The sequence below is a fragment of the Phragmites australis genome, chromosome 6 (genome assembly GCF_958298935.1).
Source record: "Phragmites australis chromosome 6, lpPhrAust1.1, whole genome shotgun sequence".
Taxonomy (NCBI): Eukaryota; Viridiplantae; Streptophyta; class Magnoliopsida; order Poales; family Poaceae; genus Phragmites; species Phragmites australis.
Genome location: NC_084926.1, coordinates 15,029,047 through 15,099,110, shown reverse-complemented (window position 1 = coordinate 15,099,110; position 70,064 = coordinate 15,029,047). Strand labels below are relative to the sequence as shown.

Here is a 70,064-nt window from a genome sequence, read left to right as displayed (position 1 = left end):
CCGGCGAGCTCATTAGGGGGCACTAGGGGTATGGATTAGGGTTTTGGCGCCTAGTGTTGACTGTGCCCTCTTTCCACCCCTAAAGGGAGGCCGGGGCAGCGATGGCGCTACGGTTCCTGGGAAGGTAGTGCTGGCAGTAAGGCCAACAAGAAAAGAGAGGTTAGGAGATGGCGGATCCAAATCCGCTGTTGGTAGCTAACAAAAATGAAATTAAAGGAAGGGTGGCATGGAGAAGAAGGCGAAGATAGAGGAGGTGGAAGCAAGGCCTCGTCGGATGGACTACCCCATACTTTTACAAGATTTTGCAGCCGTATTTGTTTTTTAAACCAAAGTTTATGTTTTGTCCATTTTTAAGGTGACCTGAAATAGCTATCTTTAAGTCACTTTTCTAAGAACCCTACACTCCATCTACGATTTTTCCAACCTTGAAAAATTATAGACCTGGTGATCTTTGCAAAGAGACAAAAATATTTCCAAACCTAAGAAAAATTAAACACCTTGAACCCCTATAGAAACAAAGAGACAATAAATATTTTCAAAACAAGGGAAAAAAACTAACGTTGGTAAACTCTATAAAAACAGAGACAATTTGATGGGCGACTTAAGGGTAACAAGTTTTAAGGTGACCTTAAAACTAGCAAATCGAAGTGTCGTCTCCTACATATAACTAGATGATATGTTAGGAATTAAACTATGAACAGCAAGTAAGCGATAGATCTTCGCAGAAACGTTGTCTTTCGGGTGAACACACGCTAGTCGATACTATACCATCCATGAAACGACAAGGCCTAGCAACTTTTATGTTACTATTTTTCTTATCAAGCAATATGGCCGCTGCACAAAATTTCAGGGGCCACACACTGTTAGGTACAGCTAGCACAAGTTGCGTATCGGTTATCTGCATGCCCATGCCATTTGTGGCGAAACAGATATATGTTTCCTTCCGTCATTAACTGATGCAGAGAGAGAGAGAGAGAGAGAGAGAAGCTTATCTAGTGACGAGCCGACGAGGACTGCACGAGCGATTTGACCACGTAGTCTTACTAGTCCACGGAGCAGCGTGCATGCACTATCAAGTGCTGGATATGTTTATTCAATCGGGCCGTCATCAATTCAGAAGGCAGGTCACGGGATGTCTTTTCCTCTTTGTCCAAACGCAGATTTCTTTTAACTGTATCGGCTCAGAATCAGGCTCCGCTTCACGTGGCACAAATCCAAGGCCCGGCGGGATGAGAGGATGCACACTATGACACGACACTACTCCTGTGTCAACTTAGCTCGGCTAGCTTAGCTCCATCCGGTCGTTCGTGCTGGTTGGCATGTTCTCCACCGATCGAACACGCGCGATTTACGGTCAGAGATCATGCAGCAGCAGCTTTCATTGCGGCTTCATTAATCATGCACCTGTACCTGCATGCATGGGGCCGGCTCTAGCCTCTACAGTTGCACGCCGACGATCTTTGCTCGGTCGAAGCCTCCAGCAGCTGGCTGGTAGCCCTGTTGTTTTGCCTATAAATACGCTCGGTTTGCATGCATAGCTTCGCATCACACTCGCAGTTGATCTACAATTGCAGAGAGCTTCAGTCATGGCGTCCAAGGCGCTCCTCGTGTTCGCTCTCCTGCTCGCTGCTGCGTTCCTCGTCGCCTCAGCTAACGAGCAAGCCCGTGAGTTCATGCACCAGCTAATAATAACTAGCTAGCTTTCGTTATATTTGAAGCAGGAAGCAGATCAAGTATAACATATACGCATATATACGTGTTCCTACGATCGTGCAGAAGCAAAGGAGGAGAACAAGGCCGACGTGCAGGACCACAGCGGCGGCTACCCAGGCGGCAGGGGCGGTTACCCAGGCGGCAGGGGCGGTTACCCTGGCGGCGGCTACCCGGGCGGTGGGCGGCGCGGCGGGGGCGGCTACCCTGGCGGCGGCCGCGGTGGGTACTGCAGGTGGGGATGCTGCGGCCGCGGGTACCGCGGTGGCTGCCGGTGCTGCGTGCGCCCCGACGAGATCCCGGAGGCCATGTACCGCCCCGAGTTCGTCGAGGTCCACAACTGAAGCTATAGCATGCATAGGCATAGCTACGTAGCACGTACGCCCGTACGGCTTACGTAGTCAGTAAAAGTTCGGCTTGAACAATAAGAAGGTGCATGCATGCATGCTTCTATGTGTGTACGTGTACGTATGTACGTCGCAGTGTGGTCATTGGAGTCGCTATTGTCGTCATGTTATCTGGTGTACTTGGGATCGATCTGTGTGGTTGATGTATGATGCACACCGCTATTATGCATGACATGGAATAAATAAAGGACATTTGGAAAATATAGTCAGTTTCTATACATTTTTGCGATACATGGACATCGAAAAAGTCCAATATATGCGTGCCTTCTGGTAGTGGTGTCAACAACTTTGTTACTACGTAAAAAAAACTTTGGTACTATATATCCTTATTCTTTTCAGATCATTACAAGCTAGAGCTATGCTTGGATAATATGGATATGCATAGCACAGAAACGCTAAGGCCGGCATCAAACAAAGTAGGCGCCCTAGATGGTACTACATTTTAGTAGCAAGTTGGACTGTTGGAGTGGGTACTAGCAAGAACTACATATAAGTAGTAGTTAGAGAGACCTCGACAAAGGATGCTAAATTACATCAAAGAACTTGTTTTTAAGCGTAATATTTATTTAAACCAAAATTGATTTGTATATGCTCCTGAACACAACACACAGATTACGATCGAAGTACCATCAAGTATGAACATCCCTTTTCAGGAAAACATTAGCCGGGTCAATCGACATCGACGCCCGGCCCGCTAGTCGCTACCACCTTCTATTTTTTGAACTACCGTCTATATGCATGGCCTAGCAACTTTTAGTTTATAGGATTTTTCATGTGTATCTGGTAGTCCGGACTCTAGCACTCTGGCACTGCACAAATTCTTTTTTTTTCGAAAAATTTGTACAAATCCTTTTGAAAGAACTAAAACGAAACCAATCTATGAGGAACTAGGTGACTTTGAATTTACAAGATATAGACACAAAGTTTGAAGTTGGAAAGGACTCGTATGGGTGGTGGTACAGCACAACATTTTTTTAAGGCCACACATTACGGATCAACGCTGTAAGGTACAACACAAGTTGAGTTTCTGTTCTCTGCATATGGCCATGCGGCCATGCCATTTGCAGATCGAGCGGCACGTACATCTGTTTCAATTCATCCCGTGACGTCGACAGGTAGGGAGACATCAATCTTATCTAGAGAAGAGGCTGAGACGAGCTAGCTATCTCGACCGATTTGGCCATCCATCCATATTAATAGCTATAGCTAGCTGCAGAGTCAAATGGTGGATATATCAACTGTATTAATGGAGCTGGCATTAATTCGGTAGGCAGATCATGAGTTTTTTTATTTTTTAACATAAATAATTAAATAAATATACTTTAAATAGAAAAATTTACAGAAATAAACATCTACCGACTTCTCATAAAATGGTTAGCCCCTTACTGTCCCTAGGGTGGTGAGCAATCCGCTAATGCCACTATAGCAGTGCTGGGGGGAGTCCTTACAGCCCCTCAAAGCTTGGTTAGACCCTTGCGAAGTGGTAGGGGACTCTAATTTTTCTCATATCTTTTTTATTTAAAATAGTGGTATTTTATTACTTTACAAATTTTAAAATTTTTTATACATATTTTATAATTTAAGTGCAACCTATTTTAATTGGATTCACCAAAAAGTCAGTGTAAAATTTAAACTAAAATTCTTCAAATAAGGCTACTTTTATAACTCAAAACAATTGCTAGTTTCTTAAATGAATTTACAAAAATCTGAAATTTTTTACTAATATTCTTCTTATATGATGAAATAATTTTTAAAATTATTTTCAGCCCTTAGTTATATGGTGAAAAATGGTCTCTAAGCATTACAAAAGAACTCATTTTTTCATCATATAACCTAGGACTGAAAATAATTTTAGAAATTATTCTGTCACATAATAAGAATACTAGTGAATTTTTTCAGATTTTTAAAAATTTGAGACCCTAACAATTATTAGAAGTTACAAAATTAAATTTTTTAAAAAAATTAGTTTAAATTCTGCACATACTTTTTAGGTAAATCGAATTAAAATAGGTTACAATAGATTATGAAATATGTAAAAAAATTCTAAAATTGTTAGAGTAACAGAAGGTCACTGTTTTGAACAGAAAATATGGAAGAGAAATTAAAATCATCGAGCACTGTTCACACAGGGCTAACCGTGGTTTAAGAGAAATTCTACGATTTGCCATCGAATAATCACCTATTCTACGATTTGTCATCGAATAAATTCCGTTTACTTCTATACCATTGAATAAATGGTTTGATTCCTTATCTGTCATCGGCTCGTCTGATTTTTTAAGAATTACGAGACTGCCCTCCGCTGAACAGTACCTGAGAGCTCAAAAAAGTCACAAAAAATATGTCGATTTTTTTACACGCTCTATAATTCATAATAAACCCATTTTAACTGGATTCACCTAAAAATACTGTGTAGGATTCAAACTAAAATTCCTCAAAATGTTCTACTTTTGTAACTTTTGTGCATTACAAATGAACTCACTTTTTCACTGCGGGAGATAATTTTAGAAATTATTACATCACATTAGAGGAATATTAGTAAATTTTCTCAGATTTTTTGTAAATTTTTGTGAGGTCTTAAAAATTGCTAGAAGTTACAAAAGTAGCACATTTTGAGAAATTTTAGTTTGAATTCTACACAATATTTTTAGGTGAATCCAGTTAAAATGGGTTGATTAGGAATTATAGAGCGTGCACCAAAATTGACATATTTTTTTGACTTTTTTAGCTCTCAGATACTGTTCATAATGAGCTGAACGAGTCCAGCGAAGGGCAGTCTCGTAATTCTTCAAAAATTAGACAAGCCGATGGCAGATAAGGAACCGAACCATTTATTCGATAGTATACAAGTAAACGGAATTTATTCAATAGCAAATTATAGAATCGATGGTGAATCGTAGAATTTCTCGTGGTTTAAAGGGGCTGTAAGGATGATGGCATGGGCAGACTGCTTACGGCCACATAACTGCTTTATGAGATGATGATAGGCGTCTATTTTTACAAATCTTTCTACTAGAATATATTTATTTAATTATTTATGTTAGAAAATATAAAAATAAAAAAGCTCACAGATCAGGTCATCTGCAAACCGTCTTCCATGGGGGCTACGTACACAACGAAAAGGCCCGGCCCACCTCACGAGACCTCAAGGCCCAACAAGTGTGGTGAGCCTCCTGTTCTGTACTCCAAATATGATGTTTGATGTGGTATCAGTCCAGCAAATATTCTGGTTTATTCTCACATTTTTTATACACTACCCATTTGGTAATTACCTTACAATATCTAGCTGCGCGCGCACAATTATACCTACTAGGTAAACTTGAATTGCTGCTCTTTGACGTGCAAAGAATGAATCAACTATATACCAAAACTTCTTTTTTGCAGCTGCTACTTGATTTCCTTTCACCCTGCAGTTTAGACAACCCCTGATAAACCGGCAACTTCACCATGTAAACTTGGTTGGTTAGCTGTAACATTCTTGTCAAGTCGTCAGATTGGAGACGCCATCTTCGATACCTCCTTCGAAATCCTCCTCATCTTCTTCCTCTTCATCCTCTTCTACTTCCTCTTCTTCTGGAAGAGCATCCCGTGACACTGCAGACTCCGATTGTCCAGGGCTTTGGTAAGGCCCCTGCCTCTGCAGGCTCCAGTACATGATGCTTGCGGTAAGGGTGAGGATCATCTTTGGATTCACCTGCCACGGTAAAATGAATAGGAATTACTACCTATTCTTCAGTTCACGGAATGGAGGTCAAGCTAAGTTCTGTTAGATGCCAGATGCTAATTTCTAAACATTGTTCTATGAAATTCAGTGGGTTTGATTTTTGTGCAGACTTGTAGACCTATGAACAGGTGAGTTTATGGAACCAAACTGGCATTCCCATGTACCTCCATTATGTCTTCTGGCAACAAGAAAACTGTGCACCCTAGCTTCCTAGCAACACTGATGATGTACGTCGCGTTCAGCTTCTTCTCCTCCTCTGCAACCAAAAGCAGTTTAAGAGAAACTCATGGAGCAACAGAAGTTAAAACCATGAAGATTTGAAATTGACAAAGTTGCGTGCATGGGACCAGAGGTACACACCATCCTCCCCCTTCTTCACCAAGCTCCAGTCAACAACCCTGCGCTGTACAGCGCTTAGAAGCTCGAGAAAGAACACCCCATCTGATATGCTCTTATCCTAGAGAACCAAGACAAGGGCTTAAGGCCACTTGTATGATACGATAGCTTAATTTAGCTAAATGGGTAAGGTTGTTGAACCTTTAAGCTTTCAATACGGGAAGTTTTGCCTGATTCCTTGACCTTATTATTAGCCCAAATGAGAATGTCAGCATCAGTGATCTCTTTCTCTTTAGAGTGGGATCTCAAGTTCTTCAGCAATTGTAGGATACTGGTCCTCATGAGTTGCCACAGGAAAGCTGGAATAAGAGAATTTTTCAAATAAATATTAGTGCTAGAAAATAAAACCATTTAGAAACTCAAACAGTTTTCCTCTTGGATGAAATAGCAGCTAATCACTAATATCCATTCGAAAGCAAGCTCCATCCTGTATATGTCTGTGTTCTCTTTCTTTTCGTTTTTGTAGATAGATATTGCTACAAAACCATGTGAACCTTGATATGGTAACTAACAAATTCTAGCCATGACAAGTAACAAAGTGAACAAGAGTACAAAGAAAAATTGTACCCAGGTATTTACCTAGAATCAGTTTTTTATTTCCTTGCACAATGTCATTTCCTGCTACATTTACCAAAGAAAATTTTAACTCCTTCCCAATTTTGATAACCTGGTTGCAGTTCTCCACCTTTCTAAATGGCATAATAATTGGTGGTTTAGATGCATGCTTCCAGTTAACTGAGTCGGGAGAAATTTTGTCAAGCACCTCTAGTAGGATCCATCTGTAAATGAAATTTGGTAAGATAGCAAAATAAATACTAGAAAGGTTAAGTGGTTCTTAGCGATGGGAATTACCCAGTCCTAACATCCTCAAACAAATTGTTCACATAAGTTGATATTCCAAGGCTGTTGATCCACAAGCGAAATGCTCTCTCTTCCCTGGATGCTTCCACATCATCAGGAGTATCTTCAACGGGAGCCACATTGTTGGTTGATAGACCATTTCTGCATAAGTTTATAATCATTCCAGACAATATGCATTAACAAAGGGGAAAATGCCGTTCGTTGTTTATTCAATACGATAAAGATTCCATATTGAATGCAGGGTGCGGATGTTTTCGCATTCCATGCAGATATATACAAGTGTACGGAAAACTAACTGGAAGATTAAATCGGTGGAGACCTGCAATGTATTTCAATTGAATTGGTTCTTAAATTTGCACATTTAAATGATAGAATAGTGAATGATGGTCATCCATCCATAGTGCACTACTGTACTATCAAACTTTCCTGGTGTCCAAAAGTAAGAATTTTTTTTGCATCTCATTGCAATATTATACCTTTTGACAATCCTCCCAAAGGTGAAAAGAGAAATAAGTTTTCATGGTTACATCTATAATTTTTTCTAAGTTTGTTCATTTTTCTTTATTTATCAAATGTTGAGTAATGCAGATGTTTGAAAAGGGGAATAAGAATAGTTAGGAAGATGTTGCAAATTTTAAACCAAGTACGTGACTTTTTTTAAAAAGATGAGAAGACTTTCCACACGGCAGAGTGTTTGCAATGTCTACATTTCGGCAATATCTATTGTAATTTGTTTAAAAGGTGAAGACATGGATGAGGGGTACAGCAAATGCTGACAAATTGATGAACTTTCTTGTGAGTTCTTGACCAACCTAAAGGACAGGCATCAATAGGAAAGATCAATTCACTCTACTTACCTGTTCTGGAATATTTGTGCAACGAATGCCAAGTTGAGATTTGCTGAACCTTCAACAATATCTTTAGGTGTTACATATCTTGTACACTGAAGCTTTTCTGCGGTTTCAAGTACTTTTTTTGCCCTTTCCTTAGGATCTGTAGTTTCTGTCATGGTTTTTGAGCTATGTTCAGGAGCAAGGGTGCTGAGAAGGTAGGCATACGCTTCGCCATCCTGCAAATAGACTATCCATAAGATACAAAAGAATGAAATCAATACCACAGTTGTCGTCACCATTTTGTGTTAGTCTGTTAGCACTTTCCAAAATGTGGTCAAGATGTTGAATGATTTAACAACCTTACATAAAGAAGTCATAAATGTTGCAGTATTTTTCATCTATAAGAAAATATCTTGTCCTACATGTTGCATATTGTCCTGTCTGCATCATGTGAACGTTTATGCCAAATCGTAATATCTAGGTCTATTAAGATATACACACCTTCACATCAGTAGAGAAATTTGTTACAGTTTTTTTGTACCCTGCTTTCTTGAGATGGAAGTTCATCCATTTGAGCAACATCTTGTCTGGCGCTAAGGTGACCAGCTCCTCTACGTCCTATATAGCATCATGATAGCATCATTAATTAACCACGGTTAAACTCTCGTATCATAACCATGTATGTACATAATTGTTTTGTTCACATGCATGCACATAAAAATTCTTCATAATTCAAACCTTGCCATTATCATCAGCCACCAACTCTGCCAGCTGAGGTGTTTTCTTTAGATTCAGATCAGCTAGTAGTTGTATCTGAGACAAGGACAATGAAATACATTGTGAACCACCGTATTTTCTGGCAAATGATGTAGCAATCACCAAATACTATATTGCTGAAGATTTTTTTAGTAATTAATATAGTAATGTTTGTTATAGCACATGTACCTTTATGATCTGGGATAACAGACCAAGAACTAGATGAGGCTGCAAAGAAGCACAAGAAATTTAGTCCCAAAAACAATGTAAACTGATTCAATAACTATAAATTGACCGCCAAAGTATCCAAGAATTGGTTAGTACAATAAATCTATTGCTAAGATTATCAAAAAGGAATGTTCCTCGAACACTCATTTGCAAAATTTCACAGTTGACGACAATGTATTTCAAGACGTACACAGCCTAGTCAACGATAGCATTTTATAGATTTATCCTTCCACGAAAATCAACTTGAATTCTTTATTGTTTTGCCAGTTAGATAGGAAAAAAGGGATAAAACATAACTAACACAACAGTATTATAAAAACATACCCTAGCTTCAATCAAATCCTGTGTTCCAATGTTAACTACAGTGCAGCCAATGGCTTTTGCAGAGTTGAGACAAAGGGTATGGTTCTCGTTTCTCTCCCATGGATTAGGATCCTTCTTTGTATTGATTGCTCTCTCATCTATTGTGCCCGGAACAGCAACATTGATCAACTTGCTGATTCAGTACAAGATAAGGGGACAAGCCTTAGCGGATCATCAACACAAATCAGAATGAAGAAATGACATAGTAAAAGAACAGAATGGAGCATTGGTAAGAACAGACTCACCAAAGTAGCACACCATCCCGAACAAGATTAAATAACTCGTTCGATGCTGGATCCAATGGCAAGAAGTTCTTCAGGAAAGGATCCTCTCCCAGAAAATTATTGATATGATTGACATAGGATGTTTTTTCAGACTCGTTAATGACGTGTAAGAGAGTAGTGGTGGAAGCTTTTAAAAATGACACAGATCCCTTCAGTTTATTTTTGCCTCCTGTTTTGCTGGTCCCCTTTGCTTGAAGATTTAAGTACTCCTAACAAATTACAAAATTGCATCACTAAACGAAATTCTTTTTCTATGTAAATGATATGTTCTAACCAATAGTTGTAGGACGAAATGCTCCAATGTACCTTAAGGAACGGCTCAAATTCTATTGCTTGGTTCATATCAGGATAGGTCTCGCTCAAAAATTTGCTGACCTCTTCTTCAGATAGAACCTCATGGATGCCCCTGAGTTTCTCCATCACCGGCGGCAAATCTTTTATTGTTACATGATCGGCATCCGGTTTCTTCGCAGACACAAACTATTGCCACAGAGCATACGAGGTAGCAATGTGATTGCACAACTATGAAAGATGAGAATTTTGCCATGAATGGAAGTACTCTGAGTGCTTACTTTTGTTTTCAGGGTCCGGAGCTGCACTTGGGTGAACTGGCTCTGCAGCCACGGATCGGAAACAAGAACACCAAAGAAGCTAGACATTGCCTTCCGAATTCAATTTTGTTTCTCGTCAAAACTTCTGTTTACCGATTCCTCAACTATTAGCGACTTGCAATAAGTAAATCCTAAGACGAGTTGCCATCAACCTTCCATCAATTCGTCACAATGCTCGCACTGAATACATTCAAGCAGCAGGAAATGGTCAGAAACTGATGAACGGATTGGAAGGACACTTGCGACACACACAAGAACAATAGCACAAATCATCATCAACCTTTTCTGAGGTGCCAAAAAGAAAGAGGCTGGCTAAAATAACAAACTTTTTCTTTCTTTCCCTCTTCCTCCTCCTTCGCCCAGCGCTCAAACCACTCGCTCCACACGGATCGCTCCCGAGCAAGCCCCAAGAATCGTGGGGGAGCGGACGTGTGGTTAGGTTGCAGGGAGCCATGCGAAGAAAAGGAGCTAAAATTTTGGGAGAGAGGAAGCTGAAATGGTGGCTCCTTTTTTGCCCCGCAACGAACGCTTCGCCTCCCCAAACTTAGGAGCCGCACCGTCGACTCACTCCTCTGCCATGGATCCATGGAGGAGGGCGGCCTGATCGATGCTTGCGGTGGGTGCATATGATTCACATCAAATTTGTAGCGGAAAATTTTCTCCAGAAGGAATTAAGAGGCGCACTGGGGTCTGAAAATTGCAAAAAGACGCGTCCGTTTGCGAAAATTACAGAATTACGCTAAAATAAATTTGTCGCCCTTCCAAAAGCCGATAGATTAAAAAATAAAAATACAACATTTTAATATTTTAAAATTTAAAATATTATATAAATAATCATAAAAAATTCTAAAGATGTAGGATATATAGGATGCTATAATATAGTTTTTAAAAAAATTCAAGTTAAATAATTACGTGTACAATGAGAAATAAAAAAGATAAATTTTATTGCATAAAGTTTGTATAAATCATATCTTATTTGAAAAACTTTTAAGAGCTAGACAATAATATCCTCTACACCACCAATTTTTTTAAAAAAAAATTATAACTATTTTGATAGTATTTTGAATTTTGAGAGCGATATAACGAAATATTTATGAAATTTTTAAACGAAATAGTTCTAAAAAATCAAATGGACAGCTATTTTTACAATTTACCGTGCCGAGGGACTTTTTTATTTTTTTTATTTTTTTATTAAAAATTTTAAATAAATAGATTCACTGAAAGAGAATTTGCAAAACTAGGCGCCTGCAGCCCTTAGCTCTCTGAGGGGGCGGTTAGGGCCATTTTTTCTCTAAAAATATAATTTTTTTTCATTTTTTCCTCTAAAAATGTAATTTTTTGTGTAATTAAAGAAATAAAAAGGAAGTGGTGTAAGGAAATTAAGAATTTAAATTTTGAGTAGGTTATGTAATAGCCGGAGAATAAAAAATCAGTAATCAGTAGTCGCAGCATTTTACGTGGGTATGGTGTGCGAATGAAGACAAACATAGTATTAAATATAGGGTGAAAACATTACAATACACAGTAATCGCAACGACACGATGAGAAAACAAAGATGGCATGTACGGTTCGCACTAAGTCCTATTTATTAGTGCGTCGATCCTAATCATAACATGCCTTAGGGAGGAAAAGTATGTCGAGTTACATTACGTAGGTCATAAATGTCTAAAACTTATGTCATATACTGCTACTGCACTAATTAACAATAATAAAAAGAAAAAAAAAAACTTACCCAAAATTTTCCTTTAAATCCGCGGCCCAAATGCCGCAGGGCTTCGCCGACCTCTCTTCCTCCCCTCTCCTCTCCTCTCTTCTCCTCTCTCTTCTCAACTTTTCCTTTTTTTGAATTTTTATAAATTTTTGACCATTTTTTGACCTTTTTATAGGAGAGGGCGGCCGGACGGGTACTACGGCGCGGCGGGCGGGGAGGCCCCTTACCGCCCCCTGGTAAGGACCTCTACCCGCCCCCTCAGGGGGCGGTAAGGCGTCGGGCCGGGCGGGCAGGCCTTACCAGCCCTCTGAGGGGGCGGTTAACTGCCCTTTCAGAGTGCTGCAGCCCCCTGAGAGGACTGCAGACGTCTAGTTTTGTAAATACATCTGCCGGGAATCTATTTATTTAAATTTTTACTTAAAAAAATATGAAAATATAAAAAAACTCGTGCCGAGGCGAACATGGGCTCTCGTTTTCCAGCTTCTGGGCTTCAGCCCTCAGCAGAAGGCAAAGGCCTTGACGGCCCATGAAGGAATGCTGGCCCGGCAAAAATAAAAATGCCACTCATTTTCTTTTCCTCTCTCTTTTTTTCGTCCTAGTCCGTTGACCGTTGACTCTGCCGATTGTTGTTCGGTAGTTACGAGTCTCGGAACAAGAGGTGTTGTTTATTACATTTTACAGGCTTGATTAACCATGGATCTCTCCTTTGTTTCCTGGCTTCGTAATTCTGAATTTATTCTTTTTGGGCCATGCAATGAGCCAGTAGTGGGGCTTGACAAAACTAAGAGCTGGCCAGTTCGGTCGGCTGCGTGTTAACCCTTCCGTCCAAGGGTCCAAATTGTCAGTATTATAATTGGCAAGTACCTGTCCCATGTGGATACGCGACATCATCTTCTCGAAATTCCAGCACGAAAACAACAAAAAAGGCCTATTGTTTAATACGAACGTCGGCTTCGATGACCATCACAAATGCATATCGTGTTTTTGGAGTCAACACATCCAGGATACGAAAAGGTCCCATCTCGAGCGTTTGGTGGTTTTCGCTTCGATTTGATCGCGTCGAAGTCCTGCGTACGATGGCCACGGCACGGGCGCAACATGGAGCAGGTCAGCGTCGAACGGGCGCGAGCCAGCCGGCGCCGCGGGTTTCCTATCGCGTTGCCCGGCAGACTCCAGCGCAGGCCGCGCATGGCCCGGTCCTCGTGGACCGTCTCCACCGGCTGTCCACTCACCGAGTCGCGGGCCCCGCGCCAGGTCCTTGCGCGACCGGCGCACCGCCCACGGCCTCAGAGACCCAGGCCACCCACGCGGCGAGACCGAACCCGGTCGCACCTGCTATTACAGCATCTCCAATAATATAATCACCACTAACTATAAAAATTATTTATACAATCTATAAATAACATAATAGATAATTTTTAATAAACTAACTATATTATTTTTTCTAATTTAATACAAATTCATATATAATAGAATATTAAAAGTTTACATGTGTCTTTAAATACGATGTTGACCAATTGCACTAAATATTTTGACAAGTAGCCAAACGTTTTTGCTATGGTTAGATACATGGATGGTAATCAGGTATGGTGAATACGGGAAGTGCTCATCTATATTCGTATCTGCTGGTTTTTTATCCACCTATGAGTATACCTACGAACGTCTGCAGGTGAAAAGCTGACCTCAAATCTATTACCCACGGGTATACCTGTTTAACTGTGGGGTGGCGCGGCGATGTAGCGTGATAGGGTGGCGCGGCGGCGTGGCGGTGGGGTGGGCCGGGGTAGGGCAGGGTGACGTGGTGGGGTGGCGCTGGGAGGCACGGGGCGGTAGCAACAAGATGGGACGGGACGGGGCGATGCGATGCCGGGTGGCGGCGACATGGCGAAGTGGATTGGGGCGGAGTATTTATATGATATAGAATGTTAAAATTTAGAGATGAGATATTTATATGGCGGATATACGAGTTTTATAGGTATGGGTATGCCTTATTTGTACTCGTACTCGTTTACCCATCGAGTAGATTTTTTACCCACGAATATACTCATAGATATCATTTGCTACTTATACTTACTCTGTTTGATATTTACTCATGGATAAATAGGTAATTAGAATAAATTATCATCTCTAGTTAGATAGGCATAGATTGATCCATGGGATCGTTTGTCGTTGGTTTGACTGTCTTAAAGCTTCTCGCCTCTCTCATCGCATCCCATGCATGTTAAGAATGGACACTAAAAGTGTTAGTACTGGTACTTGACACAAGTTGGTAATAATAATTATTTTTACTGTTGGTTCTTTTTGATAGATTATATTATTATCGGTTTTTAATATAAATAGATAGTGAAATAGATTTTTTTACCACTGGTTTATGTTTTGAACCGGTAAGAATAATATATTGTCGGTTCTTCTTATGAACCTGTAGTGATAATAGAGGATAATCCGTCTTCGAAGATTCATATTTTTTTATACTAAGTTGGATAAAAATAAATTTATATAAAAATTATAGCTCTCGACAAGATCTACAAACTTGTAGCTGACAACTTTTTTATTTAAAGTCATTAAGGTATCTAAATCTGACACATAAATAATTTGATATTTGTAAGTATTCTTTCGCTTTTATGTTAGCCCAAATCGGATGAAACATGAAATAATACAAAAATATAGATTAGATACAGGATAAACTCTAATGGTAATAATCACATGATGAAATAATACATGCAATGTTTAAGTTAGTTCAAGATGAAGTCGTGAGAAACATGTTTGTGGTGAGATTCAATATTCATAGTTACATGAAAAAATGTATATATAAGCATTATATTTTATAGTTGATAACTTTTTATTTGAAGCTACTTAAATATCTAAATATTTAGATAAAAATGTTAAAAAAATTATTCTACAACTATCGGTTATAACTGTGAGGTAGGATGATTAGTAAGCTTCACACCAGATGTGAGATTGCAAAGACTGTGGGAGGTGGCTCAGAGTAAAAAAAATCGTTTTTTCGGCTCTTAAAATATCGTTGTAGGACCGAGTATCTCTGTGGGTTCTCAAGCCAACAGTAAAATTTGATGTCGCTTTCGGCTTTAAAACTAGCAACGATGCTAATCAGCATCAATCAGTATTTTTGCAGCAGTGGCTGAAATAAAAGGGGCCGGCACGTATTGCTGAAAATCAGTAGCATGACCTAAGGTCAGATGCTCTGGTGCTCGTACGTTCGCATCGGTCTATCTTACACAAGTTCAACCTGTAAGGGCCCATCTGTTAATAAATTGAAAAGGAAATTAAATGGCACTGGTGCCTTATCCTGTGGGGGCACGCAGATAGAGATGGATGCATGGCAATATGGCATGGCCATTTCTGTGTCAAGTGGTGACCATCGCATGTGCTCACTGACTCGCTCTACCCTGGGGAGGGAGCAGCGGCAGGTAGAATACCCGTCACACCAACGTGAAGTACTTTTATTGTCCCCGCGCGCGTTCTCGGAGAACAAAAAAGAAATGAAATGAAAAGAAAACCGCCGTACGTAGATCATCGGTGCACCAAACGCGGTGCTAGCTTCGCCAGCACAGGGGCCAACACGATGCGCTGACCTGATCCCAAATAACCGCATATACATTGTCATTGTTCCAACCCCCACCCCCTAATTTCCCTTTCTGGGTGGAGCACCCGGATACCAGTCACGAAAAGGTTTGTTGTCTGTTTCTAATTCTCTGCTCCGGTTGTAAAACACGATGCTTTGGACGGTGTTTCTTCAACTTTTGAAACTTTGACGAACAATAGATTTAAAAAATATTTAGTTTGAAATCATATAATTATCGCTATCTAAAAAATACTTCTGTAATATCCTAAAAGATAACTCTTGCCTTCTCTCTGTCTTCATATATGAGCATGATACTTGCTTGTTTATGAGGGTAAGATTCTTGACGTCAGATGAGAAAGAGACTTTCACCCTCATATTTATGGTCACCTCATGAACGATGATTTTACCAATACTTGATTTGAAGTCATCTTTTTGATGTCATTGTTTGTCGTAGATGATACGGACTATCAACTTGTACTTTAGAAGAAGAGTTTTAAGTATTCTTCTCACCATTTGATTATGCTCAATTTACGTCAAACCTAGCCTATTGATCTTATTGACAACAATATTCAAATGTGAGTACATATCACTATCACTTTCATAGGTAAATTATTTAATACTATTGAGCTTAGTGACAATCACATGATATTTCTCATTGTGCATATCATTTGTGCTTTCATGTTTTTCAATTAGACTATTCCAAATATCATATGCATTGGTGAGAGAATAAACACGATTAAATGCATCAACATTTAAAGATGATAAAAGAATATTATTCGCCAATGCATTTAATTGCCTCTTTTATTAGTGATACGAGATCTCATTCCTTTTTCGATGACTCTCTAAACATCTAAATCTTTAGCTTAAAAAACAAGATATTAGAATTTTTCAACGAGAAAAAATTTATACCATCGAAAAGTGGAGCATTATGGGTATCCATCTCAACCCCGAATACCACAACTATAGGATGTTAACCTATCAAGAACACGAAATTCTGATACCAATTATGAGGAACGGTGATGTCCTAAGAGGACGGTGAATTAAGACACTTACAAACCTAAACTAAATTGGCTCCAAAAACATCATAATATAAACATATTTCAATTTCTATCTAAATATGCTATATGTTTACTTAGTATATCTACTCTACTACTTAAGAGGATTGCAACCTACTCTAGTAAGATAAATTACAAGTATGTAAATACAAAAACGTAAATAAAGTAGAGAGATAAACTTGACACAAGAGATTTCTATCATGTGGTATCGATGGCATGAATGTCACCCCTAATCCACGTTAGAGCTCCACAAAAGATACGCTCCCGGTTGTCAAGCCTCTTTCGATCACGACTCTTGAGCTACCAAGTCACCAAGACAAGATCTCAAGCACGATGAGCCACCAAGTCACCAAAATAAGTTCTCACCACTAGCCTCTCTTCTGGTCACTTGTCACTGTGATCACCTCGGAGCTTTAGCCACCAAGGCAAGGATCCCCGTGTCCCCGTATACGTGTCTTACCGTCACTCCACACCAAGTCAGAAGATCAACAAGCTTGAACCACCAAGGCTCAAGATGCCGGTGAGTCACCAAGACTTCAAGGTCCCGACGTACCACTCGGTACAAGCTAGCATCATTCCTTGATCCCTTCTTCAAGATACAGCACCTAGCTACAACTCACTCTAGGCCTATAAGCAATAAATACTCTCTAATCTTATGCTTAATCATATTGGATAATTACTTTAAGCACTTTGGTAGCTTGGATATCTTCTCAAATGTATATAAGATTCCTCTAAACTCCAGCAGCATGCCACACATTCAAATGACTGAATTGAGGGGTATTTATAGCCTCAAACCTGTCAACTATCTGTTTTTCCAATATCTCAGAAAAGATGTTAATACCGGATGATCCGGTGAGAATAGTAGTACTAACATCGGATCATCTGATGAGTACAAACCTAGAAACTAGTCGTTGAAACTCCATTTAATGCCTTCGTGAACACATACTCTGGTGTACCTTCAAATCCATCACTGGACCTTCCGGTGAGTTATCTTGAGCCATCCAAGCCTTTGCAGTCTCTTTGTGTAAAATGCTCTAGTGCATTCATCTGGTATTCATTCCACTTATATTGGACCATCCATTGAGTTAAACTTTCTCTTTTTTTTTCACTAGAAATGCTCTGGTGCAACTATCTCGGTGACCACCGAACTATCTGGTGAGTTGAATCCGTGAGAGTGATTCTCTAAATTAAACGAGATGTTAGGAGCTGAAAAAATTAGTTTCCCGATGCACTTTCCACACAGAACCACTCTCTTCGTAAAATTTATTCTAGATAATCACTATAAAATTACTTTCAACTATAAAATTATTTCCAAAAAAATCACTCATTCCAAAAAAATCATTGACCCCAAAAAATATAAATCAAGAAAAATTCAATCAAACATGCTCTGGATCCCACCACATGGCTCCTGATCGAACACGGTGCTGCTCCACGGGTCCACTTGCGTTATTCTATTTGCCACACACGCCCAGGCAGAAGGAAGCAGCCAATCGCGCTGGTGTTACCGCCCAGCAGCAGCTGCCTGCCTATGATGAGGCGATGCGCTATGATGATTCTCTGAGTCCAAGCACATGCAATCTTTTAATTGCTCGGTCGGAGAAACATAAATCGGAACGGGTCCCCCAGATGAGCCACCCTACATCTCCATCAATCCCCTCCGATTCCATCTTAAAAACAAAAAAAATTAACTTTTTCCAAACGAATAAAAAATTCAACTTTAAATCATCAACTTTGAACTTGAACTAAATCACTTCGAACTCTAATCAAAGAGTTTTGAACTAAAAAGATTAAGGAACTTTGAACTCGAATCAAAGGGCTTTGAAGATGAAATCGTCAGCTTGAATGTATACATATATGAGAACTGGCAAGGTGCGCTCGTTGCCACCAAGCCCACCAGCTTTGGAGCCTCGGCTCTGCATTGGTGCTCACCCTCTCTCTTTAGAGTATGCGGGAAGCCAAACCTGTCCAAATGGACCTGAATGGCTCGACAAGCCTGACTAAGCAAACGGGTCGTGTCGTGCCAGCCCGCGTGCCGGAGGTGTGACCCACGGCACGGCTCAAGGTTGATTGTGCCATGTCGGGCCAGTCTGGGCACGGTTACGGCACGACGGACTGTCTGGGCGGGGAGGGGCGGAGGCGGGAGCGGTGGTGCCGGGCGGTGATGGGGGTGTCCGGGGTGGGGTAGCGGGGCTGGGCGATGGTGTGGCCGAGACGGGCGGGGTGGTCAGGGTGGAGCGGCCAAGAGTCGGTGCGGTTGGGCGGGCTACCTGGGCGAGGCAGCGGGGCAGGGTGGTGACGACGCTGTCGGCCGTGGCGGTGGCAGGGCGGTCGAGCGGGTGGCCTAGGCGGGGTGGGCGGTGGAGACGAGACCGGGGAGGGATGACTGGGAGGCGACACGGGCGGCCGGGGCGGGTCGGGGTGGGCCGTGTCTGTGCCAACCAGTGCTGGCCGAGTCGTGCCGTGCTGACCCGACGTGCCGTGCCGACCCGATGTGCCGCGTGCTCGACCCAGGCACGGCCCGTTGCACCGTGCCGTGCCAGTCCAGCCTGGCTACGCTCAGGTCATACCGTGCTTGGGTTATGCCTACAGTACCTGTTGGTGACATAGGAACCAGGGGTCCCCGAGTCCTGAGGCCAGGACAGCAGAATGCCACGTGGCGCCTTCCCTCGGGGACTATTTCCCGGAGGACCCGAGAAGGCAGTTCCGGGAGAAGGCGCTCGGGGCCATGAACAGTGGTCCCCGAGTACCCGAGTTCCCCGAGGACCCGAGAAAGCAGTTCCGGCAGAGGGCGCTCGGGTCCATGAACAGTGGTCCCCAAGTACCTGAGTTCCTCAAGGACCCGAGAAGACAGTTCCGGGAGAGGGTGCTCGGGGCCATGAACAGTGGTCCCCGAGTACCCGAGTTCCCTGAGGACTCAAAAAGGCAGTTCCGGGAGAGGGCGCTCGGGGCCATGAACAGTGGTCCCCGAGTACCCGAGTTCCCCGAGGATCGAGAAAAGACATATCCGGGAGAGGGCGCTCGGGGCTATGAACAGTAGTCCCCGAGCACCCAGAGTTCCCCGAGGACCTGAGAAGCCCCTTGCCAATGGACCCCACAAGGGCTCAGCGGTGAGGTGTCAATTGGTGAGAGATCCGATGCTGTATTTAAGAGGGAGCGTGGCCTGTCACTTCCAACCACTCCCCCCACGCCTGCTGTCAGTCCCTGCCACTGCTTGGCAAGGGGGCGTGGGGACATTTAATGCGACGAGTCCCGTCGAACGTCATCCTGTGCGGCTTGGAGATATCGTCGCTGGGCTTGAGACTTATCGCCTGCCCCCCTGCTGTGTCAGGCCCGCTCTGACCGAGCCGGCATGCGGGGTGGCTCGGCGGCTGCCCGGTGGGCCCCCCTCCTGCAAATGGCTAAAGCCACGCGTAATGGGCGACAAGATCGGCCGGGGACGCACTTTTCAACCCCCCCGGTAACATCAAGCTGCAGCCCATATTGATTGCTTTCCATTTATGGCTCATAAGGACTCGTACCCTCCTTTCTGAGCACGCCAAGCCTCCCCGATGGTATGAAAAGGGGGGTGCACCCCGATGACAAGGGGAGGGTTTTTAGAAGTTCAAGAAGTTGAAGAGTATGACGGACGACAAACAGGCTAACGAAGTCAGGATACACGAAGCTTGAAGCAAGACTGAAGCTCTAGACTTAGACAAAAATCCTTTTAACGCAAGAGATCCACAGAGAGGCATTCTCAGAGCATTTATAGCATACACACAGGAGTATGGTATTACGCTTCGTGCGGCCCGAACCTGTCTAAAATCCCTCAAGCATTTACTCCCACTAGCATCCGATCATCCGTCCCGCTTGCATCTCGTATACTCTCATTTAATTCATGTACGAGGTAGATTCAGAATCATCCCCCCGACCGAATCTCAAAGGGGTCCCTCCGGATCCCCGCTTGAGGAGTTCATTCTCCGACAGTACCATATCTCAGGTTGGCCCAGTAGGCGCGACCTACTTGGACAGCTTTACGGGAAGCTCCCCGTCCGTTGCCAAAAAGAACATATACATCGAATCTGATGTAGAAATTCAATATATTTAGAATTTCTTGTTTTAGTGCATGGTTTCGGTTGAAAATTGCTCACACTTGCGAGGGAGAGGGCGTACCATAAATTAAAATGGACACCAGGAGAGCCGACCTACATCTCCAATACCTACAGATCAGAAATTCCCTTCACAAAAATCGAAAATATAATGGTACCATCACAACTAAGTGTAGAATTGAGATAGATGATTAAAGAGGTAAATACGTATCTTAACAAATTTCTTTCAAAATTAATGGTCCTTTTCTATTTTTGAACCTGACGCAACTCAAAACTACATGTGAAAACAAGAGAGACAAGAACAAACTGTAAGAATTTCAAAAATCAAAGCTCCTCTATATGGATGTGAACACTGGTTTTCGGTTAATGCCATATTAAGAGTCATAGCGCAAAAAATTAAACAACTTGACGAAAAATTCCTAAACACAAGAGAACTCTCTGTCGAAAGAAAGAATTCTCCAAGTTGATGGATCTAGTGGGTTAAGATGGTTTAAGACAAATTCATATGAGATGATTCACCTTCTAGCAATAAGAAAAGTACCTCTTATACGATCCAAAATAAGCATCTCTCAAGGAAATGAAAATCAACAAAAAAACACCAAAAATATACACGAAAACATGGGAGCAAAAAGTAGGAGGCTAGAAGGGGATGGACTCAAACATATGCAAAAACACTTTCTTTATTAAGCTCAGAGGAACACCCTCTTTAGATAGATTACAAAGTGTTTCACAAAAACTCTCACCTAAACATAGGCTAAGCACTCATATCTTCCTCTCCACATAACACAAGTGGAAGGCTCTCAAAACCCTCAAAACTCTAATGGTTGGCTCACCCTTCCCACACAACTCTACTTCTCTATTTATAGTCCTAGGGAAGTAGTTTAATACTTAAGTAATCTTGTCCCTAAACTGACATTTACTTATAATACACTCCCACCTACCAGCCAGGGTAGTTTCGTTCGAATTTTTCTCCGTCCATCGAATGACTGTGGCGCCTTCATGACATAGCCTCACCTCGATGTAAGTGTTTTAATGATGCCACATGCACTCTATCCTCCTACGGTTTTTGCTGCCAAACCGGGAAACCGCTTTGCACACTTCTCAAAGCGTGACTCACAACCACTTGATTACACCTTAACCAAGTCTTCCGATGTCAACATGTGTTCTCTGTCTTGTGATCTTGACCGCTGACAAGTCTCTCTTGCTCTTGATCCCTCATGTCGTTTAGTCACTTGCATCAGTATCCTTTTCGCTTGACTTTGTCAACACTTCGTCTTCACCCTCCATCTCACACTTTGCTTGAGCTCCACATATACAGATACGATCACTCTTGACTCCGCCTCGCTCACTCGATTGTCCAGCACCAAGATCTCGGCTTAGTCCCGATCTCCCTACCGTTGGCCGCCAAGTTGCATCCATTATCTGTACACCATAAAACAAGCAAACACATATATCCAAACTCATTATAGATTAGTCCATAATTAAAATCCTTAGTCAATGCACCTCTCAAAAAAATCGTGATCTGGCATTCACTCCTCTTGAGTGCCAGAACAACCGGCGTGTTCAACTTGCCACATCGTTCGTCTAGAATCCTTTATGCGAGAAATAGTCTAACATGCATTCATGCCCATCGTCAGACCATCTGGCATATACAAGCCCGTTAGAGCCAGTTTGCAACTTCTCTGCAAGAAAAGCTCCCACATTCACTAATGCCTAATGCCAGACCATCCGATGTGTTCTTCAATTTTTGCTTCTTCGTTGAAATGCTCTGGCGTGTACTGCATGTGAACGTCGGATCATCCGACAAGTTCATTTTCTTCAGCATTGGATCATCCAACTTGTAAAAATTTTCTGGACTAAGTTACAAACATGCCAACTTCATTTTCTCTGAAACTTTGATTAGTTATGATCATAATTGCAGTACATAACCATGCCCATGCAATCTCAAAATCATCACACCAAATGAACACCATTGTCAATCACTCATCACATGAACCAAGACACATTTTAATTTAGTTTATCAATCTCCCCTTGATGAGTGCATTGACAACTTCACATGACACGAAGAATTGGTTTGAAGAAATTCAAAACGCTCATCCAAGTGACCAAGAACTCGTGAAAGAGTAAAAGAAGATGTCACTTGGCTCCTACTAGATGAATGCATAGGTTCATTATAGCATATTTTCTCCCCTTATCATTTATGCAAGATTCTTTGTGTATAGCATATTTTCTCCCCCTTTGTCAATACAAATATCAAGGACAAAATCACCATATCATTTATGAACATGCAATCCTAATGAGCCTTCACAAGTATATCACAAAGTATTTGCAAATGCTAGAAATTTTAAAGGGCTATAAAAAGTAGAATTAGGAACTCCCAATTGCACAAATGCTCGAAAAGATACAATTACATAAGAACATGAAGCTACACAAGGTAAACTGAAGAATTGCTGGCTCATTTAAGTTTACATAGCCGAATCATGTTAAATAAGATCGCAAAATAAGCATCTGCTCGTGCCGAGGCAATACAAGCATTAAAAACTAGCCAATCTCAATCTTGAACTAGGAAAACAAACATTCATGATACTAGGCTTTGCAAACGCTCACATATAAAATTAAGACTTAGTTAGATCAAGCGATTAAAACAGAGTTGATCATTTTGACAATATTTTTTTATCCAAGTGAAGTATCGCGTAACTGGATACAACAAACCCTTCGAGGCTTCAAGACAACCATATTGGATCTCATTTGAGCATAAGAAACATGATTACTTAAGATTATTAAAATTGCATAAATTATCAAGTTTTCACTTAGATTAAGTCAAGTAGTATCTTTGTGATACAAGGAACACATGTTCCCCCAAGGTTCTATCATGAGCTAAATATTTGACAAAGATAGAAAACATAATGCAGTGTTTCTCAATCTACTATCTTGAACTAAGAAGTCTAGAGCAAGGTATTCATTAAACTAGCCTTAATACAAGCATTGATTAAACCAAAACGATTACGAACATGGTGATCAAGAATGTAGCATTTCATGGTCTAGATGATTCATAAAATTGCCTTTTTCATCTTTAGAAAAGCTAGCTTCCTTGAAATGTTTCATATCAAAGTATCAAGAGAAGCCTAAGATTAAAATATTGCTTCGCCCAACTACTTAACTTAGTCCAAATTCAAGTCTACCAATAGAAAATGCTAAAGACATAAAAGTCAAAACTCAACTACTATGTTTATTTATAAGATGAGATGCAATGCAAGTGCAACAAATGTAAGATAGAGTATGTACAGTTGCTACTCCCCTTCACACAATGTTATAGGGATGTCAAAGTCCAAACTCTCCTCGTAGAAAAGCAAATTTGGAATTATCAAGAGGCTTGGTGAAGATATCGGCAAGCTGATTTTGAGTATCTATGTATTTCAGCTCAATGTCTCACTTCTCATTGTGGTCTCAAAAAAAGTGGAATATCACATATGTGTGTTTTGTTCTAGAATGCTAGACTAGGTTATTCTCTAGGCTTATGGCACCGGTGTTGTCACATAGGAGTAGCATACTCTTAAAGTTTAACACAAAGTCTCTCAAAGTAGCAACCATCCATAAAATCTAAGAACAATAGTTACAGTAGTAACATATTCAACTTCAGCAGTTGATTGTTTGCGAGAAGACCAACGCACAAAGAGGTACCCAAGAAATGATAAGTAGCGGAGGTACTCTTCCTGTCAATTCTACAACCAGAAAAATCTGCATCTTAAAAACCTCGAAGAGAAAGCGAAGAGAATGCAGGGAACCAAAGACCATACTCGAGGGTGTGCTTGAGGTACATGAGTATGCGCTTCACCTCTTAGCGATGAGACGTTCTTGGTGAAGCTTGGAAGCGGGAACACAAACAGATAGCAAAGTGGAGGTCGGGTCTTGTCACCCTTAGATAAAGGAGGGAGCTAATCATGCTCTTGTACTCCTGTTGGTCTACCTCATCGCCATTTTCATCCAAATCAAGCACAGTCGAGGTAGCCATCGGTGTCGCTGGGGGCTTTGCATCGCTCATGTTGAACTTCTTTAGTAAATCCTTAATGTACTTCGTCTGGTGCACGAATGTATCATGCTTGCATTGCTTGATTTGCAGCTCAAGAAAGAAGTTAAGCTCACCCATAATCGATATTTCAAATTTCTTGCTCATAGTATCTATAAATTTTACCACAAGTGCATGAGAAGAGCCACAAAAAATGATATCATCCACGTATATCTGAACAAGTAGGAAGTCATTGCCACACCTAAAGGTAAACAAAATTTTATCCACCGACCTCATTACATACCCATGTTGTAGCAAGAAGGACTTAAGCCTATCATATCGAGCCCTAGACGCCTGCTTAAGTCCATACAAATCTTTCTAAAGCTTGTATACTCTTTGTGGGTATTTGGATGCTCAAAACTTGAGGGTTGCTTAACATAGACATCTTCCTCGATGAAACTATTTAGAAAAGCACTCTTGACATCCATTTAGTACAACTTGAAACCTTGTGATGTCGCAAATGTTAGGAGGATCCGAATGGCTTCTAGTCTAGCTACTGGAGCGAAGGTCTCTTCAAAGTATATCCCCTCTATTTGAGTGAAATCTTGAGCCACAAGTCTAGCCTTATTTCCCACTACAGACCCATTCTCCCCATGTTTATTTTTGAAAACCCATTTGACATCTATGGTGCGAACATTTGAGGATGGCTCTACAAGTATCCAAACTTGTTTTTTCTCAAAATTTTCTAATTCCTCATGCGCGACATTGACCCATTTAGAATCAGAAAGAGCATGTCCAATATCATAGGGCTTAAAAGATACAACAAATGCAGAATCAGTGAAATAAGCATATTGAGTAGATTTGGACTTCGTAACCCTTTCACCAAGGTCGTCAATCATCAGCTGTGGGGATGTCTCTGCTGAATGTGTTATGGAGCCTCACGTTGTGAAACGACCTTCCCCTTAATCGCTACAGGTGCAGACTCGAATGAAGCTGAAGTAGATGTAGAAATTGTATGACCCTCTGTGGTGTCGAGGAAGCAGGAGCCAGCTCAGAAGAAGATGTGGTGGTAAGAAGTAGTGGATCATCCTCATCATCACCGAGAGCTGAAAGGTCACCATCTATGAAGATACTTTCGCTCATCTTTTGTTCACCTGCACACTCAAGAACAATGCTAGCACAAGGAGTTAATTTATCAAATGTCATATCACATGATTCCATGATGGTGTTAGTGTCAATATTATAAACCCTGTAAGAATGACCATGGAATGAATTACCCAAAAAGATCCCATCGGAAGAACGCTACTCAAACTTATCAAGATTATCACGTTTTAGGATGAAGCAATGACATCCGAAAACTCTCAAGTTAGAAATCTTCGGCTTCCTCCCAAAGCACAACTCATAAGAAGTCACATTCAAGATCGAGCACAAAAAAATCTAATTGGAAATATAGCAAGCAGTGCTAGTAGCCTATGCCAAAAGTCTCCTAGGACTCATATGCTCATCGAGCATCGTCCCAGCTATCTCCACCAAAGTTCTATTCTGCCTTTCAACCACACAATTATGTTGAGGAACACGTGAAGCAGAAAATTGATACTCAATGCCATATTCAAGGTAGAAAGTATCAAAGAGATAGTTCTTGAACTCGGTGCCATTATTATTGTGAATTATTTCCAATGCACCGTAAAGTTCCTTGAACAATCTCAAAGCCAAGATCCTTAAGTGTGAGAACACTTCATCCTTGCTCACGAGAAAGAAAACCTAAGAGTAGCAAGAGTAATCGTCAACAATGATAAGTACATATCACTTCCCACCCATCGAAGGAACTTGGGAGGGATCAACAATGTTCAAATGGAGAAGTTCTCCCGATCGTTCAGTCATCATCAGATTGACTAGTGATGAGAAGCGGCAATGATCTTGCCATACCGACAAGGAGCACAAATAAGGTTCTTCTCAAATTTGAGTTTGGGCAATCCTCGAATCAAGCCTAGGAAACTCAAATGAGAAATCAAATCAAAACTCATGTGTCCTAGTCTACTATATCACATCCAAAGCTCTGAAGAGGATGAAGCAATTAAGAATCGAGAAGAAACAAAAGACTCAGAAAAATCAGCTCTAAAGACTCTTCCTACATGAGAAATCTGGCAAACCAAAGAGTCTAAAGAATCAAAAACTCTAGAAGTATTGCGCTTGAAGCGCACTTCCAAGTCCTCATCCAGCAAATGAGATATAGGGAGCAAGTTATATCCCAGATGCTCCAAGAAAGCCACATCATTGGGAGTGAAACTCTCACTCACTCTTACAATAACTTTAGTCTTTATTGTACCTTTTCTATCATCCTCGAATGAGATGTACTCGTGTCGCTTCGTCGGGGTGAGGCTGGAGAACCATAATGCATCTTCAGTCATATGGCACGAACAAACGGAGTCGATAAGCCACTTGTTCTCTAAGCTTTCGCCTGCCACCTACATATGGGAAGAATAATAGATGTATGACTAGGTAGTGGGTTAGACAAAATCTCTTAAGAATCTAGTACTAGGTCATCCATCCTGAAGCAGTAAAAGCATATGCATGCAAATCAGTACTGGTATGCTAGGGGCGAGTACCACAATGAGGAAGATGTGTATCACCAAAGTGCTGTGACTCAAAGCCTCTAATACGTGAATCAAAACCATATGAATCATGGTATGATCCATGCTAAGCAATACCTCTAGGGGAAAACTGAAGAGTGCCTGAACCCTGTGAGTAAGAGCAAGAAAAAAACTCATGTACACCGAAGGATGAGCGGTACATGCCCGGAGTACTTCATTCCCACTCACACAGTTCATCTCTCCTACGATGAAAGCAAAACCTCACCAGGTGACCATCTCTCTGGCCATAGGTATAGTGGTAGCATTTCCCACGAGCTGGACAATCGGTCACTCTAAGCTCTCTCACTGGGGCTTTCATCTTTGGTTGTAGAGCTTTCTTGAGTTGTGGTGTGAATTTCTTCTTTGTGGGTTGTGGTATCGGTTTCTTCTTTGTGGATTATGGTTGGGTATTGATCTTAGATTTCTCGACCTCATGGGTAGTAAATGTGGTGAAAACAGTCTTACCATCCCCATTGTAAGCTACCCTCTCAAAACCCAACCCCAAAGCTAAACCTGCTTATTTATGCATATTTTGGTTTGGCTAAAATCAAGTTCATCTTGCCCTTGCCTTCTGAGTATTTCTCCACAAGAGAAATGAGATACTCATTCTTAGTCATGAGCTTTTCCACTTACCCTTTAACCTAGCTGAGTTTGTCCTTAAGGATAATATAGGTAGAACAGTTCAGCTACACATTCTTAGATCTTTCAACACTCTTTAATCTAGATTCTAGCTTATTGACGTGCTTGTCTTTCATCTCAATATCATTTGCAAGTAAAGGATAATTCTTGCAAGCACCCAAGAGAGTAGACCTAGACTCCTCCTCAAATAGTTTCTTCTCAGCAGTCTCAAGCTAACTGACGACTTAAGCATGGTAAGTCTGAAGCTCCGCAAGCTCACTCATGACTATAAGACACCTCTCACACTCTTCGTTTTTGCCTTAGACTTAAACAAGGCAAACTCAGTTGTCATACACTCATATCTAGACTTGATATCTTTCAACTTATGAACTGCTTTGTTAAGCAACATATCCTGATTAACAAGAGCATCATTTAAGGTATTGATCTGAACAAAAAGTTGATCCTAGGAAGGTGATACCTCAGAAGGATCATGCTCGGGGTCGTTGTTGTTCGCCATAAAGCAAAGGTCGGTGAAGTCCTTGTTCTTCCTCTTATGCTTCACTATCTACTCCTCCTCCGAGCTCTCCTCCTCACTTGAGGATGTGTCGACGTCGTTGAGCACCGCCACGAAAGCTCGAGATGCCCCCTTGGCTGCTTTCTTGGTCAACTTGTCACGATTCTTGAAGAAGGGTTTCTTGTTCTTTTTATGCTTGTCGTGGTCGTGGCCACGATCTTCCTTCTTCTTGAGTCTTGGGCAATCTGCCTTGAAGTGAGTGGTGTCACCACACTCAAAACAAGCCCGAGAACTATCTCTCCTCCAATATCTTCTGTTGTTGTAGAAGTAGGTGAATTTCTTCACAATAAAAGCTAAGTCTTCATCATCTAATACGTTCACCTGCTCCTCTATAATAGAAACCAAAGATGGCAAAATAAAGCATAAGAAAAGCCAACTCCGACAGGACTATCACCACTAGATCCTGAAACCAACGCCATGTTCTGGGACAGGATTTCCTAGGTCTATTCTAGCCACCTTGGCTATCTCGGTAGATTTTAGCTTGCTGAAGAGTTCATCACAAGTTAATGTATCATAACTTGATGACTCTTCAATACTTGAGATCTTCACTTCCTGTCGGAGGGTTAACTCCTGTCGCAGGGATCCTGAGGGACCCCTTTTTAGAGATTCGGTCGGGGGGATGATTCTGAATAAGTTTGCTGGAGAAATAAATGGATGTAAATGTGATGGCAAGTGGGGTGGAATGATCTGATGCAGAAAAGAGTAAATGCGCTGGGGGGATTTTTAGACAGGTTCGGGCCGCACTGCGCGTAACACCCTACTCCTGTGTGGATGCTATAAATGCCCTGAGAATGTCTCTCAGGATTGTGCTGGTAACAAGAATGGTTGTCTATCCTAGAGCCTCGGGCTCCTTGTTCTTTGGTTTCTATGCTCGTACGAAGGTGTTCTTCGATCTCTGAGCGAGAGTCTGAGAGTTCGAGCGCCCTCTGTACCCTTGGATTCACCTTTGGTCTGTGTGTGCTTCCGTTGTGTATCTTCCGCCTGTCTTTGTCCGTACTGCCGGCTGCTTTAAATACCCACCGGCGGTAGCGTGCCCTGAAAGGGAGGGCACGAGTTCCAAGGCGCCATAAATGGAAAGGGCGTCACCATGACCTCTGCGCGAAGTGACGGGGGTTGAAAACGCGCCCCGCGCCCGGTCTTCAGTCGTCATGATGGCGCTGGCAACGGGCACCATGAAGAGGGCCCACCGGGCAGCCGCAGAGCGGCCCGGTGTGCCCGCCCGGTCTTGTTCGCCTGCTACAGCAGCACGGCAGACGGAACACCTCGGGCCTCGCGATGTTATCCCGATGCGCGTCGGATGGCACGGGATGGGACCCGTGCATTAAATGTCCCCACGCCCTTCTACCAGAATATGGCAGGAACTAACACCGAGCGTGACGGGAGCAGTTGGAGGTGACAGGCCATGCGCGCTCTTAAATGCGGCATCGGGCCTTTCACTGGCTGACACCTCATCACTGGACCCCTGTGGGGGCCACTGACAGGGGCTTCCTGGGTCGTCGGGGAACCGAGTGCTCGGGGGTCAATGTTCACCTCCCCAAGCGCTCTCTCCCGAGAACGCCCTCTCTTGGTGCTCGGGGAACCGAGTGCTCGGGGGCCACTGTTCATGGCCCGAGCACTCTCTCCCGGGCTTGACTGTACGGATCCTCGGGGAACCGAGTGCTCAGGGCCGCTGCTCGCAGCCCCGAGCACTCTCTCCCGGAACTACCTTTCTTGGGTCCTTGGGGTACTCGAGTGCCCGGGGGGCCACTGCTCGCAGCCCCGGGCACACCCCTCTCGGTACTCGGTTCTCCTGGTCGTCGGGGGACTTGGGTACTCGGGGGTCACTGTTCACCTCCCGAGCACTTTCTTCCCGGTTGCTTTTCGCAGATCATCGAGGAACCTGGGTACTTGGGGACCACTGACTGTGGCCCCGAACGCCCTCTCCCGGGACTTAGTCTTTTTTACCTCGCGGAGATGGCCTTCGCGGGAGAGCGCACAAGTGGCGGATTGCTGGCCTGGCCTCAGGATTCGGGGACCCTGGTTCCTGATTCACCGACAGCTCCCATATGCTACGATCAAGAGTATAAAGAAGTTTGATCGCCCTCTCATGATAAGAGCAGGGAAAAATACCGGTGGATCTAAGGTTGCTAATAATTTCATCAAATCTAACAAACATAGCATCCAAAGATTCTCCAGGTCCTTGCGCAAACATTTGATACTCTTGATTATACGTGCATTGACGTCTAGCTTTAATCTAATTAGTGCCCTCATGAAAGACACTCAGAGTAGAAAAGATCTCCTGAGCAATATGGAGGTGTTGAACCCTATCAAACCCATTCTGACTCAGGCTTGTGAATAATTTATTTCTAGCCTTGTTATTGGCGTCATATTGTTCAATTTGAGACTGAGAAGTACGAGCAACAGAGATCTCACAATTGAAGTCTATAATCTGCTATATTGCACTTCCTTGACTTAAGAGATAAGCTTTCATGCACACATTCCAGTATGAGAAGTCACAACCCTCAAAGAGTGGAATCTTCTCATGTCTCTCCATATCGCCTACGTATCACAAAGCCGGTAAAGGTCAACAAGTGATCAAACTGGCTCTGATATCAATTGTAGGACCAATGTAGATGACTAGAGGGAGGTGAATATGTGGCTTAACAAATTTCTTTTGAAATTGATGACCTTCTCCTATTCTTGAACCCAACACACCTCAAAACCACATACGGAAGCAAGAGAGAAAAGAACAAATTGTAAGAATTCCAAAAACCAATGCTCCTATTAGATGGATGTGAACACTAGGTTCCGGTTAAGGCCATAGTAAGAGTCATAGCGCAAAGAATTAAACAACTTGACGAAAAACTCCTAAACACAAAAGAACTAGCTATAGGAAGAAGGGATTATCTAAGTTGATGGATCTAGTAGGTTGGGATGGTTCAAGAAGAACACCTCTTATATGACCCAAAACAAGTAACACTCAAGGAAAACTAAAATCAACAAAGAAACACAAAAAACAATCATAAAAATATGGGAGTCAAAAGCAGGAGACTAGAAGAAGATGAACTCAAGTATATGTAAAACACTTTCTTCATTAAGCTCAGAGGAACACTCTCTTTTGACAAATTATAAAGTATTTTCCTCATAAAAGCTCTCACCTAAACATAGGTTAAGCACTCATCTCTCTCTCTCTCCACATAACACAAGTGAAAGACTCTCAAAACTCTCAAAGACTCTAATGACTGGCTCACCCTTCCTACACAACCTTACCCTTCTATTTATAGGCCTAAGGAGGTAGATTAACTCTTGAGCAATCATATCCTTAAATTGCCATTCACTTACCTCTCACCTACCATCGAGGGTAGTTTCGTCCGAATTTTTCTTTATCTATCGGATGACCATGGTGCCTTCATGACTTAGCATCGCCTCGACACAAACTTTTTGATGATGCCACGTGCACTCCATTCTCACGTGGTTTTTGCGGCCAAACCGGGAAACCGTCTTACACGCTTCTCAAAGCGTGACTCACAGCCGCTTGCTTACACTTTAAGCAAGTCTTCCTATATTGATGCATATCCTCCGTCTTACGATCTTTACTACCGGTAGGTCTCTCCCGCTCCCAATTCCTCGGGCCGTCTTGTCACTTGCACTAACATCCATTTCACTTGATTTTGTCAACACTCTGTCTTCATCCTCCATCTCATATTTTGCTTGACCTTTATGTGTACATCTAGGATCACTCTTGACTCCATTCGACTCCCTCGATCGTCTGGTACCAAGCTCCCTGCTTAGCTCAATCTCCCTATAATTGCCCGTCAAGTTACACCCATCACCTACACATCATAAGACAAGTAAACACATATCTCCAAACTCATTATAGATTAGTCCATAATCAAAATCCTCAGTCAATGCACCTCTCGGAAAAATCATGAACGTCGGATGATCCGGTGTTCACTCATCATGAGTGTCGGACCATCCGACGTGTTCAACTTGCCACACTGTCCGCCTGAAATTCTCTCTGCAAGAAATAATCTGACGTGTATTCATGCTCATCGCCGGACCATCCGTCATATACAAGTCTTCTAGAGCCAGTTTGCAATCTTTCTGCAAGAAAAGCTCCGACGTTCACTGATACCCAACGCCGAACCATCCGACGTATACTTCAATTTTCGCTTCTTCGTTGAAATGCTCTGGCATGGATTGCATGTGAACATCAAATCATCTAATGAGTTTATTTTCTTCAGCGCCAGATTATACAATGTGTACAGTCACAAACACGCCAACTCTATAAAGTCATATTTTAATTTAGCTTCTCGCTAAATATAAAATTTCGTTTGTCAAAGTTTAGAGTCAGTTAGAAAAATTACATAGGTATTTTGTAGAAATCTCTGAATTCACTTCCCACAATATTAAAAAAAACTTCTCATATTTCAAACATATCCTTAATAATTTGATTGCACTCTTTTAAAAACATTTTATTTATGTCTGAATGGATGTAGTCATATCTATCGAGCTAGAACATAGGCGTGCGTAACATCATTACCCTTTTACCCCCTTCAGAACAACGCAACCTTAGAATTCTTACCTCGTGGACATCACATCATCATCAAGAAAACGTAAAAATGAAAAAAAAAAAGAGAAGCAAATCCTCGGGAAAGGTTGGGGAGGAGGTCACGATTTTCTGACCATCTTCCGTCCTTCCCCCTCCCCAGACCCTGACGCCACCTTCTCCTCTATCACACAGCTCAGCAGCAGTATAGCCTCCCCCCTCGTCTCCCTTTCTTTGTCTCTCTCGGTCTTAAGAATCCAACGCGGCCGTCGGAGGCGCATTGCTCTTCTTGGCTTATCTCCTCGCCTCTCCTTCCTTTGCTCCCCCGTCCCCGCCGGACTTGGAGCTACAGTTTCTGGAGCTGCTGCTGCTGGCGGTGGCGGTGATCGCTTTGGTGGCGGTCAGCAATGGGGAGGAGCAGCCGCGCCTGCTCCGTTCTTGGTTCGGCCCTGCTCCTGCTGCTGCTGTCTCTGGGCTTCGCCGCTGCGCAGAAGGGCTCGACTTGGAAGACCCTGAGTGGTACGCTCGACTCGCCGCGCCTCCCTTCGGTTCTTGATAAGTTCCGTACTATGTGTGTATGTGATCCGATCTGGGTCGGTTTCTTGCAATCTTTTGCTTAAAGATCTTCATGCAAATTGCGATTTTGGTGTACTCTTGCTGCTTGGGCTGGATCTTTAGGATGATAATGAGGTGGATGCGCGTCTATTTTCGGCTCGAGCTTCCATTTTTCTTCAGCAAAATAGTTTTGCTGGTCTCCAGCAATGATTAGGCAACTAGATTACTGATTGGAAGCTTGGGGGCCGGCCATGTAGCTTCCTTTTTACTTTCTATAATTTTTTGTTTTTGCGCGGTAACCTTTTTCAGCTGAGTGACATTTGGTTAGGAGTTGAGGTGACAGCAACTTCTCTGAGATTAACTTACATGACCATGGTCTAAGACAACTCTATGCGTAATCGCTTCTTACTGAGAAATAAGCGTAAATCTCTAGTTGTATGCGTTTACTGTTCATGGATGCTTATGTCCCATGGGGGTTGTTTGTTGTGAGATCGGGACTTGGGAGTGGACCGGTTCGATGGAATTTAAGCCGTGATTTCTCTCTTGATTTACCGGTGATAATGGCCGATAATTTCAGATGGCCATGGATGTTACCAGTTATATGTCCGTCTGGTAGTTTTGGTTTTGGAGTTTCTGCTATGGCGATGCACTTAGCATCCAGTACTACTTGCAGCTTTCCTGAAGCCTAACACTAACAACAACCTCATTGTTCCAGGCAATCCTCCAGCAATCATTGCTAAGGGCGGGTTCTCGGGCCTATTTCCCGATTCCAGTAGTCTTGCTTACGTGTTGTCGGTTGAAAGCTCTCCAAACGCAGCTCTGTGGTGTGATGTTCGGTTAACCAAGGATGGCACTGGCATCTGCCTTCCAAACATAAATATGGATAACTGTACGAATATAGCCAATGTTTTTCCACAGGGGAAGAAGACCTACAATGTTAATGGTAAATCTACGGCGGGGTGGTTCTCGGTGGACTATAACAGCACTGATCTGCAGGAAGTATATTGTAAGTGCAGTCACAAATTTGTACTACACAAATGTTTGAGCATTTTGATCTTGTGAAGTGTAATAGTTGTTCTTTTGTGTACATTATTCACAATGTCTGTGCATTGCATATTCTATTACTTTGCCAATGGAGCTGTTTTGCTTGTCTGACTCAGTTTGATATTTACAGTGATCCGTTCGATCTTATCTCGTACACCCAGATTTGATGGAATGCCTATACTTCCTGTTGAAGCAGTTTTGTCCGAATATAAGGCCCCTGCTGTTTGGTTAAATGTGCAGGTAGGGCTAAAACATTAGATAACTTGAGCTGAACTAAAAGTTTTGTGATTTTCCTCTCACTTGAACACCTTGTTTGTGCAAATTGCAGCATGACAGTTTCTACAGCCAGTTTAATCTTAGCATGAGAAGCTATATCCTGTCTACATCAAGACGCTTTGTTGTTGACTACATCTCATCGCCTGAAGTGAAATTCCTCAAAAGCATATTTGGAAGAGTTGGCAGGAAGACAAAGCTTGTGTTCCGTTTTCTTGATGAAGGTTCTATTGAGCCATCTACAAACCAGACATATGGCTCAATGTTGAAAAATCTAACATTTGTCAAGACTTTTGCTTCTGGAATACTTGTCCCCAAAAAATATATCTTGCCTGTTACAGAAGATAATTACCTGCTGCCGCATACTTCAGTCGTTGATGATGCTCATAAAGCAGGGCTACAAATCTATGCTGCTGATTTTTCAAATGATATTTTGATCAGCTACAACTACAGCTATGATCCATTAGCAGAATATCTTTCCTTCATTGATAACGGTGCCTTCTCTGTTGATGGTGTATTGACTGATTTCCCTATTACCCCTTCAGAGGCAGTTGGTGAGTCCACCTCTCCATTTCTTCGTGATGCTACCAATGTTCTTTCAAGAATTTCATGCACTCAAGCTGGCCACTTGGTCAGCATGATCTTTTCATTTAGAATAGTTCTAATGAAATCATGGTCCACTTTTCAACTTTTGACATGCATCTTCAGACAAGTTGGAAGGTGTGATATGTGGACCACAGCTTCTCTTCTCTTGATTGTTCTTTTGGTGGAAAGAATAAGGTCTTGAATTGTTTTGTATTTTGTTCGTGCAGGTTGCTTCAGTAACCTGAACAACAGCAAGACAGATCATGGTACACCTTATTTTGTTTATTCATGTTGAACTTCCTACATTGAGTACTTTTTACTGATCTTCAGCCTTGACATTGACACTGCAGCAAAACCGCTAGTTATCTCTCACAATGGTGCTAGTGGTGACTACCCAGACTGCACCGACCAAGCTTATGTAAAGGCAGTTGCTGATGGTGCAGATGTAATTGACTGTTCTGTTCAAGTGACCAAAGATGGCATACCAATATGCATGAGTTCCATTGACCTAATGCATGTTACTAATGTTGCAACTTCACAATTTGCTTCGCGAGCAGTTACCATACAAGATATTAAGGCTGCTCCTGGTGTCTTTACGTTCAACCTCACTTGGGATGAGATTTCGAAGAACCTGAAGCGTAAGCAGTTCTAAACTCTCTCTATTTTTCCTTTTGACTGAACCCTTTTTTTCTTTGGTAAAACTGAATTTTGTATTCTTATGCAGATAGATAACTAGCAAAAAATTAATGGTCCATCTGTGATGTTTGTTCCATTCATTATGCATTTGGACTGACATTTTCGTATTTACAGCCTCGATATCAAACCCAATGAGCATATACTCACTATCCAGGAATCCCAGAAACAAGAATGAAGGAAATTTCATGAGATTATCAGACTTTTTGGCCTTTGCAAAAGGAAAAGATTTGTCAGGAGTCATGATCAGTGTAGAGGTAAGAGTTTAATAATATGGAAAGGGAAGATATCTAGTGTGAACCCATATTTGAGTGATATTAAGCTAACTAGGTGTGTGATGGCTTTTGGATGTGGCTTGGTTGTGCTGTTCCATATATCTTATTTAGTATACTAGCGAAAACACCAAGAACAATATCTTTTTATTTAAAAGATGCATCTTCATTCTCAGTTTTTGTCCCTTTCCTATTTTTGCAGTATGCTGCATTCATGGCAGAGAAACTTGGTTTTGGTGTGGTGGATTCGGTAATCAAAGCCCTTGATGACTCTGGTTACAGCAAACAGACGGCCCAGAAAGTTATGATTCAGTCAAGCAACAGCTCGGTTCTAGTGAAATTCAAGCAGCAAACTAAGTACAACCTTGTCTACATGATCGACGAAGATGTCAGAGATGCTGCACCTTCCTCCCTTGCAGATATTAAGAAGTTTGCTGATGCTGTTTCTGTTCGCACAGCGTCCATTTTCCCAGTGACCAAAAATTTTCTGATAAACCAGAGCAATGATCTTGTTCATTCCCTGCAGTCTGCTGGCCTTCCAGTTTATGCTTATGTGCTCATGAATGAGTTCGTTTCTCAACCAATCGACTTCTTCTCAGACGCCACTGCACAGATAATTGCTTATGTGCAAGGTGCTGGAGTTGACGGACTCATCACTGATTTCCCTGGGACTGCTCACAGATACAAATGTATGTTCTTGGTAACTTTTTCATGTCCTACTGTATGTCTCCTTTGTTAAGCATTCGAAATGTCTGCAGTTCTTGATGAATTTCTCTCACCTGGAGTCGTGAATTTCGTTTCTGCAGTGAACAACTGCATGAACATGGGAAACAACACGCCAATCTTCATGCAGCCTGCCCAGCCAGGTGGCCTCCTTTCGATCATGGCCAAAGCTGCACTGCCGCCAGCATCGGCCCCAATGCCACTTCTGACGGACTCTGACGTTGCAGAACCACCCCTACCTCCAGTCAGCAATACTACAGCTCCATCACCAAACGCTTCGCAAGCTCCATCATCAAAAGCTTCGCACTCCGCCCTCAGAATGCGGAGTGATGTTTCGATCCTCGTCACAGTGCTGATGCTATGTACTTCTCTCCTGATGTGAGGGCAGCCTTGCACATGCCGGCATGACACGCTAGAGCTCTGAGAATTCACGTCGAGCTTCTAATAGCTATTCTTTCCACCACTTTTATTTAGCCATTCTTTTTTTTGTTTTTGCTGTATTTTGAGGGATGGATGTCGAGCTTGATACCTCGATGGTGACACTTCTGTGTGCTGCCCCTAGCTACATTTTGGTACATATGTGTGGTGATACATTGTTCAGGTCATCTTTCTTCCTGCCTACCTGCCTTTGGATCCAGATTGTTATGAATTCACATTCACTGGCTGCATAGTAGTAAATCTATTTCCCAGAATTTAGCCAAGATCATTATGTTCTCCAGTTTGTATAGATGTGGTTTGAATTATCGAATATGAAATGCGCACTGGAAATTTGGTGGAACAGAATGAAATGCGCACTGAAAATTTGGTGGAACAGTCAATCACATCTCAGTTCCAGGTTCTTACATGATGCAAAAAATTCACAAGTCAGAAGAGTACCCAAGAAGCCGTCGGATCAGCATTCAACGGTTGGGCGCTATCATCCATCCTCCATCGGGACGCGCGATGCTTCTACTACCACCGTAGGTTGCGCGTGTGGCCACGGCCGCCGCAACCGTCGTCTCCGTCCGTCTGCCGCCAGATGGCGCCTGCCTCCACGCCGGCGACACCCACGGCCGTGTACGTGGCGGCGGTGCCGCTGCGGGCGCCCAGGGGACCGCCCCAGGCGGTGTTGTCGGCGGGGTACTCGCTGGGCCTGTGGGACCTGCAGCACTTCATGGTGCTCCTCCGGCCCGACCCGGCCCGGGGCCAGGTGAGCCTGACCAGCCGCCAGCCCACTCCGTTCGGTTCGTCGCCTTCTTCTCGCTGTTCACCACCCGAGCGTTTGCCGTGTTTGGTGGCTGCAGGCGTTGGTGTTCGATTTCCAGCCGCGAGACCCGGAGGACGTTCTCGCCGCGCTCGCGGTGCTGTCGCGGAGCGAGATACCTGGTGAAAGCTCCGGCTTTGTGATTGATTCACGCAGCCAGAACTTTGCATGTCGAAATTAACAATCCAAGAACCGCGATGCTGCAGCTGATTCGTTACATTTGTCCGCAATGGATGTTCAGGGGTGGTTCGGAGAAGAACGATGCGGAGGATCCCGGACAGGAGGTGCTGGCTCGTCGGGCGCTGCGACGGGGACGCCGTCGACGCCGCCGACAGGTTCAGCGAGCGGTGGCCGACCGGCCTGGTCGTCGGGGAGCACGACTGCAGGGACTACACCAACGGTCCGTCTCGTGGTGCCTCGTTATCGCCACTGCCAAATCTTGACAATGCGATCCCTCTAACTCGTTTCTTTCTTTTCCTTGTTTGCCATCTCAAGGCCTGGTCGAGGTCCTGACAGGTGAAAAACGTGTCCTGGAGTCGCTCAGATCGGGAGGCAGCGCCAGCAACAGCGGGGCGGCGCCGCCATGGTGCGAGTGCATCTCTCTTTTCTTTCCTTGTCTTCTCGTGGCGCACTAGCGCTGTCTGTGCAGTGTGTACTGAACCTTGCTCGAGATATCGTTTCCAAATCTTGGTGACGTTACGTATGCGTAAACTAGTGATGCAATTGTGTCATAAAAAATGTTAATGGTGAAATTTGGTTGAGATAACCTCTGGGTGATTTAGTACATTGCTCGTCCTCTTTGCAGTTTGTCTGACAACGTTCGTTCTAATGTTTTACTATTATTTTTTAAATAACTTGCCACCTTACACTGCAGATGGATGATGGATTACTGTCCGTGTGTACATTGTGAACCATCTACCATCATTTTGTGATTTCTAACTGGACGTCAAGATAGAGATTGCAAGTAAATGAGGAGGAGAAGCTAAAAAAGCCGTCTCAGACAACAGTGTAATGAAGAAATGAAGGCACTTTCGGAGTCCCCTCTGCTGAAGATTGAAGGAAAAGTAGCTTGTCCATGTAATCAGGTGAAGTTTCTGAACAAGATGTTGTTCGGTTCGATCTTTTGTCAATCTCTTTTGCCATACCACTCTATTTGAACAGTGATATCCATAGCACTATCTGAAGTCTGAACAATGGTCACTATGTACGTTGCTTTAGGAAAAAAATGAGAGGAAATTTTCTCATGAACTCCCTTTACCAATTGAGAAGGCCATCGACCGGCGAACCCCACTGTTCCCCATCAGAAGTGGCAAATATTGCGTATCATCATCCATAGTAAACAAAAATCAAACCTTCTCTGTATCAATCTCCTTGTCAACCATTGCTCCCAATGCCTCTCACGCAGTGGCAAGGTGCACTCATGGTGTCCCCCAGGATATGGCCACCAACCGCCATTGCTGCGCAAACTTTGGACATGATGACACGGACGGATGGAGGTAGGTGGGGCGTTGACTAATGACTAACTCCGTCAATCTTTATCTGAAGGCTGAAAAGATATATGAGCCGGCAAAGCCCATTGATTTTTTCCGAACGGAAGGCAAGAACATTGCTAAGTTTTTTATATTTTTTTTAATCTAGTTTATAAAAGACACTTAGATCTAAAAAGATCGTAACCACACGATTAATTTAAAAGATAATCGGTAGAAAACCCTAACACGATAGATAAAACTCCGCCGAAACAACAACTCACAATAGCACACTACAACCACTTGTACCTTACAACTGACCGATTACATGGTAGATTATTACTACTAAACATGAATGCAGTTACGACTTCCTACAATGACCCACAACAACTGTCTCAACCACCAATACCACTATCTGGGGACGGAGGTGTAGCTATGCACTGCGTCATCGTTGCTGAGCTCCATCACACCTTGCAACGTAGCAGCTCCGACTTTACACGGGTAGCCCCAAGCACCGTAGTCAACCAATAGCAGAAAGGGTTAGTGAGGTCGAAGTCATCGTTGAAGAATCAGCTCCACCCCTAAGCCACCACCACCAGCAGGAACACAGGGGCGGGAGGGTCTCCACTGTGATGCCTATAAGGAGGGCATGATGTCCGTAAACACCGCCATCTCAGTCCAAACATCTAGTGCTATATTTTTATCAAAGAATCATCTAACAAGGGGTATCATAACAACACCTCCAACGAGAAAAGTGACGCCAATAGCGTCATCATTGTTGATGTCGGTAGGAAACCGAGCAGAGCCTTCGCTTGAGGCAGACCTCACAACCCGCTCGATGAAAGCTAGGCCGTTCCTAAATAAGCACGCGTTGACCCCGAGGCACCACCAAGCTGCCACGCTCCCCGCGTGCCGGATCAGGTGAAGAAGACAGATCCTGCAAAGAGAGGAGCACAAGCGTGGTGAGAGGCTAGGAGACGAGCACAGCATGGAGAAGAGGGCAGCCCCACGTAGCACAGCAGGCGTCTTCATGCACAGTAAAGCCGTGGCTCAACGGCCGCCACGCCCACCACAAGCGCGGCACAAAGGCCGGCGCCACCGAGCCGAAGTGGAGGTCGCCGTTTCGAAGTCGCCGTCCCGCAGCCGCCGACGAACTAGACCCGGCGAGCTGACAGGACCACCACCCGATGCGGGAATCGCCAAGATCCGGAAGGATCCAGCGAGACCCATTGATCTTTATCTAGAAGCTAACAGATAGGATGAGAGGAAGCAGGGAAAGCCTTGTCAACTCAGATAGCGTGCATGGAGTTAGTTCATTGCATCCATCATGGATGGTGTCCCTACCTACACAGCACGACACTGAACCTCATCAAGAACGTATCAACTCAAATCAGGTAGTTAGTGATATCCATACAGCAGCGGAAGCAGACACTGCGTTTAGCTGGCCACCGAGTCATGATCCCCGCCACCACCATGCTTTTACTTTCTGCCTGCAGCTGCAATCTATGTAGCTTCTATCAGAAGCACCAGCTAAGCTAGCACTACTTTGGATTTAGCTCAAATCTAGATTAATTAAGACATGCAGAAATGGCACTTGTATGAAAGATTAGTCGGACCGATCTTGATAGATCAGGAATGCTGTTCATTGAGACACTCTAAGTGCAAATACCCTCGTATATGTAGCTAGAATATGTTGCAATCAATTAGCTCTCGGCATTAATTTCTGTATCGTCCTCTCCTCTCCTCTTGTATATATTCGTCATATGAGATTTACTTATTCATACAGTGGAGTTCTTTCGTGTGTTAGATACATAGGTCTAGTCTATTATATTTAAGAAGAATTTAAATAAATCTCAAAGTTTCAACTAAATAAAAATAGGGTGAAATTTTTAGTCCTATCTTATTAGTGCAGGTAGAAAAAGACCAATTTAAAAAGTGTTATCTTCTTCACCTACTTAGTATGTGTGGATGAGAGGACCAGAATAATATACACGCTTACTCACCTGAGTGGGATGAAGGGTGTGGGCATATGGCAACTATGTGAATGGTTCGTCGAATAGGTTCAGTAGCTTATGCAGGTGCAGGGTCCTTTTGTAGTTTTATTTTTTTCTACGTGGGCAAACATATATATATGAAAATCATGTCGGTTAAGAATCTGATCGTGACACGTCTCTATATGCGGTTTCTCTATATGCCTACTAGCCACTGCCACAAAAGATATACGTAATTAGGGTTTCGCCTATTTCTCTCTATTGCGTCGCTACAGGTAGTTTACTCTATCATGCTGCGCCAACGTGCACCAGTGATCTAGAGAGAAGGTCTTCGGAATCCATCGTCCTTAGTATCCTGCACTAGGAGTGGAGAAATAGGATTTTGAGAAGCACTCTGCGCGACTGTTCGTGATCTGCTTCTTTGTCGCTGTCAAGTACTCGTGTTCTGTTTCCTGGTCGTTGACGTCTTCTGCGTCACCATCACAGGGGCATCTGCGTCTCACACTGCCGATTGGTACATGAGCTATGATTGATCTCTATTTAGTCATGTTTACCATGTTGGGTAGTTCTGTGATGTTCTTGTTAGCTATTGCATTCGAGTGTTAAATGCGTAGTTCTGTTACCTACATACCTACGTTGAAACATCGATATATTATGTTTTTGATTTACTAGTTTCTGTTCTGGCTTATTTAGGAATTAAATTAAATCTAAAATTGTGTGTTTATCCAACACCCTGCTGTAAAAATGTATAAATCAAGACTGCCCCCAAGTTGTATCTGATTTGTAGTAATTCACCTTACATTTGAGCAGATTGTGTAGCTCTTCAAACACACCCGTATATAATTAACAGAAAAAGTCATTCTGTAACTTCAGTCTATGCAAGATTCTGTAACAAAACTGGCAACAAGTTGGGGGATGATAGCCAAGAAGATAAGAGCTAAAAATTAAAATGACTGATTTAAACCTCAAGCGTGTATTTCTTTTGCATTTGTGCTACTTAGACAGTTGCACAATACTTGCAACTTGAAAAAAAAAATCCATCATCAAAATTGGAGATGCTGACATTGCCGTTTCAGCACCACGTTTTGATTTGCATTTAGGGAAGTCATTGGGTGCAAATGCGCTAATTAATCATCACCTTGCCACTTATCCGCTGCGTATGCGTTTGCAAATGTATTTTTTTCGATGACAAGGTCCCGCACACGCACATATACCATACTCACACACCTGTTAATGTGCACTTATCACATACCTATAAATAAAACAAATAAAAGCACTCGTGTGCATGTAAATCGTGAGCACCAAGATTTAAGTCGTACCCTCACGTTTATCATCATGCTAAGTGCTAGAATACAAGTGTTCCCATCAATTTAGACTTTTAGATAAACTAGTTTATGCATGTAGTTCAATATGGCATCAGGGGTAGATGTCTCAAATTCGAGACAAAAAATTATAATCGACTCTTATTTTTATATCTGAGACCTAAGGGAGTCTTCACATAAGGAGAGTGTTGAAGTATAATTGAATTGCTCATATTTCTCCATCAGTTTAGACTGTTAGGTGAACTGTTTGGTACATGCAGCTCAATATAGTATGAGAGTCAGATGTCTCGAATTCAAGTCCTGATGGACACAATTAAACAAAAAATTGTAGCTAACTTCTACTTTCATATCTTAGACCTGAGAGAGCCTTTACATGAGGGAAAATATTAAAGTACAAGTAAATTATCTATATTTTTTTATCAATTTAAACTTTTAGATAAATTGATTGATACATACAGCTCGATTCCTCGTAGCAAATGCATATTCAGATAGGGGATTGCTGGCCAGTTTTTGTGGGTGTTGGATTTCTGGAGGGCCCTGACTTCCACTGTGCATGATTTGATCCTAACGATGCACCTAGCCACCATGGTTAAAATCTATCAGGCCAAGGTGAGTTTGGCCACTGTAGATACACCAAACGGGTTTGGGAGTCCATCGCCTACTGGATTTTGCAGCCTCAACTCCATCCAAACCTTTGGGCGCAGAGCACCTCGGTACAGCAATGGTGGGAGAATATCGGATTGACGGAGGGCGATCACTCATGCTCCTGGTGGTGTGGTGTGGGAGATTTGGAAAAAGCGGAACGTGAGAATTTTCCAACACAAATAGTTATCAACAATCTCGCTGTTGAACAAGATCAAGGAGCTGGATACTTGTGGAAGCGTGGCATTTTGTGTCCCTTTTTGTTGGAGATTAATTTTATTCCCTTTGTGTACATGGCTAACCTACTTGTAACCTCCTAGGGTTACCGGTTTGTAACAATCTTCTATATGCAATGAAATTGGCGCAATCTCATGCCGGTTCATTCAAATAGAAAAGGTGGGTTTGGCCAAGGTTTGATCCAAGCAAATGTTTCAGTTGTGGTTGTGTAAGTTCAAAGTGCAAGAAAAATTGGATTTTTTTTTTTAATTTGCAACTTCGCTGTTTATGTATCATGTTGTGCTTTATCCCGGAGAGTTGATCTGATGCCACAATAGTCTGACTGAAACTTTATTTATTTATTGGAAAAGAATGGCTGAAACTTGATCAAGATGCATACCGAACTGAAATCGGGAGGATACCCAATTTTTGCTGAACCAACAAGCCTAAAATTAGTCAAGCCAATGTGAGTTTGGCTAAGATCTGATCCAAACCAACTTTTTCAGTATCTTTTGTGTACTATTAAATTCAGAGTACAGATAAACTCGGAAGATCTCTGAATTTACGACTTCGCTTTTTATGTACCATATCTTTGGTTTATCCCAAAGAGTTCGGTCTGGCGCCACAGCAGTCCAGATGAAACTTTAACAACATACATACAAAACTGAAATCCAAGTTATAAAAGCCATAACTGACAAGCTGTTAAAGAGGGCAAGAATTTCTTAGTCGTCGCATCAAGAATTCTGCACAGGCAAGACAGCCCCCAATTACCGTGGAACTCTGATACCAGTAGTGGCCTGCACGTACGTACAGAAATACGGGATACAGTACTCTATACACTATGCACCATCTCAACGTGCGTACGTATGCATAACGCTACTCAATAGTGCATGCATGCATGCATGCATAAATATATGTATACGGCGACGGGCTACGTACGGCTACGCGTAGATGGCGTAGCGCATGCTCTCGCGCACCATGAGGTGGCTGACCTCGTCGGCACGCGGCCGCCACCCGCTGGCCGCCCACGCCTCCTCCGTCACGCCGTACTCCTCGCCGTCGAAGCGGATGGCGCACGCGAGCGCCAGCAGCGCCCTGGCCAGCGCGCCAGCCAGGGTCGGGGCCGCCACCGCCGCGCCGCCCGCGGCCTGGGCGGCACCGACGACATCCTCGCCGCCGTCCGCGCCGAGCGCGCTCTCGTCCACCACCCGCGCCGTCCGCCGCGGGCGCCCCCACCGCAGGCCCTGCCGCACCAAGCTCCACATGTCCGGCGGGCAAGAAGCCGATCGAGAGAACCTTGTCTCCCTGATCTTCTTCTCCCTCCTCCTTAGCAGCTCCTCTCAGTAGGTCTCTCTCAGCACGCGACCTCGGCTGCACGGCAACCACCGGTCACGCACACATCCTCCTTACGTGCACGCACGCACGCTTGCTAATTAATCTCCTAGGTTTGTTACATGGCTCGCGCCATCGCCATGGCACCTCCCACGCTTGCTAGCTTCTACGGGTTTCTTCCTTACGTCCACCACGCCATGGTCGATCACAGCATCACAGGTATATATATACAGGTTGCTAGGAGACTTGAGCTTAGCATATGGAAGCAAACAACATTGGAGATCGATGTATATATGGAGGGGAGGACTAAGGTTGATTAGCTAGCAAGTCTAGCTCTCGAGGAAGAGGAGAGGAGGATAGTGGTGGTGGTGGGGAGAGGGGAGCACTTGGCTGATAAAGGTTAAGCTGCCGCCAGTGGGATCGAGGATTCTGCTGGGTGGGTGGTGCTAGTTTCTTTTCACCGCATCATCGGGCGCAAACCGGGGCCAACCGGCCTGCTTTACATGCCAAATTAACGCCCCTGTCTCGCGCGCGATTCCCGTATAAGTTCTTGTTTGGAAGACGGTGATGGTTGCTTCGATAATTTTTGGAATTTAATCCAAGTTCGAACTAATCCTGAGGATTGAGCCAGACGATGAACCGGATAGTTTTAATTGATCTTTACATTAGAGTAGACTTTTTTCAATACAAATAATGTATAAGGCTGTACTAAATGATAACATTATATTGAACAACAGATTGCTATGAATCTTACATCTTCCCTTAAAGATTAATATCTTCCTATGATATTTTCTTAGAGAGGTCATTCTTACAAAGGACAATTTAATCAAGAAAAATTGGCATGAAAATAAAATATGTGTGTTTCTGTAATTGCAATGAGACGATACAATATTTTTTCTTTGATTGTTCTTTTGCAAAGTCTATATGGAGAATTGTTCAAATTTCTTTTGGTCTATAACCTCTAACCAATGTTACTAACATGTTCGAGACTTTGGCTTGGGGGAACAGAGAAAGGGCTAGAGAAATAAATTTTGGTTGAAGCTGCTGCTCTTTGCTGGTCTATATGGATCAGCCGAAATGAATTGATGTTTGACAAGGTACCGAAACATACACTCACGCATGTCATATACAGGAGCACGTACTGGATACAGCTATGAGCGCTTCTCCAGAAACAGGAAGGCCGGGACTGAATGAGGGAGGTAAGTTGTCGTTTGTAGACCACAACGATGGATATTTTTGTCAAGTTTGGATGAAGATTTAATAATAGATTAAATATTTGAGATGAATATGTCTGTTTGCTTATATTCCTCTTTTTGTCCTGTGGTCTGTTGGCTCTTGGATACACGGAATCAATGCATACGCTTTAACTTTTATAATAATGAATGATCAGATATATCGTTTATATAGAGGTGGGACACTTTTATTTACTTAATGAAATAAACTCTCTTTATCTGAAGAAATCCTAAGGATTTGGATCCTAACGCCCCATGTCCTGTCCAGGTTATAAATGTTTGCCTGTACGGCTTCCCTGTTGTGTCTTCTTTACACTACTGTAAAGGTACATAGGCTATATACACGTGACAAGCGTTGTATTGTGCTGTGAATGTATACCTTACCAATTATACTTAAGTAATATCTAATATGTCATATACGCTATTGCTAAAAGGTGGCACGAAGGACTACCGCTCCTTCGTGTGCTACCGCACTGCCGTTATTCCTCGGGAGAAGGTTTTTTTATGCTGTTTTCTTAAAGGTCAACCGGAAATGTACACATCCATGGTTCGCACTGTCAAGATCTCATGATCAGGATCAGAGTAATTTATATTCCAACAGGAGATTATGTCGAGTCTAACCAAGTCGCTGTTGGTTTCACCGATGGCTGTTACTTGATTTGCAAGCTGTGTTAGGTGTGCGCGTGTGAATAAAATTTCGATCACATTTATGCAATGCTCCTTGTTCCGCGGATTCGAAACAAAGCTGTTTCGTGTATTCGAATCGCTGTATATGTAACTGTATATGTATTGTGGGCATGCCAATATACCATTGTACACAAAAGAGCAGGAGACAAACTGTAATTGAAACACGTAACTTTATTCATTCAATGTCGAAATCATAAAGTATAGTTTCATAGTTTACAATTTGCTCACACACATGTACAAACACACACGCTAACTGACTATTTCTTCGGTGATTGCTTTGTCCTCCTGGTTCCCGTGGCTTCGTGAAGCCTCCCGGTTAATTACACCCGTTTCTCGGGCTACCTCCGATTACGCTGCGCTGCTGGTTGTCGTACTCAGGTCGTCTCCAAGTCTGCAAGACTGTAGTCACATACATCACAGACCAAGCCAAGTAAGTGTCAGAAATCAAAGCAATAAAAGAATCAAGACAAACAGTCTGGCATGAGCCTTAATGGACTGTTTATACATCCCGGATCATCATCGGCCACATAGGCCTCAGAAACTATAGCCTTTCATCATCGGCCGTAGCCTCAGGTACTACACGAGAACAGAGGGAGAGAGAGTCTAGATGCATGTCTGTTCACTAGCTACAACCTATTGGGAGCCCGACAAACAGCGATGTCTCTAGACTCCTATCTACAACCTCTAATCTCGACCTATCCCACAACAATAGAGCCACACAGGAAAATACCACAAAGGTGAAGGGTGATAACAAGCCAAAAAGCTATCAATAATGATCAACACCTGATGCTCAGCCAGCAAAAGGCCAGAGGAGTCACTCAACCATCACTGATCACCATAACACTAAGCTCACATATCAGCAGTAACAAAAGCCAACAGATCAGGGCCTTCAAGGTCAACACAAGTGTATACCCACGGCAACAAGGGTCAGTGGACCAGGGGTAAAAGACCATACAGGCAAAAAGGGTGCCCAGGCCATAGGGTCATCACCACTAACAGCCGATCAAACTAATGACCAAACTTTCCATAAGCATTCTGATTAAACAGCAGCAGGCGCCAACAACAGGTGTGGGCTATAAACATAACCAGCGACAGCCTCAACCCTAACAGCACAGCCAAACAAGCTGGCCATATCATCAAGACCTAAAATAACCAGAGATCGAACTCATCACCAGCAGCAATCGGTCACAACATGCTAATTAAGCTCTACCACACATGGATCAGAGCCTCACTGACATTAAAGCCATCACCCACATATGCTCATGAACCAGCAATACAAAGGAAGAGTACATAGACGCACCAGACTTCCCTGATCACATCACATGCACCTGACGGTGCTTAGACAACCTGCCGGTTCGCCGGCGGCCCTCTAACTCCCAATCGGCCATATGGACATTACAACAAACAGAAAAGGGAGCAAGACACATCTATATCCATCCAAATTCACGACAGCACATGGTTACGAAATAACCAACAAATATATTGAATCAAAAAGGGAACACATATGCTACGCATAATAGGAGGGCACACCAGCCGGCATGCCTCAACAGCGAGGAGACGAAATACTGCTTACCACTGTTGGCGGCATGGCTCACCCAGCCGATAGCACGGCGGCACAGCTTACCCATCCGGCGGTGGAGAATTCAACGGTAAACATCAAAAGCCGGTCGGCCGGGGAGAACACCCACACAAAAGAACAGCCGAACCCAAAAATAATAGCACAACTCCACCTTCACGGACGCGATGCAAGAAGCACCGGCCGGATCACCATCACACAATCAGCCAGCCGGAACATAGACCAACAGCACAGCACCACCATCAATCACAACGGCCGGCCATCACAGATCAAAAAAAAAAAACAACGACCACCAGCACTGCTTCCTCCACAGACACGGCTCATCAGCTGGCTGGGTTCACCACCAAGCAACAAGAACAGCCACCACCTCAAAGCCAAAACAATCCGGCCACCACCAAATCACTACCCGACCATCTCACAACATCAGAGCACAGCATCATCCCACAGATGCGGCGCGATGACCGGCCAGACCACAGAATCGCAAGAATAGCCGGTCGGGTTCAATTACGAACACCTCGACACAGGCCAACACACGCACGGACACAGCGCCGAAGCGCCAGTCGACCACCTCTGTAGCAGCAAGAAGGAAGGGAAGGAGACAGCTATTGTGGAGACCTACCGGCGAGAACGACGGCCATGGCTCCTTGGCCAAACACAACGGGAAAGAGGTGGATTGAAAAAGGGGTGAGAGCTCTCCTCCCTCTCTCTCTATTCTCTTCTCTCTCTATTCTTGCACCGATTCCCTTCCTCCTCCTCCACGGGCACCCCCTTCCCAGTTATATAGCAGCGGCTAGGGCTTCCCCATGCGGCAAAATCGGATCGAATCGGTTTTGGAAAGGGATAAGCACGGGGAGGAGATAAGCACAGTGGCACGCGACTCGGGAGAGGGAGCGGCGGCGCTTGGAGAGAGCGAGGGGGAGAAGGAAAAGGGGGGCGGCGCCCTAGGGCAGGCGGCGGGGCGAAGAGAGAGGCGGCGCGCGGAGAGAGAGGCGGCGCACGGAGAGAGCGAGGGGGAGAAGGAAAAGGGGGGCGGCGCCCTAGGGCAGGCGGCGGGGCGAAGCAGCCAAAGGCTGGGCGAGCTCCCCCCCCCCCCCCCCTTCTCTTTTTCTTTTCTCTTTTTTTTATGTATATGTGTATGTATGTGGAGGGATTATGAAAAACAATACGACAAAATACCGTCGTACACTCCTAAAGGCTTAATAGGAAGAATTCTATAGGATTTTTATCTTATAAAATTTCTGCAAAAGAGGTAGTAGTCAAACGAGGAATTGAGGGGACAGTCTTGCCATTTTAACCCTAGTCAGTATGGCCACACATAGGACCAAATAACTCCAAGGAGAACACTATTTACCAGAAATAGCTAGCTAGCATTGCTTGATGAATTGTATTACATATAATAAAGATGCACAAAAAGATGAAAGCACTTTGGCAGCGTGAACGAGAAAGGAGGAAACTTTTCAGTGCATGGAGAACACTGAGTCTCAACCACTAGTGCAGACCAGACAACGTTCAGTTCATCAGTGCCTTTTGATACCATTGGTTCTTTTATCTTGGGACTAGGAAGGATATGTTTCGAAGATGAAAATGAATTTCAAGACGGAGATGGAGGCATGCAAGGTTTTCTAAATTTTATTTTCTTTTACAATTCCCTTAAGCTGGCTAGAGAGGACGCCGTAGATGGAACACATGCATAATGGAGCATTGCCAGTAGACTAAACCCAACTAGAAATCTCTAGTCAAAAATGGAAAGTTAGTATAATAGTTAATCAGTGGGGCACTAAGTATAATGGTCAACACGCCTAATTATGCGACCCACTAGCTAAAGCCACACCAACATACTCTAATAACCCTCCACCATATTCCAGTAAGAAAAGGTTAACAAGAGGAGAGCACAGGGCAGTCGTCTTACCCGTCCTGGTGCAAATCCAAAAGCTCAGCAGGAATTTCAATTCTTTTGATTTAATATTTGTATAACGTGCTGCTAATATAGCAGCTCATGTAACTGCTAAACAAACGTCGCCTGCTTTACTAGGGTGTACTTGGCTAAATCAGGTGGAACCTTTTCTTGTAGGGTGTATCTAGCATGATTACTATCTTGCTGATTAATAAAGCTCAAACTCTTGGATCTAAAAAAAAAGTAAGAAAAGGTTAACTGGATAGTTCCTCTTATAGTGCATGGTAAATAATGGTCAATCGATGTGTTGATTCCAAGCTCACCGATTTTTTTATTGTATTGTTTGTGGCTGTGGATGCAACACATAAGTAGTTTGGGCTCACCTGATTTGCTGATCAGTTCGTGCATTAGTTGGGAGGAGTTGTGGTCATAATCTGCTTTATTTTTGTCTTCTTCTCCCGTCCATGATGCTATTCGGTTGTGGAGTGTGGGGGCCATGGAACAATTTGTTCCCTATCTTGAAGACTATTTGATGCAGATCGAGCTTTCAGGAGGTGACCTAGCTGAAAGCTTTGTGTACTTGTCTTGCTTCTACTGGTACGTGTGTGCATATATGGTAGTACTATATATTAAAAAAAGTATAGGTGAAACTGTGTATCTTTGATTTCAAAGAGACCGCAAATTAAAAAATACTGTCCCAATCACCACAACACTGTGCTCTACCACTGAAGGGTCTTTTGGAGCTCAGGATTATTCTCAAAGCACAGGAATAGTAACACACCTCGATTGTATGTCGAACATTGAACAACGGTCCCATGTGTTTTTCCTACCTACTCCCTCCAATTATAAATATAGATTATTTTAAATTTATGTATAAGGATTAAGAAAGTAGATCAAATGATCTTATTCTATTTTATTTATTTTGTATTAGAAAAGATAACTCATTCATTTATGAGAGTGGTAGTATTTATTAAATAAAGATAAGACGGGAATAAAAGAGAAAAAATACATAGAAATTCAAGAATAATTTATATTTAAAGAATAGTTGAGAAAGCTAAAACAACCTATATTTGTAACTAGAGGAAGTATTACTTTGATTAGTACTTTCGTGTGTTCCAAAGGAGGTCTCATACTTCTCCACGAATACGATATTCCCTTATCCAGGAGACGGGAAAAGGGGCAAGGCAGTACAAATCGGATCCACCTTCCTTCATGGCTAATTAACGCCTCTCTCAATGCTCCATCTTAATTTATTTTCTAGATATTAAATAATCATGTCACATAGGATTTTTGACTGAGTGACAATAAATTAAAAAAGAGAGACTGAGTTAGTTTCTTCATGAAGAGACAAGATAAGAAATGTATTGTAGTGCTCAATATCAATATTCATGTATTGCATGAAGCAAGCAAATAAATAAATACTAATAGAAAATTAGATGTTTGACACATATTTTAAGATATGAAAAAACTTCGCATTGAGGAGATAATTTCTACACTAATATTGAAAGGAGATAGATATTGCTTAAAATGTTTGTATTGAGAGTGGCCTAATTAACACCTGATCGCCCATGACCCGCCCGGCCCCTTTCCTTCTGGATGAACGTAAAGAAACGCATCAGTTGGGTAGCTGTTCCCCGACACGTATGGAGCCGGCCGTGAGGCTTCATCCGTACTCCCTGTGATGCGGCATGCAGCGTGGGCATACAGTACTCCTCCTTGATCTGGTGACGATGCTGTCCCTGGATTGATTTGCACCTGCCACTCCTGACATGCGTACCGTTCCCCGGATACTGTTGCTGCGATTGCTAATGGTTAGTGATCTATGCATGTTGCCGATGTGTACAGATCGGAACAAATGTAGCCATTTTTTTGTTTGAGGAGAGTGCTGCTCGGCTGGTAGAAGATGCCGTCGAGCACTAGGCTAGAACTAAGGGGATGATTGGTTTGTCCATAGGAGAAATTTGATCTAGCAAATACATGTAATTTTAAGAAAAAACGTGTTTGACGTTCTTATATATATTGTTCTGATCTGACTCGACAGAGGTAAATGTACGTAAACCAACTTTGGAGCTTTTCTCTATAGCCTGATGATGCAAGCTCGGCTGCCGGTGACGGTGAGTCGGTGACGGAACGGCGCCGATTCCTCCGTGGTTTATCCGACTCCTATTCGTCCCTGCTGACCAAGCTGTTGCTCGCAGGCGCTGCCTTACTCAAGAACTATCCTTCCATCTTCCGCTTCAGTTTCCGCGATCTCCCTCCAAGGGAGAGTTCAGCGATCGATTCCTGGGCGTCGTACAGCGCTAGACGTCGATCGCGCAGCCCTCGTGCACTGGAACCGAGCATGGATGGATTCTTGGATGAAGGGTTAGCTTGGCGTTGCTTGAAAGCACGCAGCACAGCACAGCAAAGGAGATGAGTGAGGCATTCCCCTTCTGCAAGAGTACAAGTACAGAGCTTCTTGCTTCCAAGCACGGCACAGGCTCCTTTCACAGCAGTGCTGAAGAAGAGAGTGACAAACTTGTCCAAGAAGGGGAAGTGATCTACCGGCAAGAAGGAAGTCAAGACAAGTCACACTCGATCTGCAGAATTGATTTACTTTGTGGTATGTGGTATTCTGCAGAATAGATTTACCTTGTAACGTCTTCATTCTAATTCAGTAATTCAAGATCAGAACTAATTGATCGGTTGAACACCTGTTCTCTGGTGTGTTGGATTCTCGCGTGGATCAATCCTCGCTGGAACGCGGCGCTCTCTCTTCTCTCTCTCTCGATGAACACGGATGAACACAGATGAACACGGGTGGACAGAGGTTTTGGCGCTGCGCACGAACTACAGCTTTTCTGGTTCTTTCTTCTCCTTTTTATTAGTGAGCAATCACAGACAATGCGGAGGCCTCGACGCCATGCTCCCACGCCCGATTCTACTGCGCCATCCCACAGCCACGGGACATGGGCGCCATCGCGGGGTCAAGTTCCGCCATTGCCGCACAGCCATTGACACAGACTGCATGAACGACGCGCACGACGCGGACGGCATCGTGCTCACCACTAACTAGGCTAAAAAAATAGACCACGCAATGCAACAGGTTATTTCACAACACACTGCCCCCTAATCATGTTGCGCTGCACTGATGTTGAAGATGCCGCTCCTGACGCGTAGCTCCTGGAGGCGTTCGCGCGGAAGCGGCTTCGTGAGCAAGTCCGCCAGTTGATCACCAGTCTTGATGTAGTCCGTCTCCAATGTTCCATTGCTGATGCAGTCACGGATGAAGTGGAAACGAATATCAATGTGCTTACTTCGATCATGAAGCACCGGATTCTTGGCGAGAGCAAGTGCGGACTTGTTATCGATGTAGAGCGATGGCGCGACGACCTTCGCGTTCACCAGATCGGCAAGCAGGCGTGAGAGCCAGATTCCCTGGCACGCAGTGGTGGTGCCGGCGATGTACTCCGCCTCGCATGACGATAGCGCCACCACCCACTGCTTTCTGCGATTGCCAGCTGACTGGGCTTTGGCCGAGGAAGAAGAAGGCACCCGAGGTGCTCTTCCGGTCGTCGCAGTCTCTGGCCAGGTCGGAGTCGCTATAGCCAATTAGCTCCAGGGCTCCCTTGCCACGCCTGTAGACACAACCATAGGAGCGTGTGCCTGCAATGTACCTGAGAAGATGCTTGACGGCGCTCCAATGCTCGGTGGTAGGCGCCTCCATGAACCGGCTCACGTAGCCCACCGCGAACGCGATGTCAGGGCGAGTATGAACCAGGTAGCGCAGGCTCCCCACGACGCTCCGGTACAGGGTTGCATCGACAGGCAGATTTGAGCTCACCTTGCTCAGCTTGAGTCTTGGCTCCATCAGCGTACTGCAAGGATTGCATCCCGAGAGCCCGGCCTTGGCGATGATCTTGTCAGCATAAGCGCCTTGGCACAGCGAGACCCCCTTCTCACTTTGGTGCACCTCGATGCCGAGGTAGTAATGGAGTGGGCCGAGGTCGCTCATGCTGACGAGCCTGGCCATCTACTCCTTGAATCTGGCGACCTCCGTCTGGTTTGCACCAACCACGACGAGATTGTCAACATAGACGCCGATGAGCAGAAGGCTGTCACCGGCGCCTCGCACGTACACCGCGTGCTCCGCCGCGCTGCACCTGAACCCAAGCGACAACAGTGAGCCGTCCAACTTGGCGTTCCAGGCCCTGGGCGCTTGCCGGAGCCCGTACACCGCCTTGTGGAGCTTGTACACCTTGCTCTACTTCCCCCGGATTGCGAAACCCAGCGGCTGATCGACGTAGACCTCCTCCGCCAGATCGCCATTGAGGAACGCAGACTTCACATCGAGGTGGTGCACCGTCCACCCATGATGTGCGGCGATGGCGAGGAGGAAACGTACCGACTCCAGGCGCACCACCGGCGCAAACACCTCCTCGAAGTCGATGCCGGTGCGCTGCACATACCCCTTCGCCACCAGCCGGGCCTTGTGCCTCGTGATGTTGCCGTCGGTGTCGCGTTTAATCTTGAACACCCATTTTAGGCCAATGGGTTCCTTCCCTGGTGGAGCGTCGGTGAGCGTCCAGGTCTTGTTGTCGGCAATGGCCTTCAACTCCTCAGTCATCGCCTGCTTCCACTCCTTGTGACCCGCAGCCTCGTCGTGGGTAGCAGGTTCGTCGGCGGCGGCGAGGAGCAGATCACCATCCAGCACGAGCTCGTTGTCGTCGTACAACAGGTTGTCGACGACCCGGAATCGGTGGGCGACCCCAACGTCGTCGTCAGCGTCCAGCGCCTCCAGCGCCCCAGAGGTTGGGGAAGCGAACTCGACGGGGACCGCGGCCTTCGGTGGCAGTTCACCTTGCCACAAAATGGGTCCGCCCTGGACGCGGGGTGTTCGTGGTGATGAGGCTGCCGAGGATGTCGTTGAAGATGTTGACGAGGATGCTGGCGTCGCCTGTGGAGCTGGTGAGGAAGATTGTGCACCTGGCGATGGAGACGGGGTTACCAGTGGTGGAGCCGGAGGCGTCGGAGAGCCACTCCCTTGGACCGACGTCACGGGGCTGTGTCCTGCCGGTAATGCAGCGACCGGCTCTCCTGCGTCCAGTTCAGCCCAGGTGTCTTCCACGGTGAAGGAGTTCTGGCCACTGTAGTCGATCCCCTCGTTGCCCCTGTTGTCGGACGAGCTCCAGTCCCAGGCGGCGCCTTCTTCAAACACCGCGTCGCGGGTGACGTGCACCCGGTTCGCGGCGGGATCAAACACACGGTAGGCCTTCGAGCCAGGCTCATACCCGATCATCACCATCTTCCTGTTGCGATCATCCAGCTTCCCGGTGTTCGGCTTGGTGACCTTGACATGAACCACACAGCCGAACACGCGCAGGAAATGGACTGCCGGCTTGTCGCCGTACCAGGCCTCGTAGGGAGTCCGCCCCACCAAGCACCTCATCGGGGCGCGATTCAGAAGGAAGACGGCTGTCATCTCAGCCTCCCCCCACAGCCAGGCCGGCAGGCTCTTGGCCTTCAACATGCTTCGCGCCATGGCGAGCACGGTTTGGTTCCGGCGCTCCACCACGCCATTTTGCTGTGGGCTGTACGATGCGGTGAGGTGCCGCTTGATGCCGTGGTCGGAGCAGTACTCGAGGAAGCTCGTCTACGTGAACTCCCCCCCCCCCACGGTCAGTACGGAACGCCTTGATCTTCCGCCCGGCTTCGTTCTCGACACCGGCGCGCAGCTTCTTGAATGCGTCCTCGGCGTCGGATTTGTTGGCGAGAAGAACCGCCCACATGTACCTGGACATATCGTCGACGACCAACATGATGTAGTGCTTACTGCCGGGGGTCACCGGAGTGACTGCGCAGCACAGATCACCATGAAGGAGCTCGAGTGGCTTGGTGGCGCGGTACTTCGCGGCTTGCGGGAACGGTGCTCGACGTTGCTTCCCGGCCAGGCACGCGTCGCACAGGTGCTTGACATGCTCGATCGGCGGCAGGCCACGGACCATGTCGCCCCGGCTCATCTTCTGTAGAGCTTGGAAGCCGAGATGGCCGAAGCGAGCGTGCCAGCACCACTCGTCGTCGTCGTAGTTAGCCGCCAGACACACGGGTCTCGCCGGCTTGAGTGGAAGGACGTAGAGGCGGTTCGGCGAACGGTGTACCTTGGCGAGCAGCTCCTGGCGGCGGCGATCCCACATCCGGAGAATGCCATCGTCGCTGTCGATCTTGCAGCCGTTCTCGTCGAGCTGGCCAATGCTCAGGATGCTGCTGTGGAGCCGCGGGATGTGGTACACGTCTTGGAACGCCTTGTGGCCGCCGTCCTTCGACTCAAATAGGATGGTGCTGCGTCCCGCGATCTCCACCAGTGATCCGTCGCCGAAACACACTGAGCCGACGACGCCGCGATCGAGCTCAGAGAAGACAGCCGCATTGCCCGTCATGTGGTTCGAGGCTCCGGTGTCGAGGTACCACTTCATCTCCCCGTGGTCCCCGCCGTCGCCAAGGTCCGCCACGACCTTGTGCTCGTTGATGAAGACGTGTTCGGCGCGGTGCGCGTCATGGACAGCTCCCTCTGCTGGCGTCACCACTGTCATGAGCAGCGACGGCGTCTCCTCCTCCGCCTGAGTGAGGTTTGCCTGCCCCTGCTCGCGCTTCTTCTTGCGGCACTCGCGGGCCCAGTGCCCAGTCTTGCCGCAGTAGCGGCAGGTGTCGTCGTCGATCTCCCCTCCATTGCCATTCTTGGAGGTTCCCGACGAGGTTCCTGAGCGCGCATCCTTGCTGCGCTCCTTGCCGCGGCCACGCCCGCCGCGACGCTTGCCAGAGCCGCCTGACGTCTTGCCTCGCGCCGCCGCCCTGTCAGCGTTGATGTTGAGACGGGAGGCGAGACGGGCGAGCACCTGCTCCTCGGTGAAGTACAGCTTGCCGTCGATCTCCTTGCCGGCGCTGTTGCTACTTGAACCGCCGGTGCCCCGACCCTTAACGCGGTCGTAGCGCTCCTCCGTTGCCTTGAGATGCCCGACCAGCTCCTCCAGAGACACAGCCTCGAGATCGAGAAGAGTCTCGATCACCACTGCAATCTGATGAAAACACTCGGGAAGGGCTTGAAGGAACTTACGAACGATTGTCTCCTCCTCGTAGACATCTCCCAGGACAGCGAGCTGATCCGTGATCCTGGTAATGCGAAACGAGAAATCGTCGACCGACTCCCCGTCCTTGAAGGTGAGGGCATCGAACTCCTGGCGCAGGGTGTGCGCCTTGGCCTTGCGCACCCAATCGATGCTGATGTGCCTCGTCTTCAGCGCGTCACACGCCGCCTTGGCGGTGGGCTTGTTGGCCATGTTCCCCTGGAGCTCCGGAGGCACTGCCTTGCACAGCGCCTCGAGAGCGTTGTGGTCGTCGGTGAAGTCGACGCCGCCGACATTGACGGCGTTCCACAAGTGCCGCTCTTGCAGCATGACGCGCATCAACGCCGCCCAGTCAGTGTAGTTCGTCCTCGTCAGCATAGGCCACCCAGCATTGCCGACCTCCTTGACCGTGCGGTGAATCACCAGCCCACGGTCGTTCCCGGCGCTGCCTCTTGCGCGGCTGCCGAAGGAGACCACGATCGCCGGCGCCACGGCGATCTGGACGCGTCGCGCGGCATGAATGCTGCGGTGATGGCTCGGTGACGATCCCAGCGACAGAGACGGGCTCTGATACCAGTTCATCTGTGTTCATCCGTGTTCATCGAGAGAGAGAAGAGAGAGCGCCGCGTTCCAGCGAAGATTGATCCAGGCGAGAATCCAACATGGTGCAGTCTACCTGCAGCTGTTAACTGAATCTCGGTTGTTTCCATTTGGACATTTAGTACTTACCGTTGGTAGACTACGGAAAAGTGCATGTGAGCAATGATTTCGGGTTCTAATATATGAAAGTAAGTATAAATAAAATTGAAAGGATTTCCATTATTACATGAAGACTTGTGGAAGTAGACAAGCAGCATATGCTATTGTAAAATAAATAGCAGATAAATAGTCAGTGCACAGAATGCCCGCAGTCATGCAAACCATATACATCGAAATAAAAAAAACTCAAGCCTCAGTAAGCACAATCATGGATTCGGGTGAAGCTATATACACTCTCAAAATAGCACTCAACTTGCAAATTAAGTCCTCAAATCTGTATCTGTTACAGAAGCTTTGTTGGCGACCCTCCAAATTTCGGTGGTGTCATGAGACTCTTTGTCAGCCATATCGCTGTCTCTCGAGATGACACAGCTCCTTCACCAAATGGTCGAAGAACACCTGCAAGTTCCTCGAGCCTCTCCTGCTCCAGGAGCTTTGCGCAGAGCTCAAGGAGAGATTCCAGAGCATCGGCCCTCTGCTGAACTATGTTCAGATGATCCCACTCAGCAGGTGCACTGTCTGTATGCGCCAATTTTAGTGTGCTAATCGGTGATGATTCCTCTGTCATAGCTGCGTCATCCAAGCCTGGTTTTGCTCCTTGATAAGAGCGTGTTTTCGCATCCTTCCTTTGTTCTTGCACTACTCCAATCGTCAACTCCTCATTTGGTATTGGTGCCTCGTTAAGCTTTTGATTTGCAGTAGTGACTGGGGCCTCATCTGCTGCATTACTGGTTCTTATAGATTTAAGGCATATTGTCTCATTAATCTGTCGATCAGTTGTCGTCATCACGTTCTCCTCTGTATGTTGAAATGATAAAACATCACTGCTCTGCTGTTCTTTGTTTCTGGTATCAAGATCCCCAGGCATTTGCAAAATGCAGGCTTCCTGCGTACCAATAGTTGATACATCTGAAAAGTTTGTGGAGCTGTCTCTTGTTTCCACAGCATGCTCTACTGCAGTTTCTAATGCTTCATTGAATCCATTGGCTTTCACGGTTCGCTTTCTGCCACTGCTTGGCTTCCTTGACTGCTTCTCTCCCAGGTTACTTTTGGTGGGCTTTACTGGAAGATAGATTGGTGAACAGCTGCACGATTCAGCAAGATATGGTTGCAGATGTGGGTGCCTCAATAGTTCCCCAGCCTGTAAAATTTTCGGTTCACCTTTGAATGCTAGTTTTGTGTCGGTGCCTTTTATTGAAATAGTTAACTGCAGTTTTAGACTTACAGTGGGCCTATGTTCTGGATTTTTCCTTAGCATGCTCTTGACTATCTGCTTCCTGGGAAAAGAAGGCTCAAGTTTAGTAGAAGTTTGGATCTATGTGATTGGGAATCACAAAAATGAAATTAGATACTCACAGTGCTGATGAGTATATTGGGGGCATCGGAGATATTGAAGATCTGTTTATTTTGTTAACTAATGCTGCCATGTCCTTCACAAACAACGAAGGAAAATATTTCATGAGTTTCCAAGACTTATATGTATATATATTGAAGTAGCGTATCCTTAAGCTGTGTTGTATCATCACTTACTGTAGCTTTGAATGCAGGGCGATGAGCTAAAATCTCAAACATACAGCAACCTAATAGTAAAAGAGGAGAAGCAATGTTTCCACAGCTGTTTAATTCTGTCATGGGTCATAATACAAGGCCAGAAACTAACTTCAAGAGAAGTGGCACCGGGAGCTCACCAAGTGACCATATATCAGATTTGTATCCATAAGGTATGTCTGCTAGTATTTCTGGGCACATGTAGTTTGGGGTTCCTACGACCTGAAAAATTGTAGATATCAGAATTTGATCAGTGACAATGGAGCCATTATGTGTTTTGTGCCAAATTGATATATTCTTGGACCTTAGGATATTCTAGTGTTAATATGCTGAAATTGTATGACTTATATGTAAGAGCAGCATTTTCTTTTCATGTTACTGTTTTTGTTAGCATCTATTGTAAATAATACGATTGAATATCAGATGCATAGAAAACATAGTAGCGACCAAAATTACAGAGGGTTGTAATTTCTATCCTGAAATGTGTTTTGACAGTAAAATTACAGAGGGTTGTGATTTCTATCCTGAAATGTGTTTTGACAGTATTTACGTAAAAAAATGTTTGCAAAGAGTTGAGTGATTTGTACCGATGAGGCAAGGTCCTCCATGAGCAATTTCGCTAACCCAAAATCACCTGTTGAAGAGAGGACGAATTATTCATTCATCTCATAATATTCTCATCTGATTAAAAGAACAGATACAGTAATTCAGCGCTAATACGTATTATCCACATCTTACCAAGTCTGATGTTGTTATCCTTTGTCAACAAAATGTTGGAACACTGCAGTCAACGGGACACGAGGAAATGTCAGGTGGGGTTCACATATGCTACAGTAAATTACAGTCCGTATTTTCTTGTTATACAGAACTGCTACAGTACCCTTTCAACAGTGTTTTCGCTAAAGCAACTGCTACAGTATTTTGCTACCTGATGAATTAGCGAACCTGTGGACGCATGTAACCTTTTACCTTGAGATCGCGGTGGAGCACGCGGTTGCAGTGCAGATAGTCGAGGGCCAAGAGCAACTGGGTGAACCACCGGCACACCCTCTGACAATGCATCACAGAAGTAGCAAGCAGGCAGCAGTAAGTTCATTATCCCTGAACAAATATCTACTGCTTTTGGGTGCACCTGCAAATACAACCATTTCATCTACTTTATTGCAGTTGCATTACTGTTCTTACCTCTTCTGAGAACAGAACGCCCCTGGCCTTCTTGATCCTCTCTGCCCTGTGATTCCATTCCGGTTCGAGCAAATTAGGGAATGAAAATCGAAATTTTACCACCCAGTGGGAATGAGTTCAAAGAGATAAAAAATGTGAGAGCTTACATGTCACCTCCTTCGCAGTAACTTGTCACAATGCACACACAGGTCCCCTGCAACCACAAGATAAGTTCTTTTTGGAGCCATAAATTTATTTACAAATTGCAATATCCTCATAAAGAGTTTAGGATTGGTCTAATCGAGCTACTTCCGGCTGAATTGAAGCATGAAATTTTGTACTACCTCGTCAACCCATCCGTCCTTGTACTCGACGATGTACGGGTTGCTGAGGCTGGCCATCAGGGACATCTGTGCAGCGCGGCAAGCGAATCAAAGCATCTCATTTCATCAGCAGCCATCTCATCTGATTCTTTTTTGACACGGGGATTTCAGGGGCTTGGCTCACCTCCTGGTAGGCGGTGCGCTGGAACTTGTCGTTCTGCTTGGACAGCCGGATCTTCTTCATCACGTACCTGCGCCGCCGCCAAGGGAAGGCAAGGAAACATCAAGAACCGAGCACGAACGATATGAAGAAACGAGGAGCAATCACGAGAGCTGAGAGAGAGAGAGAGAGAGAGGTCACCTCTTGCGCTCGGCCTTGTGGAGGACGAGGTACGCGGAGCCGTAGGCGCCCCGGCCGATCTGCTCCGCCACCTCGTACTGCTCCATCGCCCGGCCCTTCACAGCCTCCCAGGTAGGCGCTGAACCCTGCCCTGCCCTTCTCTGCTCCTGGCTCCCTCTGCGTAGCGGCGCGGTTGCTCGCTCGCTGCCGTTGCGGAGGTGGAGCGAAAGATGCTCGCGGCCCTCGTGATGACACTATATGCGCATGCACGCGTGTGGGAAGGACCGCGATGATGCCTGCCGCGCTCCACCACTCTTTGTCGGGTAGCCGGTCTGTCTGCCCGGTAGGCGGAGACGGACGAACGGGAGGAGAGGGGAGGGCGCAGCGCAACTACAGCAAAACAACACAGGTCTTTGTGCTTTGCTGTGCGCGCTTAGCTTTACGATTATGATTAGGGTGGTGGTTAAGGGGGTCTATATAGAACTAACCAAACTAATCTATCTAGAGTACTATATAATGTAAAAGTTAATTGCCGTGTGACATCTTTCTATACACTTGTAACGTATAATAAAAATTTCAGAAATATAAATAATTTACTTATTTTTACTACTATCTTTATCTTTCATCCTCTTATCAGTTACAAATATAGACTTATTTTAATAATAAAAATAAATAAATAAATCATGACAGAATTAGCAGATAATACTATAGGTCACTTTCAAATCTTATTTAAATCAAACTATGGTATTGTTTTCCACGTATTCGTTCGATGACGCTCCAATACACAACACAAACACATGTTCATACTTTAAATTTATATTTAATGTTAACATATCTAATATTTATATTTTTCAATATTTAAATTTGTACGGCACTTATCTAGATAATTTATTAATCAACCGATTAATTGTCTCCCCTCCCGTGGCGATGTGGTGTGGAGCAGCTCAGTAGTAGTGGAGGGGACGTTGCTTGCGTCGGCGGGGCCCGCACTGGCGGTGGATGATGTGAGCCTTTCTTCCTCCTTTCCCCTCTCTCTCTGAGTCTGATGATTGCGTGCCTTTTGCCCTGCTTGGTTGATGTCAGTCTAGGAGGCTGCTCCTAGTGCGGTGCGGTGGCGGGGTTGGCTGTTGCCGCATGCTTTTCCTTGTGAAAACGAAGGCGTGGAGCGATGGATGGAACGGATGTTTGGTGGCTGAGCAGCCGGAAGAAAAACTGCTGCCTTTAGATCATCCTAATCATTTTCACTTTATTTCTGATTTATTTTTCTGTTCTTATTTTTTTTATCTAACAGTTTTTTTGACTTTGGAGAAAGAAATAAAAGAAAATCTCGTCTCAAATAGAATGATCTTGAAAATCATTTGTGAGGAGAATAAAAAGAAAAACCATTAACACTGAAGGAAAAAAAATACTTTCACGAAAAAATTCTAAGTCTCAAAAGAAATCTGTTAGACATTATCTTACACACTATCGCTGACCGGCGGCTACTATCACTGTGAGAGTAGTACTGTAGGAGTAGCATGGAAGCGTTGCCATATGCATGCGCTTTTTTTTGTCAACCCGGTAGCTAATTGAGTGGGAATCTGTGATCATAATTGTGGTGACTGGTGAGCAGTTACTTTTGGCCGTTCACGCGGCGGTATAGTACTAGTACTAGTAGTAGCGAATAGCGAGCGATCACTGCTGCTGCCGCTTGCATGTGCTCTCCTCGGGGATCGCGCTGCACCAGTTCTGTCGCAGTAATAAAAGTCAATCTCGAGATTTTATTGGGGCGTAGGGCTCGATGTCGACGGCTGGCTCGGTCCAGCTCGTCAGCCTAGCTCGTTAGACTCGGACATGAAAAAAGCCGACCTGATGAGAATGGGCGCGGACCTGCATTCGTATCGTGGTCGCGTCCACGCGTGGCTTTAGAGTAGGTTTGGTTCGTTTTCACATTTTATCAAATTTTACCACACTTGGTTAAGTAGTTTTTTCCGCTGTCGTAACTGAGGCGTATCATATTTTATCAAACATCAGATCTACATATCACATGCTCATTCTTTTGCTAAACTTTACTTAAAGTGTGATCATTAATTTATTAGCCACATCTTAAACAATATTTAGCAAGGAGGTGTGATATTTTTTAGAGTAAACTAAATATGCCCTTAGACTCGCAAGAGAGTGATGGAGTGAGCATTAGGTGTCTCCGCGACAGAGCGGGTGGGAGTAGCAAATAGAGATATGATGCCCAAATCTCTAGCCTTTCAGGTAAGGTTGGATGTGGCTTATGAGCTCGATGAGCAGCTCATGAGGTAGCTCCATCTAGCTGTTAATGAAACGAGCTAAATTTTTAGATTAGATTGTTAAAAAATAAATTGAATCGAGTCGATTTGAGGTAAAAAGAACTAAGCCAGCTTAGAAGCTGAGTTTTTCATCTAGCCATGTTCAGTGGATCATTGTTGTATAGTACTACATCTGTTCTGAGATAGATATTATTTTAGAGTGTATATAGTTAAATTTTAAAATTTTGATCATTAATACACACCAATTGCTAGGATTTAATACATATAAATGATAGAAGTGGCTTCACATAAAAAATAATTTCAAATGATTATATGTTTAACAAATTTTATAAAAAATAATTATAAAAGTACTATTAAAACATGTATATTAAAGACATTAATATCCTATATAACAAATGTAGGAGAATGGAAATAGCACGCAGTTGCAGGTACAGCTCGTGGTCCCGGTGAAATGCTGACTGACCGAACAGCCCATTCATTGATGCACCATGCAAGACAATAAAGGATTGATTTTGTGTCCTTCCTACTTACTCCAGTGCTAACTCTACTTGGTTGGTTGGTTGGAGCTAATAAATTAGTAATAATGTACAATTCGGAGGAAAATTGTGTGTGGTTTTTCAGGACCCCACCCTTTATTCATAGTCCTCCATTTCACAATATTTGTCTACGTCTATCATTACATATAAATTAAAGAATACTAAAATCGAGTAAAAAAATATAGTAAGATGATCATACTAACCCTAATCAATGCAAGGATGAGAGCAAGTAACTCACCAATATTAGAGTAAATACATACATGCACTCAAGAGAATAACAGTAAAATGGACTATAAAACATCTTGATTACCGCAATAGACAAACAATTTGAAACAGATACTCCCGAAGCTATGGACAAATATTACGAAACGGAGGAAGTAACTTAGACTTAGTTATGTATTCATGCGTTATAATAAAAACTAAATATTTTTACGTTTTAATAGTAACGATAGTTATTTAATAATTATCTAATCTGTTTGTGATTAGAGACCTAAACTATATAAAAATCAAATACTGTATTTGTTTACGTAACTTTGCATTTAACCGTGACATTCAGAAAGCTTTATTATGTCCACCATATAGAAATCAAATCCTTAGAATTTTATCTATTGAGTAAATAATTAGAAACATATCAGTAATAATGTTTCGTAACACTACTCATGGTGTTAATTGTTACTAACCGAGAAAAAAAAGTATGCAGATAAATACAAGCATCCATACAATAATTAACGAGTCATGTTATGGGCCATAGTTAGGCCACCGCAAAATTAAAATCCTCGGTAGCATCAAGAACAAAATGTTATTTAAAATTAAACAAAAGGGTCAAGAAATGTCTGTTTCAACATAGATGGCTACCATCTATAGAAATTTCATCAGATATTGTAATTTGTTCATGCAGAATATTCTCATGCTTAAGAAAAATTATGAGTTCATATGACTCTTAACATTGACAAAATCGGTATCTTAAACTGCAATCTGATCGGTATACAATTTGCTATACTTAATTATAAATTACAATTCTTTTTATTGGTATATGATGTAGCAAACTAACAAATTCTGTTTATCAACAGTCTCATCAAACTTCCCTCCACTGATGCATTACAAGAACAAATAGACAGGTCGTGAATAAAAAGTGGATCAAACCTCGCCTTAAGATCAGAGAAATCAAGGCATGTCCAACAGTCTATGATTTCACAAACAAAAACAATAGTTTCTCGGACAAGAAAGCCGTCATCAGTATTCAGTATGTCTGAAACCTTCATAAATTGGAGAACTGAATTGTTCCACGTTTTCATGCAGATTGAAGATTTCTTGCACACAGTTTTTGGGAATTTATCTGGTTAACTATAGTCAACTTATAGCGTACCCAAAAGTTCTTATCAGGATCACACCCAGATGACTTATCACTCTTCAGATATATACAAATTGTATCAAATGACTCATACACACATACAAGCTGTGATGAGGTAAACACAAAGTATGAATTTGTTACAATTGTACAGGACATGAAAATAAATAAACTTCATTTTTACTATCCACAGCTCACCCCCAACCTGAAAAAATTACTAAAAATCTTTCTAGCCTCCATAATATCCTTAAAGACAAGAAAATTTCCACTTTCCATGTAAATGACGGTCGTTTTGGCAAAGCTTCAATTGCTACTAATTAATGTGCTACTATAGCCAATAAAAACTATAGAACTCACCTTGTAGTCACTAATAATAGAGGTGAGATGTATTTTATTTTTCACAAGATCATTGCCTCTCTGACAAAAAATAATAGAACTTTGTGAATGTGTCAGCCAACTGATAGGAAATTCAAAAGCGAGAAAAGCACAACACATTCACTATCTTGAGCAACTTTGTAGCGATGATGACAACAGATGTTATTCCATCTCCTACCTCCCGGTCTTGGAGCTCAGCCAACTCAACAAGAACCTAGTAATCGATGGGCAAAAAAGAAATAAATAAGCGCAAAAAAGCAATCAAGACAAAAAAATGGTAGATTTTGGCATTTGCTGCCAGGCACCACCTTTGCAGCTGGGTGCTCGATTTCCAACATCTTCAGTATAGTTGCTCCATCGTTTGTGATTATAACATCACCGATATCATCCACCAGCATCTATAAGCAGAATATGCCAGATCGCGTCAATTGCGGTGTCCTCGTCCGGCACCTCCCTCTCGCCATTGGTGGCCAGGTCAGAGTCCCTCGTGTTGGAGCCACCACTCTCCCGACAATCTCAAATGAGCACCTCAAATGCTACAAAAGAATGAGCAAATTTCATAGATCTAGATTGTGAAAAATGAAACATGTACGAACCGGCAAGTCAACTTAAAGGGCCATCAAAGGTCCAAAATATTCTACTCGAAGAAGTCTCATCCTATATTGTATGGATGTTTGAGTTTTCCCCATTCTCCAAAACACTTATCCTAATATAATTGTTGAAGCAACATATATCCATGCTCTCACTTTGTTTGTTAGTCCATCACGAAAAGCCTGAACACAATATATTCTACTTATTATTAGAAGCAACCTATAACAAGAGATAGTTGATCTTCAGCTTAAGTAAAAGTATTGAACATTACTACACTTCCAATCTTGAAAAAATTAGTACTATGAACTTTCTTTCTTATTTACATTTTGTGGTTCATATGAACATTAACCTGTATATTCAATAAGATCAGAATTTTCAGAATTTTGTGTTGGTGGATGTTACATCTGTGAGCATATGAGGTACAGCCGTATAGACTTTGTCAAGATCAAATATGGCATCACGGTCAACTCATGTAATACGCTAAACCTGAATGTTCTGTATTTAGTACTTGTAAACCTAAATTAATTAGGTTATAAGCAACTGTTGGAAAAATAATAATATTTTCAACCAGTAGCCTTATAAGTACTTGACAAACTTCACACTTAAAAAAAAAAGAAGAGACGGCAGAACTATCCACTTGTTTCAAGGCAACAATATAAAAATTATTGTAGAAGGTGAAGCTGGGAAATGTAATGAAACAAGATAGATTTAATGAGATGAACCTGTATCTATGCTTGCTTAAACAACAAAGAAAATTGCCTTCACCAACCATGTCTTTGCTTAATAGTGGGCTTCTAAACAAGTTTGATAGAAAATTCAGTTCCCTTTAATTTTGTAAATGAGTTGTTGTATTTAGTAACCAAAGATTTATTAGCAAATGCCTCAATGAAGCTCTCAACCCTTTTCCAAGATGACGGTACACTTTCAGTTGAGCTATAATCAACAGAAATGATATCAGCTAAAAACTCAGTATGGTTCATATGATCCGAACACTGATAATTGATGAAGTAACAAAACTCAATGGCATAAACATGAAACGATCAGTCTGTCAGAAGTTCTAAAATAGCTATTATTGAAATTAATAAGATTATCTGTAGCGGTAAACATGAATTGCCGTGGAAATTGATAAGATTACAAATAGTAATACCGAACTACATGTATTACTATTCTTTTTGACTTTCCACCACTTCTCTCAACCGAAATTACTCCTACTAAAGGTCGAGTAGTTATCAACCTTGCTAACCGAAACAAACTAATCCCAACCCCAAAAAACCACCACCACTAAGTTTTGATGATTGGTACTGCCAATCAACACCTAATCGTAGGTCAAAACAACGAAGAAACGAAGGGTACTGAACTCAAACTACACATAGGCACTCCATGAAGCACCAAAAACCAGCAGATCTACTTTGCTTCAATACGGATGGCACAACTCTTGCACAGATGGAAAATAGGTTATACTCTAGATCCGGGTCTAACTTCCGGGTCACCGGTGATGTTCCGGTAGAGCTGCATCCTGCAGATGCTGATGACCACGCCCAATGCCACGAACAGCAGGTACACCTGCACGGACGCAATATCCCATAAGCAAAATGTGTATAAGAGAGAGAGAGAGAGAGAGAGAGAGAGAGAGAGAGAGGCTGTCTGTAGAAGCTCACCTTGGTCGGACCCAGCGGTTGGCCATCTAAATCAGAGGCTCTTCGGACCGAGAGGAGACTGTGACGACGAAGAAAGATGAGTGAAGCGGAGAAGAGACGACAGAGGAAAGGGAGTGCGGAGTGGATGAAGCGGGCGGGCTCGAGCGACGGGATCTCGTCCCCATAGGCGGGTGAGAGAGATCGAGGATCAACGGGCGGTGAGCCTCCTCCTCTTCCGGCGAGCGAGTGCACCACACATGCTTTGATGGCGGGGAAGCATGTGATCAGGTGAGTGAGAGCACCATCGGTCCATGCTACAGCACGAGCTCCCCCTCCCACGACGGGATTACGGCGCAAACCCCACATCCTCTTTCGGCGAGCTGGTGACGGCCTCCTCCGCCGGCGAGTGAGCGCATGGTGCGTGCCCCGACGGTGGGGAAGCACGGGCTCCGGTGACTGATGTCGTCCCCGTCGGCAGGCGAGAGAGATCGAGGATCAGCGGGCGACAAGCCTCCTCCACCAGTGAGCAAGCGCACAACGTGTGCTCTGACGGCGGGGAAGCATGTGCTCAAGCAACGAGATATCATCCCCGTTGGCGTGGGGTTTGGAATTTTGGATCTGGCGGAAGGGAGGAGACAAGAGGGAGGGTGGGAGGAGGTGAGGTCGATGAGGAGCATGGGGGGAGGTGAGGTTGCATGCGTGCAGATAGCTAAATAGTTTGAGGAGGACATACGGAATGAATGTGGGCCCATATGGCGACGCACAGTTGAGGGGGCGGAAGAATTCAGTGGAGCGGAAGAAAACATTTGATGCGAGAGGGAAAATTACTGATTTTTTTTTAAGTAGGAGAGATATTGCTTAAGGATAAAGGTGTCATTCGAATTCCACACAACTCAGCAGACTACTACTAGACCCTAATATATACATATATGGGCTGAGACTCTTAACTACCTCTGATTAGCCAACAAATAGTTACTATGATATATGCTACTCCGTCAATCATGCTTAATTTGTTAGTACGGTGTTGCTTGACTGGTGTTTCATAAAAATAAGTATTAAATTCGACTATTAAACAAGAAACAATACTCTTATGCTTTCTTCTTTGAGATTTCATGAGGCAATTAGTGGATGTTGATGTTGATATGAAACATAACCAAACCCTCGGAGGGCTAGCTGCTGATTTTGCCTAATCATGCAGCTTTTGACTCGGAGCCCAACTAGAGTTCCAGGAGGATATGCATGCTAATCTAGCCACCTAAATGGGGTTTCCTAGTTGATCGCCAAGAGGCTTCAGGTGATGGTGGTCGATGATGCATCCATCTTGCTCGTACACATATCACGCCTGAACGAGACATGCC

The 70,064-nt window shown here is 44.1% G+C and overlaps 6 protein-coding genes across 7 annotated transcripts; 3 read left to right on the top strand and 3 right to left on the bottom strand.

The window, feature by feature from the left end:
- The first annotated feature begins 1,468 nt into the window (after positions 1-1,468).
- LOC133920497 (glycine-rich cell wall structural protein-like) lies at positions 1,469-2,320 on the top strand. The gene is made up of 2 exons (XM_062365111.1): positions 1,469-1,665; positions 1,777-2,320. Exons 1-2 carry the CDS (start codon positions 1,587-1,589, stop codon positions 2,052-2,054), a joined length of 357 nt encoding a protein of 118 aa, XP_062221095.1. The 5' UTR covers positions 1,469-1,586; the 3' UTR covers positions 2,055-2,320.
- Positions 2,321-5,220: 2,900 nt separating this feature from the next.
- Positions 5,221-10,876, bottom strand: LOC133921868 (fimbrin-5-like). Its single transcript, XM_062366929.1, has 15 exons — positions 10,451-10,876; positions 10,132-10,350; positions 9,866-10,039; positions 9,521-9,768; positions 9,237-9,408; positions 8,874-8,912; positions 8,667-8,741; positions 8,430-8,546; positions 7,953-8,164; positions 7,087-7,236; positions 6,814-7,013; positions 6,376-6,533; positions 6,199-6,295; positions 6,003-6,094; positions 5,221-5,808 (listed from the first exon to the last, which is right to left on the bottom strand). Exons 2-15 carry the CDS (start codon positions 10,216-10,218, stop codon positions 5,596-5,598), a joined length of 2,034 nt encoding a protein of 677 aa, XP_062222913.1. The 5' UTR covers positions 10,219-10,350; positions 10,451-10,876; the 3' UTR covers positions 5,221-5,595.
- Positions 10,877-33,109: 22,233 nt separating this feature from the next.
- Positions 33,110-37,720, top strand: LOC133921866 (glycerophosphodiester phosphodiesterase GDPDL3). Its single transcript, XM_062366926.1, has 9 exons — positions 33,110-33,479; positions 34,231-34,521; positions 34,690-34,799; positions 34,888-35,386; positions 35,645-35,683; positions 35,768-36,055; positions 36,228-36,367; positions 36,585-37,071; positions 37,189-37,720. Exons 1-9 carry the CDS (start codon positions 33,368-33,370, stop codon positions 37,485-37,487), a joined length of 2,265 nt encoding a protein of 754 aa, XP_062222910.1. The 5' UTR covers positions 33,110-33,367; the 3' UTR covers positions 37,488-37,720.
- A 138-nt stretch (positions 37,721-37,858) lies between these two features.
- Positions 37,859-39,596, top strand: LOC133921867 (uncharacterized). Its single transcript, XM_062366928.1, has 5 exons — positions 37,859-38,294; positions 38,389-38,470; positions 38,590-38,748; positions 38,844-38,936; positions 39,223-39,596. The coding sequence occupies exons 1-5, from the start codon at positions 38,124-38,126 to the stop codon at positions 39,228-39,230; spliced, it is 513 nt and encodes a 170-aa protein (XP_062222912.1). The 5' UTR covers positions 37,859-38,123; the 3' UTR covers positions 39,231-39,596.
- Positions 39,597-44,677: 5,081 nt separating this feature from the next.
- LOC133921865 (uncharacterized) lies at positions 44,678-45,733 on the bottom strand. Its single transcript, XM_062366925.1, has one exon. The coding sequence runs from the start codon at positions 45,248-45,250 to the stop codon at positions 44,927-44,929; it is 324 nt and encodes a 107-aa protein (XP_062222909.1). The 5' UTR covers positions 45,251-45,733; the 3' UTR covers positions 44,678-44,926.
- A 12,854-nt stretch (positions 45,734-58,587) lies between these two features.
- On the bottom strand, positions 58,588-62,378 carry LOC133921864 (serine/threonine-protein kinase Nek6-like). 2 transcript variants are annotated; one of them, XM_062366924.1, is made up of 14 exons: positions 62,093-62,378; positions 61,962-62,052; positions 61,785-61,851; positions 61,622-61,687; positions 61,445-61,491; positions 61,299-61,344; positions 61,083-61,163; positions 60,852-60,894; positions 60,701-60,747; positions 60,254-60,335; positions 60,096-60,145; positions 59,922-59,995; positions 59,791-59,842; positions 58,588-59,706 (listed from the first exon to the last, which is right to left on the bottom strand). In XM_062366924.1, the coding sequence occupies exons 2-14, from the start codon at positions 62,045-62,047 to the stop codon at positions 58,849-58,851; spliced, it is 1,599 nt and encodes a 532-aa protein (XP_062222908.1). In that variant the 5' UTR covers positions 62,048-62,052; positions 62,093-62,378; the 3' UTR covers positions 58,588-58,848. The 2 variants fall into 2 exon arrangements, with proteins under 2 accessions (XP_062222908.1, XP_062222907.1); XM_062366923.1 differs by having other exon boundaries at positions 61,962-62,378.
- Positions 62,379-70,064: the final 7,686 nt, after the last annotated feature.

Excerpts from the sequence above, each read along its gene's own strand:
- LOC133920497 (XM_062365111.1), top strand. The coding sequence starts at position 1,587 with ATGGCGTCCAAGGCGCTCCTCGTGTTCGCTCTCCTGCTCGCTGCTGCG. Across the intron at positions 1,666-1,776 it reads CTCAGCTAACGAGCAAGCCC|AAGCAAAGGAGGAGAACAAG; the intron begins GTGAGTTCATGC and ends ACGATCGTGCAG.
- LOC133921868 (XM_062366929.1), bottom strand. The coding sequence starts at position 10,218 with ATGTCTAGCTTCTTTGGTGTTCTTGTTTCCGATCCGTGGCTGCAGAGC. Across the intron at positions 8,742-8,873 it reads TGTTATCCCAGATCATAAAG|ATACAACTACTAGCTGATCT; the intron begins GTACATGTGCTA and ends TCCTTGTCTCAG. Across the intron at positions 7,014-7,086 it reads TTTGAGGATGTTAGGACTGG|ATGGATCCTACTAGAGGTGC; the intron begins GTAATTCCCATC and ends TTTCATTTACAG.
- LOC133921866 (XM_062366926.1), top strand. The coding sequence starts at position 33,368 with ATGGGGAGGAGCAGCCGCGCCTGCTCCGTTCTTGGTTCGGCCCTGCTC. Across the intron at positions 33,480-34,230 it reads GACTTGGAAGACCCTGAGTG|GCAATCCTCCAGCAATCATT; the intron begins GTACGCTCGACT and ends TCATTGTTCCAG. Across the intron at positions 35,684-35,767 it reads CAACAGCAAGACAGATCATG|CAAAACCGCTAGTTATCTCT; the intron begins GTACACCTTATT and ends TTGACACTGCAG.
- LOC133921867 (XM_062366928.1), top strand. The coding sequence starts at position 38,124 with ATGGCGCCTGCCTCCACGCCGGCGACACCCACGGCCGTGTACGTGGCG. Across the intron at positions 38,471-38,589 it reads GTCGCGGAGCGAGATACCTG|GGGTGGTTCGGAGAAGAACG; the intron begins GTGAAAGCTCCG and ends ATGGATGTTCAG. Across the intron at positions 38,749-38,843 it reads CTGCAGGGACTACACCAACG|GCCTGGTCGAGGTCCTGACA; the intron begins GTCCGTCTCGTG and ends TGCCATCTCAAG.
- LOC133921865 (XM_062366925.1), bottom strand. The coding sequence starts at position 45,250 with ATGTGGAGCTTGGTGCGGCAGGGCCTGCGGTGGGGGCGCCCGCGGCGG.
- LOC133921864 (XM_062366923.1), bottom strand. The coding sequence starts at position 62,047 with ATGGAGCAGTACGAGGTGGCGGAGCAGATCGGCCGGGGCGCCTACGGC. Across the intron at positions 60,146-60,253 it reads ATCTGATATATGGTCACTTG|GTTGCTGTATGTTTGAGATT; the intron begins GTGAGCTCCCGG and ends TTTTACTATTAG. Across the intron at positions 59,843-59,921 it reads CCAATATACTCATCAGCACT|GAAGCAGATAGTCAAGAGCA; the intron begins GTGAGTATCTAA and ends TTCTTTTCCCAG.